Source organism: Ambystoma mexicanum, chromosome 3p, assembly GCF_040938575.1.
Source record: "Ambystoma mexicanum isolate Mex_15411 chromosome 3p, UKY_AmexF1_1, whole genome shotgun sequence".
NCBI lineage: Eukaryota > Metazoa > Chordata > Amphibia > Caudata > Ambystomatidae > Ambystoma > Ambystoma mexicanum.
Genome location: NC_090925.1, coordinates 175,903,745 through 175,975,833, shown reverse-complemented (window position 1 = coordinate 175,975,833; position 72,089 = coordinate 175,903,745).

Genomic DNA, 72,089 nt, shown 5'->3' with positions numbered 1-72,089 from the left:
CTGAAGTCACTTCTGACGTATTTGTGGTATAAAAACTATGTCCCATGTAAAGATCACTGAGAGACTGAGCGTATGTGCGTTGATGTTCGTTGTAAGCTCCCTGTTTTAAATAATTGTTAAATAAATCAGTGCTTTGCCATCTTCCTGAGCTGGTTCTGTTATTTGGGCTCAGAATGACCCTGTATGATCCCATCCATTACATAGGCACGTTCCTAAATGGCCCTATGCTCATGTGGTAGCAGAGGATGTTTTAAAGATCCAAAATAGTTCTGCTCCAGAGTTTTGGACAATCGGGCATCCTCTGCCATTAGCTGGAAGATCGCAGTTTCCTGTGGAGAGCAGCCGAATAGAAATAAACTTGCAAGAAGAACCGAGACGGTGGGCAGGTCCCACTTTGATGAAATCCCTGCTCGGGCACTCTGTGGACGTAAGGCAAAGTGATCAGATTGAAGGAGGAGTCGATACCAAAGGCCTCAAGTCGATTAACGAATGGTAAGTAGGCTAAGGAGAATGGCAAAATAAAGGGGCAGGATTGTGATAATCTTGAGTAACTGGAAATAGTGTGAAGATAAGAGAGAGCGCCTATGAGTCCTAATTCAAGCGAATCAGACAGAGACATTTCAAACTCCAACGGGAGTAGGAATAGAAAAAACACACAGGTCAGGACTGTGTAAGTGATGTCTCAAACCCTGTATAGGTTAAAAAAAACACGAGAGAAGAGTATCCCTTATTATAAATGAGAAATAATGGAGGGAAGGTGTTAGGAAAGATTTGCATTTATGTGTAACTTTCCCTCCAGTTGTGAACCCCCCAATATTTTGCTGTTGTCTGACCATCCTATTCTGACTTTTGCCAGTGGAGCCCAGCCTTATGCAGCACTCTGCTGGGTTTTTGGTCACTTTGTTATGGGGAAGCTGACAAGCCCTTAAAGACAGTCAGTAGCTAATTTTTAGCAACATGTTACCAGTGCACAAAGTACGTTACAGTACAGTGCGCTGGGGTATTCCTTTCATTTTTAAGGCCCTAGGCACCCTCAAAGGATTTTTCGGCAGAAGTACAAATGTGCCTTGGACAGAGCGGGTGGCAGCTGTTATTTTTCTTATATTTTTAACCCTTTTGTGTGGTCCATATCGTGTTTACCGTGTTTGGTCAGGGACAGTGGCTTGGCACCAAAATGGCCATTCCGCAAGATTGTTTGTTTTGTCCTTTGGCCATCTTGTCCCTTTGCCTTCCCCGGGTCGAGCCAGCCCTGAAAAACCCTTATTTGGTCATGCAGATCCCTGTGCAAACCAAAGCTTTTGCAGGCTTCTGTACGCCTTGTGTGCGTGCCTCCAGGATCTGAGCTGGACGGTCTAGTTCCAATACACATCCTGGGTGCCAGAGTGTCTGGTGTGCTGGGAATGACTGGGACCACCATGGTCAGTGACTGGTACATGTCTGGGATGACTGTATGTGAGCAGATCTCTCATTGGGTCCTCTTCATTTTGGCGTGAAGGAGATTTTGTATAAGAGAAGGCCCCAAACACCCATACCAGGTTGATCTTTTGAGTTCTCACTGAACTTAGGAAAGGAGCCAAGTATCCTGAAACCAAGAAGCAGTGCAGAGGAACCGCTGGTGACCTGCTGGAAGGTTTGGCACCCTGAGCCTGCTGTTGTCCCGTTGGACCCCCTGTTTCTGATCAAACTTAGAAGGTCTGCAAAGGCGCTTTGACCCATTGGAATAGTGGGACTACCCATTCACTGTACCTCCACTTTAACCTGTAAGTGACCCTTTTTGGAAGTGTTCCTGGACCGCCCAACGAACTGACCAGCTTGCACAAGACCTTTGCTCTGGAACCGCCACTGTCTCGAATTGACACTTGAGAATTTTTCCGGATCGTAAGCACTGAGTATAAGGCACTCTCCTGTCAAAAACCTAGGCACCCTAGGTCTGGAATTAGGAGAGTACGCCTGAACTCGAGAGCATGCGGTCACTGTGTTGCTCAGCCATGGTGATGAATTTTGTGGGTATGCTGCTGCTGAGCCCCCCTGTGCCCTGCGATGAGCTGGAGTGAAATCGAGATGATCCCTTCACCAGGAGAGGAGAAATTGCCACTGTCCTGCCACAGAATCATCCCTGGAACTCAGCCGATGAAACCGCAGAACTGCACAATTGCAGCATTTTAACCCGCAACCGAAGTGGACTCGACTGCTGAAGTTTGGTCCGGAGTGCACCTTGGGTAAGGTGAGTTCTTGCCACCCTTACCGGTGGCCCCTGGCGCATCCATACATTTTTACGCACACATGTCGCCTGAGGGCACTCACCTTTATTAAGATAGCCTGTGCCAACGTTCGATTCCCAACTCTTGGATCCTGTTCTGCCCTCTTGGGGAGACCCTCCTTGAATAGTGGGAACCTATTCTTCACTGCGTCACCCACCTTCCTGAGCTGCAACAGCCCCTGCAAGAGACCCCGTTTTTGCCCAACCGCACGATCGTGTGCATCTGCATCCGAAAGTATTTTTGAGCATAAGGAGGCACTCATCATAGGGACTGGACTGCCTCTTAGTTAGGGTTTGATAAGTGAAGGACTGCCTAAACAATATTTGCACTGTATGCTCCCTTTATTCACAGGTTGTGGACCCTTACTGTGTGCCATTTATTTAGGCCATTGGTAACTGTATATATGTTTAATAGTAGTGTTGTGTTGGTTTATTTATTACTGCTGATATTTGCTTTGTGTTTCATTTAAAAGGCCTTTAGTAAATGCATATGTATTTTTGATTTTGATATACACCTGACTGAGAGTAATTTGTAGTGTTGTTTACTGTGTGTGCTCATTGTGAGCTTTCAATCACTCCCACCCCTCCTGAGACCTAGTCTTGAACGCCGCCAATGCTACCTTGATTGGTCTGGTTTGTCCAGAAGGTTACGCTGTTCCAAGAAACTAGGCTAGCCTTCCGAACCTCTGCCCACCAGGTCAAAATTCAGAAATCCATTTTAACAAATTGGTGTACATTGGTTTTGATAGATTGATATTTTATTTCTATCGCGCTCGTACAAAAGTGTTTCCGAACGCGACATGGCAAGGGAGGGGAACAGGGGAGAACAAAACAGCGATCTTACTAGGCCCAGTGACATTGAGAACGCACAAGTGCACGGGAGAGGGGGGAGGGGAAACGTGCATTGAAGGGGGAAGAGGTGGAAAGTGCAAAGCAGAGGAGAAACAGATAAATAGCAATAAATAAATAATAAAGGCAACAAACAGTGGTAATGCAGCCAGCAATTTGCAAGTGCTAGGTTTAAGGCAGCAGACAGGGTAGGTCTGATAAGTGCAGGAAGAAAAAGGGGGGGCTGTATGGGTACAGATACAGACCCCAGTGCAAGGGGTGGCCCGGATACGTTGCGGAAGGGTGGCAGGATGAGCAGGTACTTGGGCCCAAAAGGCAGAGGGTGGCCAGGTGCACAGTGCCAAGAGAGAATAGATCAGCAGGGGAGAGGGGGAGTGAAGGCAGAAGAAAAGAGGAAGGTCTTGAGGTGCTTCCGGAACCGGAGATAGTTCTCCTCAAGTTTTAGAGTGGCAGGGAGGCTGTTCCAGAGGGAGGCCCCAGTCGAAGACAGAGATCTACCCCCAGCTCGTTTCTTAGAAAAACGACTGACCCTGAGTGAGTTGGAGGTAGAGGAGCGAAGAGCTCGAGAGGGGAGGTATTTGTGGAGGGATAGCTGAAGTTATTTTGGACCCAGGTCCCAGAAAGCCTTGTGGACAATGCAGAGGGTTTTGAATTTAATCCTTGCATCCACTGGGAGCCAGTGGAGAGATTTCAGAGCTGGAGAGATACGATCCCAGGGCTTGAGGCCAAGGACAAGTCTTGCAGTCCTATTCTGGAGTAGTTGCAGAGGGCGGAGAGTAGAGGCAGGTAGATTTAGAAAGAGGCTGTTAAAATAGTCCAAGCTAGAGAGAACCAGAGCTTGAGACACCATGAGCTTTTGGGGGAAGGAGAGGAAAGGCAGAGTACCTCTAAGGAGGTGCAGTTGGAAATTTGACTTTTTAGAGACCTCATGGATGTGGGCGGAGAAGGAAGGGGTGGAGTCAAAGATGACCCCGAGGTTCTTAGCCTCGCAGGTGGGGGTACGAGGAGGGCCAAGGGAGGCCGGCCAGAGAGTGAGGGGAAAGGATGGTGAAGGTGTGCCGATGCGGAGGATCTCCGTCTTGCTGGCATTCAGACAAAGATCATTGGCGGCACACCAATCTTGAATGGCAGTTAGGCAATCAGAGATGAGAGAGGGAGAGGAGGTGGCAGAGGGCAGCATGAAAATGAGTTGAGTGTCGTCAGCGTAGCACTGGAAATTTGAGCAGAAAATGGCAATGCAGTGGGCGAGAGTTTCCAGGTATTGGTTGAAAAGCCAGGGCGAGCGGTTAGACCCCTCGGGAACACCACAGGTAGAGAGGAAGATAGATGAAAGGAAGGACCCAAGTTGGACCTGGGAGGGTCGATCTGAGAGGAAAGAGGTCAGCCAGGCCAGAGCCTGATCAGTGATACCCAGGTTTTCACAGAGTCGGTTGAGCAGGATGGTATGGTTGACTGTGTCAAAGGCAGAAGAGATCGAGGAGGATGAGGACAGATGGAATGTTGGAGTCAAGGTTGGTGAGCAGATCGGTGGGATAGGATAGAAGGTACTCAGTGTTGGGCACTGGTAAAGGTACTCAGATTACACTTACCCAGGACACATAGTGACTTTAGTAGTAAAGTAACAGTAAAGGCTAACGGCCATCTTAAAACATGGAAACAATTACCATCATAACCTTGAATACTTCAAAGTCAGAAACATTGAGAATGATGTGTACTAAGAGAGGCTTGCCTGCTCAAGGTACAACGAGTAAAATGATCTGCAGGATCATGGATTGGTAAGAGGTGCAACTCGATGCCATTACCACAGACGAAAGTGCAGAAGGTGGTGGGACTGCTCTCACTGACAGATCTGACAGATCTGTCGCTGCACTTGTCCATGGCACCCATGATGACAGGGATGATGTGTTATCCCAAGTTTCCTCTACCAGCTCTGATGCTGATGCCATGCTTGAATTCAAGAAGCAAGAACTACTGTTTAAGCAGAAGGAGCTTGAGTTCAACATGGCAAAGCTGAAGATTGAGCAGGCAGAAAAACAGAAGCACAGGGATTAGAACTGGCCAAACTTCAGGATTCAAATGGCTCCTCCAAAGGATCTGTACATGGGGATGAGACCTCCTCTCAACCATGGTTTCCTAAAGATCTGCTCAATGCATATGATGAAAGAATGACATTATGGACTGGTTGACTGCATTTGAGTATGCATGGGAAGTTCAAGAGGTTGTGGATGCTGACAAGATTGCATGGTTTTCAATCAACTACCCCATTCTGGCTGTAGCGCTATTATGGAAATGACTAAGGCTGAAAGAGTAGACTTTGCAAAATTGAAGCAAATTCTCATCTTAAAGTTTGCAAAGACTCCTGCCCAATACTTAAAGAGGTTTAGAGAGTACAAGAAGAAAGACGGTAACACTTGCGTGTCCTATGTTACTGATTCCTTGAAAAACTTGACTGGCTTGGTGGAAGGCTACAAAGTCTCCACCTTTGAGGGTATGGTGTGTTTAGTCATGCTTGATAACATTTTTGAATCTTGTTCCCCTGAGCTTAAGCAGCATTTGGCTGATTCAAAGGAGTTATATTCTAAGACGTTGGCTATGGCAGCAGATTTATGGGTGTCACACAGAGTGTCCCATAAGGACACAACTAGTCCTGGTAAGCAGGAGGAGGGGGAAAAGAACAAAGATAAAGATTGTGGGGCATCTGATAAAACTTCTTCCCAAAAGAGCCACAAAAAGAAATTTAAGAGTAAGTCCCAAGAGAATGTTCAGGGGAGTGGGAGTTATCCCCCCAAACATAACTCTGGTTATAATAAGCTCCCTATGTACCAAAACCCAGTGGATCTTGTGTGGCTTGTGGAGGAAATGACCATGTGAAGGCGGACCCCAGATGTAAGGTCAAAACCTTGCGGATCCACTCTGTGAGTCTGGCCTTCCCCTCCTGTGAGGAGGGAGATATCACAGACTCCTTCCCCAGTGGGATAGAATCTGGAGGTAGTACTAGTTTCTCCATAGACTCCTTCCCCAGTGGGATAGAATCTGGAGGTAGTACTAGTTTCCCTAGATTCCTGGGAGCCTAAAGTCTCAGAGGCTTATGCTAGCATTCCAGATAACACCAAGCACTGCTTTAAAGAGAGTGGGCCTCATTATGAGGCTGTCGGTAGCCGTGCCTGTAATACAGGTTTTAAGTTTGTAAAGTTTGTAATACAGGCACGGCTGCCGCCGGTATTTTATTTATTCTGGTGCCCAGAAATTGGCAATTACTGGGTCATTACGGCCTTGCCGGACCCGGTATTTTCCCATTCCTGGGTGCTGGAAGAAATTCTTCTCCATAGGGCTCAATGGGAATGGGGAAGCTGGATGCACCGGCACCGTTCATAACGGTGCCGGTGCATCTGACATGCTGTGTTCGCGGGTGCCTCTCTGCCCGCCAGGTCTGACCTGGCGGGCAGAAAGGCACCCGCGAGCACAACTCGTAGTTTGCCAGTCCGGGAACTACGGTACCGGCAAGCTTACCGGTACCGTAGTTCCAGGACCGGCAAACATATAATGAGGCCCAGTGTGCTAATCAATGGAGTTGACACTCCTGCCCTTAGGGATAGTGGGACCAGCAGAACAGTGATGGATTCTACCTTAGTAGATCCAGAGGAACTTGCCAGATCTCCTTTGATGCCCCCCAAGTTAGCTGATGGCCCCCCTCTCAAGTTCCCAGTAATGCCGGTAAATCTTACTATTAATGCTACTATTGTCAAGATGCCAGTGAGCATACAGAGGCAAGTCCGCTGTAAGGTCCAACTGGGGAAGGATCTCAGAGACTTCAGTCTTGTGGGTGACACAGCAGAGAGACCATGCACAAGGTCACAAACAAGGGCTGCCTTGGCCAAGACCAAAGCCAAGCCCAAGCCAAAGGGGAACCCCAAGGCTGAAGGTGTCAAGAAAGACAAAGAGGGAAAGACAACATTCCCCTTAACTCACCTATAATTAAGGTGGAGGTAGTTGGTCAAACACCTGAACCTGACGAGGAAAAGGTGTTGCCTGAAATTATGAACCCACATGACCATCTTGAACTCCAGAGTGTGTTGGTAGAAGGTGGTCCTAATGGGGTTGAGTTCAGTAAGGGCCAACATGAGTGTCCATCTTTGGAAGGCCTAAGGAGACAGGCCTGCTCCCAGCTTCAGGGTGAACCACCTCAGAAGCAGAGGATGTATTGGGAAGGTGGGATCCTCTACAGTGAGCCCCCATAGCCTACAGAAGGAGACCATAGGAGGTTGGTGGTTGCCCTTCATGTAAGACCCTTCCTCTTGGAGCTGGCGCATGAAGTCCCCCATTGCTGGTCACCTTGGCATCAAGAGAACAAAGCAAAGGTTAGCCATGCACTTCTACTGGCCCAAGATGAGGGTGCAAGTAGAAAGTCACTGCAGGAGTTGTGCCACATGCCAGTTATCTGGGGAAAGTGGCACAACAATCCAAGCTCCTTTGGTACCACTCCCAGTTGTGGGGATACCTTTTGAAAGGGTAGGTATTGACATTGTTGGTCCCCTTGACCCACAAACAGACTCATGGTATTAGTCGACCATGCCACCAGGTATCCTGAGGCCATCCCATTCAAATCTTTGACTGCAAAGTCATTTGCAAAAGTGGAGTCCCGAGGAGAGTCCAGTCTTCTCCAGTCTTCACTGACTTTTTTCTTCTGTGAGGAGCAGCAGCAACGTTGTACTTCACCCTGCTACTCACCTTCAACTGTGGTTTGTTTGAAAACATTACTGTAACGCTGTACCTTTAACAAACAGCCCCTCCTATAAAAACTGACTCTGGACACGGAGCGCCGCACAGAGTCCCAAGGAGAGTCCAGTCTTCTCCAGTCTTCACTGACTTTCTTCTTTTGTGAGGAGCTGCTGCAATGTTTTGCTTCACCCTGCTACTCACCTTCAACTGTGGTTTGTTTGAAAACACTACTGTAAAGTTGTACCTTTAACAAACAGCCCCTCCTATAAAAACTGATTCCGGATGCGGAGAGCCACACAGAGCCCCGAGGAGAGTCCAGTCTTCTCCAGTCTTCACTGACTTTTTGCTTTTGTGAGGAACTGCAGCGATGTTGTGCTTCACCCTGCTACTCATCTTCAACTGTGGTTTGTTTGAAAACACTACTGGAACAGTATACCTTTAACAAACAGCCCCTCCTATAAAAACTGACTCTGGGCATGGAGCACCGCGCAGAATACTGAGGAGAGTCCAGTCTTCTCCAGTCCGCTTCAGGGACGTGAGCGGTAAGGTGAGAAATGTACGCTCTTAACTGATTCGGACTCCGAGCTGAGCCACTGTGCCTGTGATCATCATCCCCGCAGAGCATCCACAGAGTTAAGAGTCGTCCCTGTGGTGCTCCAGGCTCGACCAGTGAAGCGTGTGAGGCAACGCTTCTTTAAACCTCTCTCACTTTCATTTAACACCGGGTGAGTACTTAACGCATTTAGGGCCTCATTACACGGACGGCGGTAAGGGTTAACGGTCACCGTTAATGGTACCGGTGACTGTTAACCCTTACCGCCTTACTACGAGGTCCCTTTGCGGGTTGGAGACTTTAATGCCTGCTTTTTGCAGGCGTTAAAAACCAACCCGCAAAGGGACCAAGGAGCTCATTACGGTACCGCAATTTGCGGTGCCGTTATTAGCACCTTCCCCATTCCCATTATGCCCTATGGGGCAAAAATGAGAATGCGGAAGGGCAATGGGGGAAGGGGGAATTACCGCCCCACCAACCTTGGAATATGGCGGTAATTCCCCTTTCCTCCAAGGCGGTGCCAGTATTTTACCGGCATGGACCAAGGTGCTAATAGCACCTTGGTCCACCGCCGTCCGTGTAATGAGGCCCTTAACCTTGAGATTTCATAAACCTTGTGAGAAACATTGTGCATATTACAATGACTTTCATAAATGGTCCACTCACTCGACAAAAACTTCTCTCAGCCATTGACGAATCGCTATTCCTTTCTGGTAATCCTGACAATGAGGCAGACCCGAATGCCGTTTTAATCAACATCCGAGAGGCACTTCCAAAACCCACTACACCTGGATCGAGCAGTGTAGTGTCATTTACTGAGCGTGACAAATCGGTACTGGCAGCTTCAACCGACCTGGCAAGAGAGGGAAACACGATGGAGTGCTCCCCCCCTAAGAGAACGGCTAATTGTCATGACCCTTGCCCCTGGCCCTCACTGGCAAGTCAGCCTTCCAGTTAGGGCCAGGTCAAAGGCCTTAAAACCTCATACAAGACTCTCTTGGAGTCAGTCCTGGCGCCTTTGGTGCCAGGCTCATAACCATCATGAAGACCAACATTAGAATGGGACTATTTACTTGGGACTATTTAACATGGGGGGTTCAGCCAACATAGAGGCACACACATAGCTCAGTTACAAGGAACTGAGCTATGCGGTCTAGTCTTTTGGGTGTGGCAGGCCTGGGACTACTTTACCTGGACTACTTTGGGTGTGGCAGGCCTGAGACTATTTTACCTGGACTACTTTACCTGAGAATATTTAAACCACACCCAAACAGCAGAACATGCTTTGCGTTATTCTGCTGTGGGCAGCGTAATCTCACCGTGTCCAGTTCTTTGATGCCAGCTTACCTGAAACCAAGGACCTGCAGAGAGAGAAAGAAAACTACAAAACTTACCTGGAACAGTATCCTGTCTTCAATCCATCGCCGACTTCAGTTCCACTCACCTGAAGGTACGAACTCCATCATCCGGCACTGCATGCATTTGGGAATACCATAACCTGGAAAGAGGAGAAAGAAAGACAGCATTAGTAAGCGTTTACTCACGTTTCCTTCCGAATGAAGAAAGCCACACAATTCTTACCTGGGTAGTCATCTCCTGGTCGGTATCATTGCTGGAACATTACGGCGCTCGGCGAGGAACATCACAACCTGCAAGGAGAGAAAAAACACAGGTTAGCAATATAAAAGGTGAAACAGCGCTGCGCATCGCGCATTACTCACTGAACAGCATCGTGCACCCTGCGCTTTCACCTACAGGCCCATGCTCATCTTCAAACTGCATGATAACTCCAAAATACCTTTCCATACCTAAAAGGAAAGAAGCAAGACATTATTATTTGAACTAAGAGGAACATAAGAACTGCATATAAAGACTGTAAAGCAGCAAACCTACGGAGTTGCAGCAGGCCTGGATTCCCACAGGGGGTGCTTGCACCAGTGAAGTAACTTGGTTGCTGCTCGCCCCCCACATCTACGCACCCCTGCCATGAGGAGCAGGACGGAGAATACACCTTCTACAATATTAAGGTGAGGAGAGGGCCCAAGGGGGAGGAATTAGTTGAGGCCAAGGGAGGTGGAAAAACAAAGACAATCTTGTATTGAATCCAGCTCTCCTATATTGCAGACCCATCTTTAACCAGAGGCCTTACCAAGGGACCGGGAGAGGGTTTGAGAGTGCAAATCATATAACCAGGGCTGGGTGGCGTCCCCGTGGATACCAGGTGAGCGTAACACTAATACCGAAACGTGAATCACGACGGTCCCATATTAAGCGAACGTCGGCTCGCGTTCCTTGAACACCTCGAATATAAACAAGCCTGACACTAAAATAACAGAAGGCGTTCTCGTACAATGGGATGAGGAACTGGAAACGACAAATAATACAGCTGTAGGTCTGCGTGGGAGACCCTACGCAAAAGAAGGGGAACAAAATAACAGGAGTACAAATGGGGAAACAACCGAAAACAAGATGGTCTTCACTATGCACACTCCACGGCCCCAGACAAAGCTACCATATGTTCTACAGAATGACAATAATGATTTTCAATGTCCAAAATACTTAATGACCATGCAAAGTAAATCAACCGCCAATGGTAGCGATGTAGGGTTCAACCTTGCTGTTGGGACCTATACTCACGATCCTGACCTGAGTTATTCTCTCCCTCCAGTTAAATGGGAAATGTCTCAAAAAGAAAAAGCTAATTTGGCAAAACAACAATGGAAAATAAAGCAGGAGCAAAAACTCAAATCTGAGGATGTAAGGCTCTATGCGTTCCATATGCCAAGTGCCCGTGCTGTGAGACTATCGCTCGGGCTACTCATGTCGAATCACGAAAAGAAGTTTTCTCCGAAATTGGAAAAAAAGACTTAAAAAGTCAACAGCCAACGTCAACGTCATTGACTGCCAATCCTGTGCGCCAACCTTCGGTCCAACAGCTGACTCCAATACACAATGAGAGTCGAATAGTGCCAATAAAGAATGAACCTTTAAAGGACTCTGATTTGGATATTACTCCGAATATGGATAAATCAACTGAAAACTGCCATTGTACTCCGATAAGAGATTGTCCACAGAACCCAATTCCGACAATGATGGACCTCCAAAATATATTGGTTGCATCTACAACACAAGCGCTAATTCCACTCTGGAAGCTCTACGAAACAAATGTAGAAACTATGAAGGACCAAGCTACTTTATTGGCACTAATCCACTCGAAACAGATCTATTTGGAAGCATCTATAAATAAAACGCAAGAACGAATAAACATCGAAGCAGAAGCAAGCATTCATTGGCAGAATAGATTGTTTGACCTTGTGAGAAATGATCGAACAGATAAAATGCAACTGAACAAGATACTTCTAAATATGATGAATCCTAATGCCATAACGGAAGAACTGGAGTTGATAAAAAGAAACATTGGTCAACTTAATGAATATTTTATCACTCAGCCAACTGAGGACCCGATACCACAAACACAGGAAGCTTTATTCCAGTAACAAAGGTCTCAGTAGAAATGGAAATGTGGGGCAAACAGTAACAGCCCACTGCACTACCACACAAGTGCCTGAAGAAGCGGAAAGTCAGATCATCTTGGATAAAGTAGACAAAGCACTGCAACCAAACCTGGATGTATCGCTAACAGTGGCCCAGAGAGCAAATTTGAAAGAAAACGATGACATCTTTGTTCCCAAAACTGCCCAAAAAAGGACAAAGCAGAAAAAAGAGGTAATAATTAAGTAAACAAAAAATCAGAAAGGTTCAAGGGCCTTCCTACGACATTTGTCACTACCATAGAAGGAGCCAAAAAAACAACAAAATAAGACAAGTAACGTACTGGAAACGACGCATAGTATGCCACAGAGTTCGATGAAGACCACATAACAGGACCGTATGATACCAAAAACAGTCTCACCCATGCAGAAGCCCTCAGTCAAACAGGTCTCCTGATTCACCGACAAGCAGAAATGATGCAAATATGAGCTCTCTAATAATTATCGACCAGTATGATGAGGACGACCCAGAATAGGCGGAGAAGAATCAGCTATCTTGTGAAGACATAACTGATGACGGCTTTAGAGACTGTACCTTAGATTACTTATGCGAAGATGTGTCAAATGGCAACCTAGGAAGCACCTATGGAACCCAATCAGAAATTGTTGATTTAATTTCCAACGACGAAAACTCAACAACCGAGACTACCTTCTATAAAAGCGTATACCAAGTAAAGCAGAGAACGAAATTAAAGGGAAAACAACTGACATTGCCCAAATTTATTGATCCTAGGAAATTTAGGTGGAGAACAGACTACAGATACTAAATAGAGCCAATATAATACATTTTCTGCATGCCATACCTCAGTTGAACTTCATATGTTCAAATGACATAAAATTAGTACAGTTCCTTGATGAACACTCTTTAGATGTATGGGTCGATCTCCACGATGAAACAGTAATGGGAAAAATCTTGGGACATGCAAAGACAGTCAGTACTGGGAGACTTTGTTTACCTTAGTCTTTCACTTTGTTGGTAGTTTTTAGCAACATGTTACCGGTGCACAAAGTACCTTACAGTACAGTGCGCTGGGATCTTCCTTCCATTTGTAAGGCCCTAGACACCCCCAAAGGATTTTTCAGTAGGAGTACAAATGTGCCTTAGACAGAGCTGTTGTCAGCTGTTATTTATTTTATATTTCCAACCCTTTCATGTGGTCCATATCGCGTTTACCGTGTTTGGCCCAGGACAGTGGCTTGGCCCCAACATGGCCATTCCACAAGGTCCTTTGTTATTTCCTTTGGCCATCATGTCCCTTTGCCTTCCCCAGGTGTATTCAACCTGGGAAACCCCTTATTTGTCCATGCAGATCCCTGCGCAAACCGAAGCTTTCGCAGGTTTCTGTATGCCTTGTGTGTGTGCCTCCAGGATGTGGGATGGACTGTTTAGTTCCAATACACATCCTGGGTGCCAGAGAGTCTGGTGTGCTGGGTATGACTAGGAGCACTGTGGTCCATGATTGGTCCACATTTGGGATGGCTGTATGAGAGCAGGTCTCTCATTTGGCCCTGTTCGTTTTGGCGCAAAGGAGATTCTGGATACGAGAAGACCCCAAACACACATACCAGGTCCATCTCTTGAGTACTCACAGAATTTAGGAAAGGAGCCAAGTATCCTGAAACCAAGAAGCAGAGCTAAGGTACCTCTGGTGACCCGCTGGAAGGTTTGGCACCTTGAGACCGATGTCGTCCCGCTGGACCCCCTGTTTCTGATCGAACTTAGAAGGTCTGCAAAGGCGTTTTGACCCATTGGAATAGAGGGACTAACTATTCTCGGCACCTCCACCTTAACCTGTAAGCGAGCCTGTTCAGAAGTGTTCCAGTGAACTGACCAGCTTGCATGGGACCTTTGCTCTGGAACTGCCACTGTCTTGAGTTGACACTTGAGACTTTGGAGATCAAAAGCACTGTATATAAGGCACTCTCCTGCTGAGTTTTGCACACCTCGGTGCCCTAGGTCTGCAATTAGGAGATGATTCCTGAACCCGTGTGCACGCGGTCGCATTGTCTCGCAGCCGTAGTGATGAACTTTGTGGGTGCCTTACTGCTGTGCCCCCCAGTGCCCTCAGAACTGCTGCAGTGGAATTGGCCTGATCCCTTCATCAGGAGCAGAGAATTTGCCACTGTCTCACCACGGAATCATCCCTGAAACGCAGCCCCTGAAAGCTGCAGAGCTACACAATTGCAGCATTCAAACTTACAACCAAAGTGGACTTGACTTCCGAAGTTTGGTACAGAGTGCGCAGAGGGTTGGTGAGTACTTGCAACCCTTACTTGTGGCCCCTGACGCATTCATCCATTTTTACGCACAAGTGTCCCCTTAGGGCCACTCTTGTTTACCGAGGTAGCCTGTGCAATTGAGCTATTCTCAACTCTTGGATCCTGTTGTGCCCTCTTGCCGAGACCCTCTCGAATAGTGGGAACTTATTGTTCACTGCCTCACCCGCCTTCATGAGCTGCTACAGCCCCTGCAAGAGACCCCGTTTTTGCCCAACCGTACGATCGTGTGCGTCTGCATCCGAAAGTATTTTTGAGCATAAGGCGCCACTCATCGTAGGGACTGAACTGCCTCTTAGTGAGGGTTTGATAAGTGAAGGACTGCCTAAACGATATTTGCACTGTATGCTCCTTGTCTTCACAGTTTGTGGACCCTTACTCTGTGCTATTCCTTTAGGCCATTGGTAACTGTATATATGTTTAATAGGCATGTTGTGTTGGTTTAGTTATTACTGCTGATATTTGCTTTGTATTTGATTTAAAAGGCCTTTAATAAATGTATGTGTATTTATGATATACATCTGACAGAGTAATTTGTAGTGTCATTTACTGTGTGTGCTCATTGTGGGCTTTCGAACACTCACTTCTCCCGAGACCCAGTATTGACCGCCACCAATGCTACCTTGATTGGTCTGGCTTGTTGTTGTGATCTGTCATTTAGTCTCCCCTGGATCCTGCCTTGAATGCACAGAATGTTTAGTGATTGATGTAGAATGCAGAGTGATAGAATGTTATGGTATGAGTGTGTTCTATGGATGTCAGGTGAGAGGATGTGACTACTGACAGAGGATGCCGGTGGATGATGTCCCTGTCTTATACTTACCTGACTTAATGTACTTGATCTAATGTACATGGAACTAAGTAAAGTAGTTATATGTTGCCATCAAGATGTCAGAGTATTCATTGGCAAGGGACTCGCTACAACATTGGCGACGAGGATGCTGGCTGTGCTGGGGGACACCACCATGAAAGGGACATCCAACGCCACCAAACCAACAAGTAGGTCCTCTCTCAGGAAGGAGCGCTGCGAGGGCACCATATGGCCAGAGAGGCCCAGCGTTGGATGTAGAGGGGCAGCACCAGGGCCAAGGGCCAGTGAGACCTCCAGTAAGAAGACAAAGAACAGTGCGTCCAAGGGGCTGCGAGGGACATTTTGAACATTGGTGGGGTTAAAGGGCCCATGGCAGAGTATTGGAGGGGCTTGGAGCCCATTGCAGCGCATTGGAGAGTCCTCGGGGCTCAATTTTACTTTGCTAAGGAATTAACACACTGGTGAAGGCATATGCAGTCCTTGCCTGATGGTGGTGAGGCAGATGTCTTGGACTTGGTCTGGGAAGCTGTTTTGTTTTGATTTATTTGTACTTGGTTCACATAAAACATTTACAAAAGGAAATTTAAATATATAAAAGAATAAAAAGGAAATCAATTACATTCCCATTAAGTTCCAATCTTTTTCTGTATATACATTGTCCATCGTTAGATTACATTAAGGGGCCGATTCTTGGAACAAACGTGCACCAAAAATCTTGGTGCAAGCTGGCGCAAGTGTAAAAAAACAGGTGCACACGCACGCGTGTGATTCATGGAAGTACCTGCGCGTGTTTCCCTCGGGATGTGCGCCAAACCCGTGCGTGGCGCACATGGGCACACACATCATTGCAACATCCTGAACGCCGTGCGTGACGCACACAGGGAAAGTGGTAAACGTCGGCGCACACACCAAAAAGGGGGCGGGACACGGGGCGCAACACGCGGAATGGGGAACAACGTGTGAAAAAGAAGGCGTAACTGGGGAAGTACTGCAGGGACATACACAGAACGCCCACACGTACGCGAACAACACGTATTCATGGAAACGAATACGGGAAACCCGTACATGCTAAAAGACGCGCATAGGCATCAACACGTCCGTCACACGAAGGCAGGCGGAAGCATCCCCACGCACAGTATAAAAGTGCGTGCAAACTACAAACACGTATATCCAGCTATGATGAATGCCCCATTTGTTGCAGCATTGATCGTGGGACACCGCAGGAGGAGGAGAATAGCCAGGTCCCGCATTTTATTCCCCAGGAGGCCTCATTTAATACCCGCCTAGGGCCCATCTGGGGAAGGTGGTGCCGATGATTACCGGTAAATCCTACGCTGCACCAACCCTGAGTTCTGAAAGCGTTAATAGCTTTCAAACACAAATTGTCTGGAGAAGGTGGCGCAATGTATCAGAATCCTTACTGTTCTGGAACTTGGGAGTCTTCATCAAGGAGAAGGAATTTTATGTGACAAGTGGTGCACCACACCTCTTTTATAAATCTTATACATCATCATTACGTTTGTATAACCAACAGGAGTTATGGCATTGTCTGGAGTTTCTGGCCCACAAATGTTTATGCCCACACCGGGCCCACCCAGAATTAAGTGAGCACCCTGGAAAAGGGGTTTCTTGCATTATGTGAAAGCCACATGTGGGAATGGGATGTCTGTTGAGTGTAAGGTGGCTATGTTAATGCACTTACTTGGCTATGATACTCTCCCTGACATACCCGAAATGGATCTGGAACAGGGTGCAAATGATTTTGATGTAGCATTAGCCAAACTAGACAAGCACTTTGAATCTAAAACAAGTACTGTTCTAGAACGATATCATTTTGGCATGAGGTTCCAGCGTGAAGGTGAATCGGTTGAGGATTATGTTATGGTTTTGAGGCATTTATCTTTAAACTGTAAATTTGGCATGGGCCTGGACGAACACATAAGGGATCAATTTATCAGGCAAAGGGAGCCAAATTGGTCAGGCAAAGTTCTTCGCAAAGTTGGAGATGGCAAGTGTCTATCATCAGATCAATTTGGATGCTGAGTCTCGGAAATTATTGGCATTTATTATGTATGAGGGTATTTACCAATTTCGGCGCATGCCTTTTGGTTTGATATCGGCATCCTCGGTGTTTCAAAAAGTTATGGACAAATTGTTAAGAGATGTGACTGGAGTATGGTGCTTTCAAGATGATATTCTCATATGTGGAAAAAGTGAGGAAGAGTTGAGGGAAAGGGCTGAAAAGGTTTTGGAATTTTTCAAAAGAAAAGGCATAACATTGTGAGGAGAGAAGTCTGTTTTTACAACTCGTGCTGTAGAATATTTGGGTCATGAAGAGAGATTTGGTGGACGCTATTGTAAATATGCAACCACCGAAGGATAAAGCAGAGTTAAGATAATTTCTGGGAACTATTGAATTTTACCACTGGTTTGTTGAGAACTATGCTGATAGTGTGACTAGTTTAAGGGCATTGTTGAGAAAGGGTGTCAAATTTGAATGGAACAAGGAGTGTGAAACAGAATTCAAAGTTATGAGAGAAATAACATGTCGACGCATCGTAGAATGTTTGGAAGATATATTTGAGAGGGAAGGTCTACCCAGAAATGTTCTTACAGATAATGGTCCGCAGTTTACAGGGAGTCTGTTTCAAGAATATCTAGACAAGTGTGGAATTAGGCACAAAAGAACTCCATTATATTATCCACAAAGTAATGGTATGATTGAAAGAGTCAATCGATGTATCATGGAGGCAATCAGAGGAGCCAATGCATGTGGTCTGGACAAAAAGGTGGCTGTGAGAGAACGGTTACATGCGTTGCGCATGGCACCTGGATGTGAAACGGGTGTAAGCCCTTTTGAACTTATGAGAGGTCGAAGGCCGAACACCCTAGTATCGCCAGCATGGTTGGGTAAGGCGAGAGAGACTGATGTAGTTGTGGTTAATGTGAGGAAAAGAATGGATGATCGCAAAGACAAATGGGAGAAGAAAATTAACGAGAGATGTTGAAGAAAGAGAACCGTGGTTGAAGCAGGAGACCTTGTTAGGATAAGGAGAGCGGTTATTTTAAGGAAAGGAGAGCCTCTCTTCTCCGATCCTGTCAGGGTTGTCCAAGTTTTCAAAAATGCTGTGAGGTTGGAAAGTGGGCAAGTTTGGAATATGTCTAGAGTTGCAAAAGTAAACAAAAGTTGATCTACATGGCAATGGTGTATAAAGTTATACTGTCTCAAATAAAGATTTTTTTTTTATATAAGGGAGGGGGTGTGTTGTATATAAGACAAGTTATGCTTTTCATATGACAGGAAAAGATGTTACTGTGGCTGGATGAGCATACGTAGTATGCTCATTCTGGAATGTGGAAGGTAGAACTCTTCCCCTGTAATGTTATTGCTTGAGCTTTGGCAGTTAAGCCTGAGTTGTGGTATGTGTTGGGGGTCTTCATCTGCTGTCCTGATCTAAGCCAATAAAATACATTTGAACCATACCTGGAGTGGTTACTGGCTCCACACCCAGCATGTCAAACCACACCAATCCCCCGACACCTGAAAAGTAAAGACAACACAGGAACAGGCATTGACCCGCAGAACACATGTACATAGTACCCCACAATTACAATGTCAGAGTGCCCAAAACACTGTAGCCCAAGCCAATTGTCCAACAACAAAAGGCCTTCCCTCATTTACACATCACCGTGACCTTCTGAACAACTGTGTCTGGGGTATGTAGCCTTCTTCCTTCAAGTCTACCTGGCTACAGCATCACCCTACCACTTAGTCTCTATGTTCCAGCTTGCGTGTAAATAGGGTCCAGCCCCTTCAAAGGCCACCTTGACTGGTAAAAATACCAAATCGCAGAGAACTCCAAGGAGCCAAACCCCCAAACCAGGGAAAAAGCCTGTAGGGACCAAAAAACCCTGGAAGAGTTTCCAGTAGATGACTTGAAGTAGCAGGAAATGTCAAAGCACATGTACAAGCACAATGATAGAACAACCAAGGTAGCACAGTTGAACAATGGTCCAACAGGATGGGTACCATTTACGGTACATAACATACAATGAGGATGCAACAACTGATGGGTAGTGTCACAGCTCCGGTGTCCAGGCACAGGAGTGGCATGAACCAACCACCCCCTCCGTGGTCTGGGCACCTGCAAGGTCAAACTTACACAGGCCTCTGAGACCCCGGCGGGGAAGGAGGGTCAGGGATATGTTGTTTGGACAGGCATTGGTATGCAGGATAACTGGAAAGAGGGGCAGGAGAGAGGAGTTGGATTGGCAAGGGAAAGTAGTTAAAATACAAAAAACGACTATTCACAATAACACATACTCAATCAGAGAAAACATGTTCATCAAGCACATTGTACCAAATGAGTCAAATGCAAGCCAAAGAGAGACTTTATCTGTGGGGTGAGTGCTGGCCTCCTGCCTGCACACTCTCAGGTCTGGTAACAGGAGCAGTGCAATGCTGCAAAGAGAGCGTGAGTTACTAATCTGAATGTGTGTTAACAACACACACACACAACACATCCATGCCCCAAAGTAAGTGACTTCTCCCCAAACAAACACTCCTGTCTGCTGCTTTGTAACCATACGTTAGCTTGGCCCCCTCATGGTTCATACACTGTCAATGCAGTAAGGCAGGCACATGTGGGCGCGCGGGAAATGGAAGACCAATGCGTCAAGAATCACACATGATACAATGGTCCCTGGGTGAGCTGCTACACGCGTATAGCGAGGTGCAACTTCAGTACAAGTTGTGTTCTGGCAGCCGCGGATTTCAATAGGTAGTGCACGTGGCAATTTGCACATGCAAATGATATGCACTGCACACAAGTCTGTGCCTCGCTGGGTGTCCCTGTGCACTGGATCAGTTTCTGGCTAGGAATGCTACTGCCCTAATAACTCTTCTTCAATCGAGCAGGGGGTGCTTGAGGATATGTTCGATGGCCCCTGCGTGTGCCCCTGAAAACTTGTAAAGCCACTTGGCATTTGGCCCTCAACGCATGTCAGCTGTACTGTGCGCTTCTCCAACAATGCCTGGCAAAGCTCTCCAGCACTGGTGTCACTTAGCATGCATGTGCAAGTGGCCTGGTGGAAGGTTGGCTGCGGTGTGGGCCCTTGTGCTGCTCACCTTTCCTGGAGCTCCTGGAAACATGTCTGCCTCTGTCGGACGTTTGAGCACAAGCCCTGTGCTCCTGCTTGCACACACAAGGACACGTCTGCACCACCGCACGTGGCCAGTTATCAGTCAGGATTACTCGTCCCTGTGTCTGCTGCCAAAGGTAGTATGGAGGCTCATTTTCCTGCAGAAAGGGCATAAAAGATATTAACAAGGCTGGAAAGTTCCCTGTGTGTGTGTCTTCATGCTGGTTGTCAATGGGCCAGGTTACAGACCTACAGCCAAACTCCTCCCACCATCAGTGAGACTTTGACAGGCCAAGGGTGCAGGCTACTGTCTACTGAAGTGCATCAAGCATCAAGCACATATACAGGCAAGAAAATAACATATGTGTGAAGCAGGAGACCAAGTCAAATACTGGGTCACACAGCCACTCTCTATAGAACCCAGTCTGGGTATATGGTTGGTCAAGATTACTGAAAGTTCAATTTTAAGGTAAAAAGAGATGCCTTTAGTTGAAAAATGACAAAAACATTGAGCTTCAGTTGTTTTTTCAAAACAATTTTATCAAAAATAATAATCTCATGAATGAAAAGTCACTAATATTCTCTTAGTGAGGAAGAAAATGCCACAATTGCTTTATCAAATCAGACCAAAATTGCCAATGCATTTCGGAAATAGATTTCCTTCGTCAGGGCCAGTCTAAAGATAATGCATACAAGTTCACAAAATAGAGAAAACAGTTCAAATTTGTATAAAGCAACGTATAAGTGTCATACATTATTGTAATAAAATCAAGAGCATACCAGTCAGTTGTAGTTTTCAGAAATGGATGAGTAAGGTGAGAACATGGGAAAAAAGACCGAAAAAATTATAATAATAAGACCCTGTTTGTTGTAGGTATCCAATTATAAAACCAAATGAGGAAAACAGTTTACCTGTGATTGGTAAGTTGCATGCAGAGTGTGTGGCACGAAATACTCATGGAGTCCATGTAGTAGTCAAAAGCTGCCTGACAAGAATCAGCGCAGACAAACAGCCTGCAATGAATTGGCAGAAACCAGAAGTTGTAAAGGGTTTGAAATCCGTGTTTGAAGTTAAAAACAGAGATGGTAAGGAAGCTCACCATACATAACACGGGAGTAGAGAAGTTCTCCTGTAACATACATCACAATCCACATCAATTAATGGAGACATCCATCACGTACTCACCCAAATTGATTACAGACATGGGGTGGATAAAACACTACCAATCCCCACTAGGAGTGTTAAATCAAGTAGTACAGCAGCAGACAGGCCACAGTTATGACGAAAGTCCAAAGCCCTTGTGTAAATGTTTGTTACACCGAACCATCCTAGCAAGCCCATGGATAAGGGAATCAAGAGTGGCCTATGTGAGTCAGGACCCCAAACTGCAAACACATACCCAAGACAAGCTTGAAGGGCCCAGCTGGAACAGACAGTCGATGCTTTCAAAAGCCACAAAGCACCACACCGTCACATGAATGCACAATAGACAAACAATATTAAACTATATTTACTAATTAAACTAACAATGAAAAACCTACATAACCTAATTAAAATAACTATCAAATAGTTAATATTAACTAACTAAACTAAAATCAAAAATCAAAAATGGCCACATACGACCCCGGGGGGGAGGCACCCAGGAGAGGGGAGGTACAGGGTGCACCTCAACACCTACATGCAATGATGTTGAGACAAAAAAAACCCTCCATGGGCTCAACGCCTGCAAGCCACGACCTGTGTGGGAGATATCGCGTCGTCTGAGTCTGGCTAGTCCTGAAAAGGAGGACGTGGCACAGGAGCCTGACCATGCCTAGGTGCAGCTTGCCCCTTGTTGGCAGCAAGTCTGCCGGACGGGTGAGCCTGGTTCTGTGCGGCGATGACACGTAGGTCAGCATGCAGAACCTCCCTTGATACACGTGCTTCCCCTTGCAAGGTAACACGTGTAACACGGAGTTCTTCCTGCGTGGCCTGGCTGGACAACTGATGCACATCCCGGCAAGCACGTAGCTCAGACGAGATGGTACGCTCAAGCTGTGCAAATCTCTCCTCTGACCGCTCCCTCTGGGTCATCAAGAGGACAGCCAGAGTGGATCTGGGGGAATCATACTTAACCCTCAGGGCCTCCATGTGTGCCTCTGCATGAGCAGCAATTGCTTGATTCAGAGACAACATTTCAGCCTGGTGTGCCCTGTCTGAGGCCGCCATGCCCAGCCTGAGCGAGCGGGCCGTGGACCGTGCCGCCCGCCGCTGGAGAAGCACCTGCCTAGCAGTGGGGAGCACGGATTGGGCAACACGCTCAATGCTCACAGTGATGTTTTCAATTCCTGCCCCCTGGCATTCTGAATTGGCAGTCATGTCTTGCTCCCACTCAGTATACCTCGGTGGCGCGCGGCCACCGCGTTGCTGTGCTTTCCACCTGCAGGTCCCAAGGACCGGCCGTCCTTGTCAGGTTGGCACCGCCCGCAGCTGCAGGACTACATTCCCCCGTCAACGTGGTGTCCCAGGCACATCAGCGACTGGTGTGGTGGGTGACCCTGCGTCCCGATCCACCACATGCGGAGGTCCCACCACCGTCTGGCCCCTCAGTGCAGGTGTAGCGGACAGAGGAGTGTCCACATCAGAATCACTCACCCCTGACAAATGGACCTGATGCACATCCATCTCGACATGGACGTCAGAGTGGTCATCTGGTCTGGACTCATTGCCAGCCAAAGACAAGATGGTCTGTAGCACATGTGGGTTCTCATGGTCTACCACACCACGACCCTCACCTGTGCTGGGTTGTTGTTGTGATAATAACCATGTGCCTGGCATGACAACTCCATCCTCTGGCTCCATTGCGTCATCATCTGAAAAGTGGAGAAAAAAAACATTAGTACACGTCAGAAGCACATAACACACACACACATAGACATCACACAGATAGCCAACACATGAAGCAGACATGCCACACACAAATGGGAACCTGCCATGCATGCCAGGTCACTTTGACATTGCATCAGTGAGTAGGCATGTAGAACGGTGTTACACGGCTCATAAGTGGGTTGATGCAGTGCAGAACATGTGTACGTTACCCACTATCTACATGAACTAGTACATCATGATGTGTATAAAAAACGTGAAGGCAGTGCAAGGGCAAGTTCAGGCATCACGTGCAATGCGCATGCAATGGGTTGCATGGCTACAAGCAAACCTCCCACCCCCTCCTAAGTGAAAATGCAGGGATGCCTTGCATGGTAGCAAAAGGGAGACCAGAGACCTGTGTATTGGCAGACAGTGTTGACTAGCATCAATTGTATCATATGAGTCAACTGACAACACAGCAGATGATGATGGGATAGTAAGCAGGACATATGATGAACCCTCAGTAGTACATCCATGTGTGCAGAAACCACTACACCAGTTGGACAGAGTCAGTGGGCCTGAAACAGGGGGAGGCCTGTGCCCCACACAGACTGTGACACCCTAAATATGTGTGTGATGCAGGACTGAGCCAGAGTGGGCATGGGATGGCTGATGAAATGCCATGAAATGTAGGTCATCCTGGGCATGTACTACAATGATCAACCAGTCAAGGACACATAGGGGCATGCATGGAATGCACATGGAGCATGAATGGGCACTTATGTCCCTGCAGAGCATCTGCCATCTGCCCAGTCCAAGTGAGACACCCTGCATGAAGGACAGAGGATGTACCCCACTGCATGTGTCTGGCAGGTTGGCTGGTGGAAGTTAGCATGTACACAGGAGGCTTGAACAGGCCATTGCAGTACCGCAAAATGATGCACACCAGTGCAATGGTGAAATTGGGGTGTAGGGGGGGTGGAGGGGCAAGGGGTCATGCCTACGTGGAGAACATGCATCCAGGCAGAGGACACATGCACTTCAGTCATGCAATGACATAGTCCCAGTGCTGAGAGGAAAGACAACCCTGGTTACATGCAGAAGGGCCAGTGAGCTGGAACATGGACCGTAGGGGCATCCGGGTGACTAGCATGTAAGTAGGGTGCAAGTGTGTTGATGAGGACAATCCCTGTCTGCTCTACATGTCCACCATCCTGCACAGCATGCACGCATCAGTGAAGCATTGCATGACTTGTACATGACAACGATGTACACATGACATGTAGTGGCAGTCATGCACAACACATCACACAAGTAAAACTCACATGGCCTCGGACACAGGCAACAACACTCACTGGACGGGGCATCAAAGTCCTGCATCTCTCCCACTCCTTCGACCAATTCTGCGGGTATGAACTCCGCAACGAGTGACTTGTGCGGAGTGAGGTCATCCTCATCAGGTGGTGGCCCACTGCCAGTCACCAGAGTCATGCTGTAATTAGACGCACACTTCGCCTTAGTGCTGAGTTTGAGGTCATCCCAACACTTCTTGCACTCGGCAGTTGTGCGCACCTCATTGCGGAATGCACTCACATTATCCGCGACATGCTTCCAGTGGGTATTCTGATGGGCAGCCATAGTTTGCCAATTCGGCCCCACTTGCATCTCACGGCTGTGGTCCCGCATGAAGTCCACAAGGGAGTCCCGTTCCTGCGCACAGAAAGGCTTCTTCCTTGACGTGCAGGAGGCCGTGGCTGTGTCTGGGGTCCCAGCCTGTGCTGCAGGTGCAACCTTCCACCTCTTGGGTGGTGGTGCGGACCCTGGCTGGCGAATGCCGCCCTGATCAGTATGGCCAGTGGCACCGGTAGATTGAACCAAGGGAGTGGCAGGTGGAAGGACGACCGAAGGTCTGACTTGTGTCAGTGGCTGCTGGGTGCCCTGGAATGGACCCTGCGCAGCAACATCTGCTGTGCCAGGGTCATTGTCTGTGACTGTCCTGGTTGGTAGACTCACAACCAGGGTGTTGTTGGCTGCATCTGCCCCTGCACTTGCCAACACCCAGCTGGTTGGCGCAGCAGATGACATTACTGCCCCAGGGACAAGTGCCTCGGTCAGGGCAGCCCTGCGTGCACCTAAGGTGTGCCTCCTGACCTGCTGTAAATCTTCCATGGACTCTTCAAGTGTCAACGCAGCCTGCACTGGCAGAGCCTGAGCCTGGGTGGTGGTGACCACAGCTGCACCTGCAGCTACCACTACCCTTGGGCCCGTGGCAGTCGATGAAACAGACTGCCGGGTCACATGGGCGCCAGCGCCAGATGCAAGAACTGCATCTCCTGGAGCCACAGGGGGTGGTGGCACGACTGCACCAACACATGGCAGAACATCCTGCTGAAGTGGCGCACCCCTGCCTTTTCTCCCTCTGCAGCCACCCTGGACACCCTGGAGTCCCCCTACTCCCTAGTCACCATGGCCACCTCCCTGACCATGCCCGCCATGAGGAGTACGCCCAGCTGAGGCGCCCCTCACCTTTCGTTGCCTCGCAGCCATGGCACAGATGGATTAGTGCCGGCACAGATGTACTAGTGCCAATGGGAGGTGTACATGACAATTGTCCTGGGCAATGGGGGTGAAGGGGGTGGGATACAAGATGTTAAAAGCACCCCTGCACCTGTAAGGCTGTATGTGACCCCGGTGATGAAGTCACAGGTCACGCAACGCTCAGGCACCCCAAAGCTGCAGTAAAACCATGCACGCAACCCCCGCTAGCCCACGTGTGTGGAATTAACCTCCCGCAGTATGCGGAGGCACCCAGGGACATGAAAAACACATACGCGCGGGACACGCAGGCTACTATGACCTTGAAAACAGGTACGCGATACACAGGGGCACCCGCAGTGGGAAAAATAGCGTGCACGACTCATCGTCAGACTAGCGTGATAATGAAAAACACGCGAAGCCAATACCCCGCCAAAAGAAGAGATACGTCCTTGATCCGCTGTGAAGTTGAGTTGGTGCACGAAACAACACGAAGTAGCAACACACACGTCAGTCTCCACGAAAGGCACGTACAGTGAACTGCTGGCCCCACTCACCTTTAACCTGTGCTGAGGGAAACACCCACACACCTCATGTCACTTAAGCACTTAGGCCCTTTCTGCGGATTACACGCATTAACACGCGGACGTGCTGTTTTTTCATGTGCTGAATCACTATGCACCTGTCACGAGGGAAATGCCCGTGCATGTAACGTCATAGACGCGCTTACGCGCTAAGGGCCTTTTCTCGACTGACGTGCAGTTTTTTCACGTACCAAATCACTTCATATCAAGCTGGCCATGCGACAACACACAGAAGACCATGCTCCTGCCCAGAAGGCCATTTTCCTGACCCCCAGAACCCCAAGCACGCTCCCACCTGCCATCTGCTGCTGCCTGCCTGCTGCCCACATGCCCTGCTATTTGGTGCCTGCACGTCAGCCATCTGCAGGGGTCCAGTTGCTGTGTCCACCCCTGCTGGAACAGAAGACTCCCGACTGGTATACCATCGCTCCATAGCCCAGCCCCAGGACCCAGTTGCCCACCCACACCTGCCTCGGGGATCGCCATGTCGGGGCGAACACCATCAGAGACCACTGGCGACCCCAAGCCAGAGAGGCAGAGGGCTACCAGCTTCAGCGATAAGGAAGTTGGTATCCTGGTGGCGCAAGTTTTGGGGCATTATGATGCCCTCTTCACACCATCATGTGCTGACAAGGAAGGACGGGAGAGGATCTAGTGGACGTAGTGGTTGCCATCAACACGGAGGGGGTGGCAACCCGCAACATCAAACACGTCTGGAAGTGCTGGAAGGACTTCAGGTCCAGGACCCTCAGCAAGGCACGGCGCTTCTTGAAGGCAGAGGATGCAGAGGGGTGCCTGGTCAGCCTGACCAACATCCAGACGTGGGTCCTGCGCTCCACATCCATATCCTTCAGAGGCAGACCCGTCTGGAGTTGAGCAGTAAGTGGCCATGCATTGCTGTGTGAAAAAGGGCATGTAGCAGTGTGCTGGTAGTCATCTACTTGCCTCTATGTGTGACATAGGCCATGTATGGATGTGGGTGTGCAGGGACATCATGGTACTGCATGTGAGACCAGTCATGCGTGAACCACATGGATGGTGCATGTGTTACAATGCAACATGGGGAGCAGCATGCGGAATGCACACATGAATGCATGCCTGTCTCTGTTCTTGGACATGGATGGGGTGTGAGAGATGGGTGCTGCTGTCATGGACCTGTATGGTGTACATGTCTCTGTGTCTGAGTAGCGTGTGTGTGACTTTGAAACGCCATGGATGCATGACACATGTCCATGACAATGTGTTGATTCACTGATGCAGTCTAGTCATCCTTGCATCCACTGTGCCTGTGGTGTACGAGGCCAGATGCATGAGCCTCTGTTGATGTGTGTGCATGGGATCAGTATGACCCATGATGCATGTGAGTTTAAAGACAACATTGTATGTTAATAGAGGCCCTTGGACATGGATGCAAATGTTGATTGCATGTGCCGTGCCTATTTCCGCATGTTTGTTGCCTGCATTGACCCATGTGTTGTGGGGGGACATGATGGAGTGACATTTGACAGTGCCACTCATGTGCTATTGTCTCCCTCTACACAGTGTCGAGTGAAGAAGAGGGTGGAGACACCGCTGTGGAGCAAAGCGGCGGGGAAGCCTCCACCGGCCGGCGACGCAAGCCCAGCCACCCTCCCAGGAATTACCATCATCCGGGAGCGAGGGGACTGGTGCCACATCTGCCACTACGGCTGCAGTGGAAGGGGCGGGTGAGCCCCCACAGGGGCTTGCGATGGTGGAAGACGGTGCGGAGCCATCCAGGTTGGTGGTGTACACAGAGGAGGAGGAGGCTGCTACTGATCCGCACATGGGGCCTGGTGGGGGTGGTACCACTGGTGCAAGTGGTGCAGTCCAGGGCCAGGGGCAGGAGGCAGCACAGGTCGCCATGGAGGGGCCTGTGCATGTCACTGTCCCTGACCCTGTGACTGCACCACCATGCACCAGCTGGGATGCCCGGCCTAGGCCCGTCCGCAGGTAGGGGGAGGCCCACGTCATCTGGCACTCCACTACCTGCGGACGAGGAGACCCGTGACCATGTGGAGTCCGTCCTGATTGGTGTCGCGTTGCGCACGCATGACATTTGTGATGACGTGCATGCTTCCTGGGGGAGCACGCACGCCATCATGAAGAGCTGCGTGGCAACGTGACCCAGTTGGGAGGGGCCCTGGTCAGAGGGTTCTTACATGTGTCGACCACTCTGGTGGCCCTCTCCTCCTCTGTGCAGACTATGCACCAGTCATTCTCCCTGCCGTCTTCTGGCCCAGATTCCACCAGGGCCCCCTGAGGACCTGGTCCGACCAATGCAGTCAGCTTGGTGGAGATCACAACCCTGCCACAGTCCGGAGTCGGAGGTCCAGCAGGGGTGGACACCCCACCAACTGGAGACCAGCAGATGGAGGATGTGCCGGCATCATCGGGCAGGGCACATGGACCAGGCTCAAGGTGGGAGCCATGATGGCTCGGGCCATCAACATCAGAGGGGCAGGCATCGGCCGGAGGGCAGGAGGACCCTGGAATGGGAGTACGGAGCGGCGGCGGGTAGAAGAGGAACAGTTCACTATGGTCAAGGTGGAGTTCTCCATGCGCAGGGCGTTGAGGCGGGCTGAGTGCCTGGAGGCAACTCGCAGGAAGTTGGAACAGACCATGACTGCATCCCTGCGAGACCTCAGGGACAGGGGAGAGGCCCGCCTCTGGGACATCGACATGGAGTACGATGATGCCCTGGCCCGGGACATCACAGAGTGAGCCATAGGACTTGCTCGCCGCCATTGTATATAGTTAATTAGTGTTAGGTTTCCTTTCTGTTTTTATTTCTTTTGGGGCGCTTGGACAATGCCCCACCTTTTTGTATATAGTTGTTCATTAGGTAGGGTTTTTTGTAGGTTTTCTTTCAATGGTTGGGCTCATGGACCCTGGATTTGTACTTTGTATATATTTCAACACTGGATTTCACTTCTTTTTATTTTTTTGTTCCATGGATCAATGGTTTTGTCTAATTTTTTCACTTTGGGTTTGTTTTGACGGACAGACACTTTGGACCCATGTGCTTTTGGATTGATTTGGATTCTGCTTTCACACATTTTTATTTTATATTTTGGACATGCAGCTTTTTCTTTATTATTTCCATTATTGTGTGTTCATTTCATTCCCTTGCTTTTGCGTTTAATACATTTATATTTCATACTTCAATGTGTGGCATTCTCTCTTTGGTTTCATGCATGTCACGATGTGTGTTTTCTCAATCACTTGCACCCATTGTGTGTGTGTGACGGAAATGTATTGATGTGCATACTTGCCATTTGGGATGTATCATGTGATGGGGATTTCAATGTGGGGTGGATGTAATACTTGGTTGTGTGTTTGGACTGGGGTGGGGTGTGATTTGGGTGGCCATAAGGCCCATGATTGTGGATCGTGATGACGTGTTGGGGGGGTCATGAGTCGGGGCCTGCTGGCAGGTGCCTGTCACTGCTGGGTGAGTGGGGGTGCAGGGGGACATGAGTTGGGGCCTGCTGGCAGATGCCTGTCACTGCTGGGTGGGTGAGTGGGTGGGGGGACATGAGTCGGGGCCTGCTGGCAGGTGCCTGTCACTGCTGGGTGGGTGGGGTGCAGTGACATGAGTCGGGGCCTGCTGGCAGGTGCCTGCCACTGCTGGGGGGTGGGGGTGAAATTACAGCACTGGACAGCTCCATCTAACATTTCAACGTTACAAAAAAAAAGCATTGAAATGCTACTTTTAACATGTAAAAGTGCATTTCAATTGAAACCAGTCCATGAATATTGTCGACGGATTGGTTTCGAAAGAAATGCACTTTGCATGTTAAATATAGCATGTTGCAGGTTTTGTTTTCTAAACTTTGGTTTAAAAACTTTTGTTTTTAGAAACTTTTGTTTTGAAACTATCACTATAAACCAATATAAAGGATTTCGGTAGATGGTGATATATACACGTCATTGAGTTTCCAGTTATATTTTTTCAGTTTTTTTCCCGCTTGGAAGATCATCATTGTTGTTTTATTTGTGTTAGGTTTCAGATTATGTATGTAGGAAAACTTTTCAAATAACTGCAGTTTCACTTGAAGCCCAGATGGAGTATGGTCAAATAGTATAATGTCGTTGGCGAAAGCAAGCCAGTGTAATTTAAATGTCCCAAGTCTTACAGCAAATACTCTCATCTCAATCCATATTTTCTCAAGGTCACATAGATAGAGATTAAATAATAGGGCAGCCAGATTGCACTCTTGTTTTAATCCAAGCTGTGTATTAATTGCTTTTGACATTGCCCCTGCCAATGTGAGTCTTATCTTGTATGATGTGTTCGTATGGAGTTTAATGAGCCAATAAATCAATGTATATGGTATGCCAAGGGTAGCAAGCTTTGACCATAATAGTTCACGCACTACTGTGTCAAAGGCATTAGATAGATCTATACATGCCATATATACTGGACTGGCACCTTTTGTTTTTGATCCAGATAGAATATGAGCTATAGTAATGCCGTTGAGGGTAGTGCTCATCCCCTTTCTGAAACCTATTTGACACTTTGAGTAGATTTGTATGAATCAATATACTTTTCAATTTCATGTAACATTAATAAGGCAAACATCTTGGCAGATGTATCCATCAGAGATATTGGTCTGTATTTTTTGGGACTTTTTGGATCGCTTTTTTTCAGTATGGGAATAACTATTGAAGTGACCCACGAGCACGGAATCTTCATGGGCTTACATGTTACATCAAATTTCATTTTCAATAAATCTGCCCATAGCAATGGATCAACCTTGTACACACAGGGAGGGATACCATCGGGCCCTGCTGCCCTTGAAGATGATAGTTTTCCAATAGCCCATACTGAGGGCCTCATTACACGGTAGGCGGTAAGGGTTTACCGGTACCGGTATTTTACTGGTACCGGTAAACCCTTACCGCCTTACTTTGAGGTCCCTTTGCGGGTTGGTACATTAACGCCTGCTTTTAGCAGGCGTTAAAAAACAAACCCACGAAGGGACCGGGGTGCTAATTACGGTACTGCAATTTGCGGTACCGTAATTAGCGCCTTCCCCATTCCCATTATGCCCTATGGGGCAAAAATGGGAATGGGGAAGGGCAATGGAGGAAGGAGGAATTACCGCCTTACCAACCTTGGAATAGGGCGGTAATTCCCCTTTCCTCCAAGGCAGTACCGGTAAATTACCGGCATGAACCATGGCGCTAATAGCGCCATGGTTTACCGCCTACCGTGTAATGAGGCCCTATGTCATCTATCGACCAATTCAAGGGAATCCACTCCTGGGTTGTTAGAGGCTGTTCGTTGCATTTCACAAAGTTTTCAGGAATAAGAAATTTGCGCTCAATGTACTCTTCCTATACTTCTGCTGGAATTAAATTTACTGACTGATCTACTTTACATGAGTAGGGTTGTCTTAGCATAGCCCAAATGCATTGTTTATTGTGTCTACAGAATGCTCTTATTAGTTCTTGATTCTCTGTATTATGTAGCTTAATCTTAATGTGTCTCATTTTGTTCTTGTATTGCTGTAAAATTTGCTTCTTTATAGACTGATATTGCGTACTACCCAGACCATTATGTTTTAGTTTTCTCCGATTTTTATTCTTCTCACGTTTCAATCTCACAGTCTCATAACTAAATTTATGATTACAACGCTCCTGTATTGGTCTTTGATTTGCTATGAGATCTGCTAGGGCTTCCTTTATGATCTTGGATAACCACACTCCTTTTTCATAAACCGAAGAACTCGGTTCCGCCAGTATGTGCTCAATCTCTATTATTTTCTCCTGTATACTGATTACTAGTTTTGCACAAGTAGCAGGATTCCATATAAGAGATAGATTTGAGCGGTCCTTTTCAGACAGCTGCATTAACTTCTCCACCGGGTGATTAGCTAAAGTAATACCCACCTTCATTTCTATCGGAGCATGATCACTATACAGAATACTGTGAACAATAACTGGCTTTGTTATATTCAACATAGTTTTTGAGATACAAAAGAAATCAATTGTAGAGAACAAAGACCCACGTGACCATGTAGGTTTACCAAGTATGTCAATACTGTCAACAAAACACAACCCCCAATTTTCTACAAACTCCACCCATTTCCTTCCTCTTTTTCTAGCCAATATAAGGGATTTGCACTTATTTGCCTCCCCTACTATGAGATTACCAAGACAGTAAGAATTGAAATCACCCCCCAACATAATTCAGAGAGATCAACCAGCACTGCTTTTTCAAAGCAGCAATCAACCTCATCAAAGATATCCTCAATGTCAGTATTTAAGGGCTTCCAGTACAAGGTAACAAGTAGGACTGCTCGATTACTGCATGGATTCACCTTAATTGCTACAGCAATCACATGATCTGATAGTGTGAATACATTTTGAGTCATATTTAAGAGAATTATTGATCGCAATTGCTAGCCCACCCATAAGGCGCCTCTTCTTCCCCTTGGATGCAAATGCAGAATATGTGCAGTATACTTGTAATATCAAGTCCTCCATTTTCATAGTTTCTTGAAGGAGAATTATGTTGGGAATCTGATCGGGTAGCAAGGAAGCCAACCATTCAAAGATATTGCAAGAGCCACATGAATTCCATGAATAAATCACTAAGTTATCGTTCACATCCTGCTATTGTTCATCATTAGTTGTTTTATTGTTAAAGATTGTTTGCAACATTGGCTCATTCCAGGCAAGCTCTTTATTCGCTGCCAAGGTGAGCAATTGTGAGATACATCATTTTTCATTGGCCTTATCACCATCTCTTTGGTTGGTGGACTCCGTTTTCTCTGTTAGGAACCCACTGACCCGTGGGTTTTCTAGCCTAAGGCAGTTGACTTTGTCGTGTAGGTGTAGAATTCTTCCCCACAATACAACTTCCAAAAGTACTAATGGACTGTTTGGAAGGTGGATTGCCTGAAAGATGGATAACTCCCTGGGACACTGCTGGCTGCAAAGAAAAGACACGTTATCGGAATACACTGTGACAGCAATGAGAAAAACCACATCAGGAATGTCCAGTAACTCACGTGTGGGTGTGTGTCTTTAAATGTCGAATGGCAAAATGCAACAAGGGGCGTGATCCTTTAGACAGACCACAATAATGATTAAGCAAGGTAAGTGGGAAGAAACACTAGGACTGTACAAAAAAAAACAAGAACAGGAAAGTAAGGAATATTTTTACCCTGTAACAGTAGACTGGGACAACAAAGAAATCCAAGGTGAGAGAATCTCCCAGAAGAGGGTCAGAATGTCAGGAAGGAGTAATCCAATAACCAAACAAAATAAAATAAAAAACAAAACGAACCCCGCCGGCACGCGGATGCCTAAAAGAGTGCTAATGGAAGTCTCTAGTCCGAGCACACTAAGCAGTTCCTATATGTCCACAATCTGTGTAAGTCAGAGCAAACACATTGCAGCAAGGAGATTCCAGTAAACGTTCCAAGTCAAATACGTTCTGAGCAATTCAACAACCAGGCGTGAGGCAAAAAATCCGGGTAGCATTCCGAGTCGCAGGATAATACGCAATTACAAAAATAGAACGTGAGGCAAGGCAAACACGGGCAGAGTTCCGGAGTCAGAAAACACCAGGGTATCAATGCAGAAATACAAAAAACAAGAGCAAAGTGTTACGCAATCGGGAGTCCAGAGGCAAAGGAGTGTCAAGGTCCAAGAAACAAGATCCGTAGTACGTTAGGGCTAATAAATGAAATTCAGAAGCAGCGTTAGTTGCTTCTGCGGTGCTTAAATCACCTCAGCTTAGAAGCTCCTTGTGGCAGGACGTCGTACCTGGCGTAGCTTGCAGCGTTGGTGTACAGGCACCCAACGTTTCCATGACAACCCCCAGCATTGTCGAAATGAATGAGAAGGAGTTTGGAATGAAAGCAGCTTTCTCATATTATTGTGTACTGAACTGCGAGCGGGTGCTTTACTCGTTCTCCTATTATTGTTTTCTGTACTGTGAGCGGGTGCTGAAGCGTCGTGAGTCTGGAAGATCGGGTACGATAGTAGGAGGTACTGGGAACCAGTGGAGCAAAGAGAGAAGTAGAGGAAGAGTCACGAGATGGAATCCTGACAATCTCCTTATTCATAGGGAGCACAAACCCTAAGAATTCCCGTGCTGCTGTTTTGTCGTTAAATGTGTGGAGCTTAAATCCGAGCTCAAGCAGTTCAGATCTAAATGACCAAATGAATTTCAGCACCGAGACTGAGGATACATCTTAATCATTCTATAATTATTTACCCTGTCTAAGGAGATTTTAACAAAGTCCTCTGTTGTCAACATCCTAAATTGAGGAATTCGAGCCATAAGATCCAGCAAAAATGTCCCATTGATCCTTGCCGCCCCTAGTATTTGTGCATTACATTCCAGACCACTTATATTAAGATCATCTCCCCAGTTTTCAGTATTCTTCACCTGATCTATGTCCAGTCCCTGCTCATTCCTAATGGAATTTTGTGAGTTATGATATGATATGATATGGCATTTATAACGCGCTTATACACAAGTGTTTTGAGGCGTGACGAGGCAGGGCAGGGGAACAAAGGGAGGACGGACAACGATCCTACTAGGCCAGGTGTCATCCAGATTGTGCAACTGCGTGGGAAGAGGTCAGAGACAGTACTGTACATGGGAAAGATAATAACAATAAGTAAGTAAATGGCCACAAGTGGCAAGTGGAAGGGTAAGTGCGGGCGTAATGTGTCAAGGGCTCGTAGGGGACTGTAGGGATACAGAAACAGCCCCTAAGTGCGGGGGTTGCCAGGTGGGCAGTGAGGTGTGTGGTGCTGCTGGGAGAAGGAGAAGGACCGGGCCTGAGATCAGAGGGTGTCCAGGTAGCCATTGCAGTTCAGGTTAGCAGGCAGGAGGTCAGCAGAAGAGAGGGGGAGAAAAAGCAGAAGCAAAGAGAAAGGTTTTGAGGTGCTTTCGGAACCGGAGATGGTTCTCCTCAAGATTGAGGGAGGCAGGGAGGCTGTTCCAGGGGGAGGCACCAGCTGAAAAAGAGATCTATCACCAACTCGTTGCTTGGCGAAGCGACTGACCCTGAGGGAGTTGGAGGCGGATGAGCAAAGAGCTCGAGAAGGAAGATATTTAGGAAAAGAGAGAGTTGAAGGTATTGAGCCACCAGGTCCCAGAAGGTCTTGTGAACGATGCAGAGGGTTTTGAATTTAATCCTCGCAGCCACTGGGAGCCAGTGCAGAGATTTCAGTCCTGGAGAGATACGATCCCTGGGCTTGAGGCCAAGGACAAGTCTTGCAGTCCTGTTCTGGATGAGTTGCAAATGGCAGAGAGTAGAAGCAGGTAGATTTAGAAAGAGGCTGTTACAATAGTCAAGCCTAGAAAGGACCAGAGCTCTGGAGACAGTGAGCTTCTGGGGGAAGGTGAGGAAAGGAAGAATACCTCTGAGGAGGTGCAGCTGGTAGTGTTACTTCTTAGAGACGTGAGAGATGTGAGGAGAGAAGGAGAGTGTGGAGTCGAAGATGACCCGAGGTTTTTTGCCTTGCAGGTGGGAGCAGGAAGAGGGCCAAGAGAGGCTGGCCAGAGAGCTACAGGGAAGGAGGGAGTGGGTGTGCCAATGAGGAGAATCTCAGTCTTACTGTCATTAAGGCAGAGGTCATTGGCGGCACACCACTCCTGGATAGCAGACAGACAGTCAGAGATGAGGGAAGGGCGAGATGAGGCCAAGGGTAGCCTGAAAATGAGCTGGGCGTCTTCCGCATAGCACTAAAAGTTGGGGCAGAGAGCGGCAATGCGGTGGGCAAGGAGTGCCAGGTATAGGTTGAAAAGCCAGGGAGAGAGGTTAGACCCCTGGAGGACACCACAGGTAGAGAAAAAGAAAGTGAAGAGGAAGGACCCAAGTTGGACCTGGGAGGGTCGGTCAGAGAGGAAGGAAGTCAGCCATGCCAGAGCCTGACCAGTGATACCCAGGTTATCATGGAGACAGTTGAGCAGGATGGCATGGTTGACAGTGTCAAAGGCAGAAGAGAGATCAAGCAAGATGAGGACGCAAGGGGTGTTAGAGTCAAGGTTGGAGAGCAGGTCTTCACGGATGTTCAGGAGAGCAGTTTCCATGCTTCTGGCATCTCTAAAGCCAGACTGATGGTCATGAGGTCAACCAACAGATTCAGTGTGGAGATTAAGCTGGGAGATGGCCAGTTTCTCCAGGAGCTTGCCCAGGAAGTTAGTGATGGAGATGGGGCGATAGTTAGCTGGACAGGCGGGGTCGGCAGAGTGTTTCTTAAGTAGAGGATGCACAAGGGAGTGCTTCAGGGGGGATGGGAAGACTCCAGTGGCAAAGGAGTGGTTGCAGAAATCAGCCAGGACAGGAGCCAGTGAGTCAATGTGGTCCCTGATGGTTTTGGAGGAACAGGGGTGAACCTTTTTCGAAGAGAGTTTCATAGATCAGACTTGTCTAGAAACCTCATCAGTGGAGAACAGGGGAAAGGCAGAGATGGAGGGAGGCGGGGTGGCTGCAGAAGGGCCAGAGGAAGAGCAGGGAGTAGAGGGGGAGGGGATAGGAGGAGAGTGAGGACAAGATGTCCTGAGTTTTAGAGATGAAGTGAGAAGGAGAAGCCATTGCCTTGCATAGGGCCTGGGAAGGAACAGGAGAGGTAGAGACTGTGGCAGGATTGGCCAGTTCCTTGTTGATTTTAAAGAGCTCAGCCGAGTTGTTAGATGCCGCAGAGACATGGGCTCGGATATGCGCTCTCTTCTTGGTGAGGACAGACAGCCTTGCCTTTGGAGCAGGCGGCAGGGCAGTTTGTCAGAGGATGTACATGAAGCACGCCATTTCCTCTCGGCCACCCTGCACTTGCATTTTAGGGTGACAAGGTTGGAGTCATACCAGGAGTTGCACTTGGCTTTGGCCTTCAGGTGGATTCTCATGACAGGGGCAAGGATATCAAGAGTATCAGATATAGCAGAGTGGAGCATGGAAAGGGCTGTCTCAGGGTGTGAGTCAGCCAAAGGTGGAGGGACGGGTGACAAGGTGGCGTCGAAAGCCTCAGCTGACACGCGCTTCATGGGTCGGATGACCAAGAAGGTGGGTGGCAGTGATGGAGGTGGCTTGGCCGGAGGGATAGGGAGGGTGAGGTGGGAGGAGAGGAGACAGTGATCACTCCAGGAGAGAGGGGTGGAGAGAGGAAGAGAGAGGGGAAGGTCTGAGGAGATTAGAACATCCAGAGTGTGCCCTGCAGAGTGAGCCAGGCCAGAGGGGAGAATAGTGAGTGAGAGAGAGTCACAGAGGTTGCAAAAGAGTAGAGAGGAAGGCAGGTGGATGTTGAAGTCCCCAAGAAGGAGGAGTTAAGTGGTTGAGACCAAGAGTGAGGAAGAGAGGTCCGTCCACTCAGAGAGGAAGGAGGACATCTGACCAGGTGGCCGATAGATAGGAGCCACAGTAAGGGAATGGCTAGGGGAGAGAGAGAGCCTGCAGACAAGGCATTCAAAAGAGGAGTGGACCCGCGTAGGGGTGAAAGAGGCAGGTATCCACTCGGGAAAGATCAGGGCTACACCCCCACCAGAGCGGTCGACCTGGGCGTTGAGAGGATCTTGTAGCCATCTGGTAGGAGTGTGTCAAAGTTAGTGATAGAGCTGGCCGTGAACCATGTCTCAGTGAGACCAAGGACATCGAGGTCAAATTCTTCAAGAAGGTGGCAGATATCAGAGAAGTGTTTGACAGCAGAGCGAGAGTTTAGAGTGGCAATATGGAGAAGGTTGTCATCCTTGAAAGACTTCCGGGGAGGGGTACAAATCAGAGGTAAGCCCTTCTGTGGTGTAGAAGGAGCCCGAGCGGGGGCAGAAAGGGAAGGAGAAGGCAAGGTAGCCAAGGAGGCAGAAGGGGGAGGCGAGGTAGTTACGGAAAGGGGATATGGCGGACAGCAGGAGAAGAAAGGAAGTTGATGATGCGCTGGAAGCATCAATCAAAGAGGTTTAGGTTTGCCTGAGGGCCTTGGACCAAGACAGTCCCATTAGTGTAGACATTAATGTTGACCTTAGAGGAATGGAAGGAGGCCAGGAGGGTGTCCCACCGGGTGTTATCATTAATGGGAGAGGAAGAGAAAGGAGAGAGCACAGAGACCATATGAAGGGTCCATAGGTCTGGCGAAGGAACAACAAAGAGGATGTCAGTGAGAGCTTCCTTGGAGGAGGCACTGGTGTAGGTGTCAGCGATAGGGAGGACTGGGTTGGAGACCAGGATGTCCTTTTGAAACATCTTCCTACCTGATTTGGTGAGGAAAGCAGGATACTCAATAGAGAAGGAGTTAGAAAAGATAGGAGAGACAGAGAGCACCATAGAGTAGGTGGGAGGGGGGGGGAGATGGAAGGAGAGGGGGAGACATTAGAAGTGACAACTACAACAGGCAGACAGGGCAGCAAGAGGCAGGAAACTTGAGGTACGGGACAAGACAACACTCAGGATTAAGAGATCACCAAATGCACAATTCAAGACAGGAGGGGATGCATCTAAGTTTGAGAATCCTAAATAGTGGGGAAAAGGCCTAGGTTTCACAATGCAGTTTTAGGAACTTAGACAGTCACATTAGAATACACAGTGGGAAAGTCACCAAGGTTTGAGAATCCTAAGTAGTAGGAAAAAAGGCCTAGGTTTCACAATGCAGTTTTAGGAACTTAGACAGTCACATTAGAACACACGGTGGGAAAACCACCAAGGTTTGAGAATCCTAAGTAGTGGGAAAAAGGCCTAGGTTTCACAGTGCAGTTTTAGGAACTTAGACAGTCACATATGAACATACAGTTGGAAAACCACCTGCAGGTTGAAGGGGGTGGGCAGGGCAATCAGAAGGAAGGTGACTGGCAGTTGGCGTCCCCTGCGGACACCTGCAGACACTAACAGGGAGCCACTAATAAAGAGCTGCCCTTTGCCTAGGGGCCCTTAGTCTTGGGGTTGCCGGACAGGGGGGCTGCCCTGGGAGGGCCTGTATGTAGGAAAGGAGAGCCAATCAGGGAGGGGGGAGGGTAGGCAGGCAAGCAGGGAGGTGGGAGGAACAAACAACAGGGAATGAAAATGAAGGAGCAATGAGCATGGGGCCAGGGGGCACCAGATAATATTATGCTGCAAAATAATGCAGGCCCTGGAGGGTCTTGCCAGCGGAGTCCAGGCACCAACATCACCAGCTCATGCCACGAAGGAAATGGCGAGCGAGCGGTGATCGTAGGGGGTGAGACACACAAACACAGGGAAGTTCAAACAGCCAATCAGGGAGGGGATGGGCAGGCAGGCAAGCAGGGAGGCGGGAGGAACAAACAACAGAGAAAGAAAATGAAGGAGCAATGAGCAGGGGGCCAGGGGGCAACAGATAACGTTATGCTGCAAAATAATGTAGGCCCTGGAGGGTCTTGCCAGCGGAGTCCAGGCACCAACATCAACAGCTCACGCCACAAAGGAAATGGCGAGCGCGGTCACGGGGGGTGAGACACACAAACACAGGGAAGTTCAAACAGCCAATCAGGGAGGGGGTGGGCAGGCAGGCAAGCAGGGAGGTGGGAGGAACAAACAACGTGGAATGAAAATGAAGGAGCATTGAGCAGGGGGCACAAGATAACGTTATGCTCCAAAATAATGTAGGCCCAGGAGGGTCTTACCAGCGGATTCCAGGCACCAGCATCACCCGCTCACGCCACAAAGGAAATGGCAAGCGTGGTCGCATGGTGTGAGACACACAAACACAGGGAAGTTCAAACAGCCAATCAGGGAGAGGGTGGGCGGGCAGGCAAGCAGGGAGGCAGGAGGAACAAACAACGTGGAATGAAAACGAAGGAGCAATGAGCAGGAGGCCAGGGGGCACCAGATAACGTTATGCTGCAAAATAATATTGGCCCAGGAGGTTCTTACCAGCGGAGTTCAAGCACCAGCATCACCTGCTCACGCCATGTTCTATTCTCGTCAATCATAATATTCTTGAATGGTAAGGTCTTTGAGCACCCAATGTCATTCACTGATTGCAATAATACCGTCCGAGCGTCTGATTACCCCACATCAAGTCCGATATATTGGTTTTCAACTAATTACTCAGTATTTCTCCGGTAATAAGTCCTGTGTGCAGTGCTTGCTTGAGCGATTCCACCAGACCTATTTGCAGCCTATTTCCATTGCTGCTTGTTCCTACTGGAGACCAATTCTCATGCAATTGTGCGGCAACTTGTTTTCAGGTATGATGGTACATTTGAGTTGTCACATCAGTACATTTCACCCCTATAGATAGAATTGGGGGCTGTTCTGCAATCCCCCCATTCAAGTCCTGGATTTGCCCAGTCAAAGTCCTGCTAGTATCCAGACCAGGGCCACTCCTCGGCGGAGGACAGACAGACGATAGAGGTAAGGCCTTTGTAATCCCTTTCATGCCGTGAGTCCACTCCTATTGTTTCCATTTTAGTACTAGAGCACACTTTCGCATATGAGCTGCATTTATTGCTTTCCACACTATTTTCCTGTAGTTCTACCACATTCAGGGCCAAGGTACTCATGGGCAGGATACCTACTGTGCACATGCAGATTTCTTTACCTGGGCGCTGCTTTGCCTCTTGTCTAAAGTAGGTGTCAATGCTCATCTGTTTCCTTTCAACTTCCAATATCGGGGGAGCTTGTGAGATTTTTTCCCAATTTTTTCATTGCACCCATCACTTTCTTTTTATCTTTACATGTGTTGGTGCCTACCAACACCGCCTCACCACTTGTGTGGGCAGTTCGTTTTGGTTGCAGCAAAGCCTGGCTTTCTTCGCTCAGTTGTTCAACATCAATGTTATCCTCTTCCTTGTTTGGGGGATTCATGGTATTTTCACTGGGTATCTTGGATTCCCGCTTATCGCTCGGTACCTTTACTCGCTTGCTTAAGGGCTCTTTTGGATTGCCGTTGGCCAAGGTGTTTGTTTTAGTACCTAATTCTTTTTCATTTTTATGTTTTCACTTTGCTCTTTTGACTGCACGCAGCTGTAATTTTCTTGTGCGTCGCAATAAAAAGGAGCCCTTATTTTCTGAGTTGATACTGTAGGACTCCTCGTCATTCATTTGTTTCATAGCTTTTATTAATACAAACAATCTTTAGGACCATCTATGGGATATGATACATTTTGAGTGCCCAAGATATGTTGCCTTACTTCATCAAGCACAAGTTTCATCGCACCAATCTCAGCAAGTAAATTACCTACGTCAAGGTCTATTCATCCTGAACATTGAGTGCTAGAGTCTACTACTGTTGCCCCCTGATTGGGAATGCCGCCTGCAGGCAGATTATATTGCTCACTGGATTGATTTGCATATTTGGCTGAGCAAGTCTCCCTTGCGGTGAAAAAGCCCTCTAATCGATTAGTACTGGCCAGTATGTGCGTCATTGCCTTCTGGGGCCTGGGGCCTAAATACCTTCAACTCTCTCTTCCTAAATATCTTCCTTCACGAGCCCTTCGCTCATCCGTCTCCAAATCCCTCATGGTCAGCCGCTTCTCGAAGCAACGAGCTGGGGGTAGATCTCTCTCCGCAGCAGGGGCCTCCCTCTGGAACAGCCTTCCTGCCTCCCTGAAACTTGAGGAGAACCATCTCCGGTTCCGGAAGCACCAAAAAACCTTCCTCTTCGCTTCTGCCTTCTCTCTCCCTCTCCCCTGCTAAACCTGCTTAACTCCCCACTGAATTCTGCACTAAACCTGCATCTGGGCCACTCTCAGCGACCTCGGTCCAGGGCCCAGCCACTCTCCACCTGCACTGCCTCCCTGGCTCCCCCTGCACTGTGGGACTGTCACTGTATCCCTACAGCCCCCTTCCCAGCACTTGCTCTGCACTTACCTCGCACTTGCCACCAGCTGGCCCTTTTTATTTATTATTATTATTATTATTTTTTTTTTTACGCTACTTACCTTGTACTGCACTTTCCCCCCCACCTCCTCCTCCCCCTGCACTTTCTCCTTTTCCCCTTACCTCTGCACTTGCGCGATCTGAATGACACCTGGCCTAGTAGGATCGTTTGTCTGTCTTCCCCTTGTTTCCCTCCCTCCCTGCCTCGTCGCGCCTTGAAACACTTGTGTATAGGCGCGTTACAAATACCATATCATATCATATCATATCATTGCTGCCGTTATGACCCTTACCTCATGATGGGTGTAATCGTGTCCTTTGTCCAGTAAATCAAGTATACGAATGATTACGTGAAAGGTTTCGGGGGTTTCAGGTGAGGAAGGAGAGGATGTGTTCACATTTATGTGACAATTATGTAATACACTCTCATTACTTAGATCATCACCAATATTCAAATTGCACACTTTAACTTTTGGGATCCCCTTACTTAATGGTTCCTCTCCCTCTTTCACATGACACATGTTATGGACTTGCTTCCGGGGAGTCACTATGGGTGGTAATAGTTGTTAATTGCTATTCTTAATAGCCCATGGGACCTCCGTGTTTGTTAGGAATGTTTTTTCATTCATGGCATGTGGGCGCAAGACAAGTGGTGTCAACATACCTATTGATAACCTGACTTGCTTGTCCAATTCCGCCACCATGTCAGGGCCTATTCTGGATATATTGTTAAATGATCCATTAGTGCATTGAGTTAAGTTCATCAAATTTATGTCATGTAAGTGCATATACTCATCTATAGTCACTGCACTTTCCACATTGCTAATCTGGGTAAAAATGTGTGGTAACTCCTTGTCACCGCCACTCACATGTGAGCGTTGCACCGTGTCATATACCAGTGCCCTAGGAGCCACCCCATACTCACTGTTACCTTCAATTTGCAATATTTCAGTAATCCCATTTACATCGGGCACCCCAATGTCTTGTACTGCCTACTTTCCTTTTTTAAGATGCAAGAGCATGGAATCATTCATGGCGGGGGCTCGCTAAAGCGGCCACTTCTTAGTCCGCTCGCTTTTTATTTATTTTTATTTTATATTATTGGGGGCTTTACAGGGGCGAGATTTTTACTTCAGGCTCACCTTATTAAGAATTCAACTTTCTCCTTGGAGCAGCTGCAACCAGGACCGCTCACCCCCTCCTACCCTAACAGCCCAACAGCCGACACACTTCATCCACACTTCAAATGTGCTCGCCAAATGAGCGTAACACCTACACTATGTAGGGAATGCTGGGAACAGAAGGGGCGTGGCTAATGCACGCTAAGGATTTTGGGAGATGCAGTTCGATATAGTCCAGGTGGAGTTTTGCCTGAGTACAGTAAGCAGCTCTTCCTCTCCTCCTTACAGCGTCTCAGTACAGGAGAGTAGGAAACTTCAGGAGCAACAAACAGGGTCCACAGCCCAAAAGCCGACACACTTCCTCCACACTTCAAAGCTGCTTTCATTGCACTGTGTAAGGCACATGTAAAACTGGGTATCAGTCAGAATTATGGAGCAGTGCGGACAGTGACCGATACTTGTAGAGGAGGCTCTAGTCTGGTGGTACTGTTGTGTGCCAGTGGGCAAGCTTGGAGCTGAGTGGGACAAGAATCTTGGTCATACGGAGCAGTTGCATCTGCATAAGGATGTCTGCTGCGGTCATACAGGGTCTGCTAGAGCCGGGAGCTCTGTTCGGCGTTGTGGCTCACTCATACTGGTGACGTCACACAGGCACACTGAGGTGATGGTGATTCTGCTGCTTTAGAATGAAGAGGCTGTGTGTTGAGGAAAGTACCCTAGAACGTCACAACGTGATCTACGCTGTGATGACAGGAGGAAGGTGCAGCATCTGGCATTCGATTTGGCACTGCGTGAGGGCGTCTGTTTAAAAGAAGGGAGCGGGTGGCAAGTTGAAGATAGATCTGCAGCGTGCATCAGCATGCAATATCTGGGTCCGCAGAGCTCTGCTGTGCGTTTGCTGGCAAGTAAGAGAAATGCCGGTGAGGAAAGGCGGCTGCCGCGGAAAGGTGAGAAAAGGCGGCTACCGCGGAAACTGTGAAAGAAGGCGGCTGCGCGGCAACTATCATCTAGCAGAGATCACCTGCCCCAAGTGGGTTCGAGAGGGAACAGAGGAGAAGAGGGGGAAATTCCCCAGAGGTACTGTCTGGCTGGTTGTGGGAAGTGCGGCCAGGGAGTTCTGTTAATTGTCAGTCGGCCAGTATAGTAGCATCATGACTGTTAGTTATTTGCTGTGAGTTGTGTTATTATTAAAGTGAAGGCAATAGTTGTAATATGAGGCCTGTGAAATAGCTTACCAGTTGGTTGTAATGAGATACTGTGTTGTGTCTGGTGTGCACTGAATTGTTAATGGATTATTGTTGTGGCCTCTGTTTAGGAGATTTAGAGCTGCAAGTGTAGTGAGTATATACAATGGTTAGATTTGCTGTTATCTGGTTCCTTCCACAGCTGGACTAATAATTTTTCACAGGTTGGACTTTATTAGAAAAATTTGTAGAGTTTTAAAATATAAAATGCACAGTTTAATGCATAGTGTAATGCAATGCAGATAATGTTTAGTGACTTCTAGTGAGGGTAAAATGTGCTTTTGTCTGAAAAGTTATAATGTGTATATTTGTGGTTGATTTGTTTTGGCTTCCCTATTTGGAGATGAGTAGCTGGAGGTGGTTTGTTGAACACAGGCGTTTTTTGGGGTGGTGACGCTGCTTCACTGGGACACGTTGAGTGTTTTCTGTTGGGTGTTGGCTGCCCGGGTATTTGGAATACCCAGCCATGTTGAATGGGGCACATGTTGGTGGCACAGCCAATGAGGTGTGAGTGAATGGTTTGTGGGCTGTGTGGGAGCCTAGCGTATGCTGATTGTGTAGTGCACTGCGTGATGGGCAGATGTGGTGTGGGGCTGGTGGTCTGATGTTTTTGAAGAGTTTTGAAGTGGTATCCTTTCTTACATTGTTGGTGTCACTCCCTTACTGAGTAGAAAAAGGGAGAGGCATTGTATGGTGGAGAAGTTGTCCCACTGGGTGAGGATGGTTGTGGGGTTTGTGCGGGTGTGTTGTTGTGAGGTTCAGTCCTTAGTTGAGGGATGTGCATGTGTTGCGATGGTGTGTGTATGTATGTCTCTTGATTTGTGGGTGTTGTCTTGTTGTTGTTGAGGGGGAAGATATGTTGTGATCTGTGATTTAGTCTTTCCTGGATCCTGCCTGAATGCAACGAATGTCTTATACTTACCTGACTTAATGTACTTGATCTAATGCACATGGAACTAAGTAAAGAAGTTATATGTTCCCATCAAGATGTCAGAGTATTCATTGGCAAGGGACTCGCTACAACACTTGTCCAGAAGGTTACCCTGTTACAAGAAACTAGGCTGGCCTTCCAAACCTTTGCCCACCAGGCCAGAGTTCAGAAATCCATCTTAACAGAAGGTGATCACAGTATTTTAAAACATGCAATGAGTGATAAGTCTAAATGTTGTTTGTTGAATAAAGTATTGAGTAGCGATAGAATTGTGAAGAGTTGAAAAGTAACAGTGATTAAAGATAAAGTGTAGCAAAACGATTGGCGCCAATCAAAGGAATAGATAGATCATTTAAATAAAAGGATTGAGCAGCGATTGATGGTGCTTGCTCATATTTGTTGTTTTAAAATGTTAGAAGCAGTGATTTAAGTTAAAATAAAAGGTCTATTTAACGATCTGGTAAGTTTTCATTTGAGACTTGTCATTATGGAGGACACTCTCATGCACCTATGCAAGACACTGCCAACACATGTGCCCAAGCTCAAACAGTACAGTGCAGAATGGGTAAAGGGGACAGATAAAATGTCCATGCTATGGCCACAAGGGGGATCATTGTCAAAAGCGGTATTGCACCACATTTAGAACTTTGGAAGATGTACCAAGAGGAAAAAAGAAATCCACCACCTGAGGAGTGCGTGCTTAATCAGCATAAGGGGAAAGGCATTGAACCATCAGTTCCCCATACCTTGTCTGAAATAAAGAGTGTTATTACAGAAGAGATAAGAGTGTATCCTTTAAAGCAATTGAAAGCCGCAATGGGATACAGTAATCCGATATATGAACCCCCCCTCCGCGTATAGCAATGATGATAATCTAGAAGAGAATAAAAGAAAGGAAGATATTTGTAAATTTATACAGGGAATAAAGAAGTGAACGGTCAAATTTGTCGACAGATCTAGACAGAGAAATCAAGGGATGGAAAGAGGAAAAGACACGTCTGCCAAGGTAGCACTGTTACAAAACAAATGGATGGGAGGACAGATGTTACTCAAGATAGCTGTTAAAAGTATCGAGGAAGTTAGGCAAAGAGAAGATAAGGACGAACAAGAGAGGAAGGATAAGGAACGAGAGAGGAGATTAAAGGAGGATGAGTAAAGAAGGAAATGTAGGGATCAACGAGAACAGATATATAGGGAGGAGCAAGAGAAAGGCAAACAACAGGCAGAGGAACAAAGAAAGTATGACAATAGACAAAGAGTGATAGAATAGAAGGACAGAAAGGAAAGAAAGAGAGAAGAGGAAGAAGCACAAAGGGTGAAGGATATAAGATTACAGAGACAAAGGGAAGAAGAGGAAAGAAGGGAAGGAGTAAGGAGGGAAGAACGAAGGCAGGAGGAAGAAAGAGTTAGAAGAGATGCGAGAAAGCAAAGGGAAGTAGATGAAGAAATAGAATAAAACAGAAGGTAGCTGGATTTCGATACCAGTCTTATTCGTTAAGAAAAAATGAGGCCAACCCCAGAAATACAATGGGAGAGAGAGAGAGACATTCTCTCAATAAAGTAGAAGACGCTAGAAACACCAAGAGCAACGCTAGACGAAGAAAGGTATGATATGGAATGCATTGGAGAAAGGATCGATAAGGCCTAACAGCAATTAAGACGAGTTAGCCAGTATGGAACTTGATGGAATGATGATCGATCCACAGTACCTCAATCATGAAGTGAGGAGGGAAACCTGCTTAGTGATGAACAATGAGCATTGTATTTGAGCAGGTTGAACCTAGATAAAGGTGAGGGGGATGTCAGTCATACTAGTTGGGGCCTAGACATGTCGGATGAGGAAAGAGAGTTCAGTCTTGGAGCATAAAAAGGGAACGTGTGCGCCCATGCAAGAAGCCCGCAAATGGATAAGGAAGTGAGATGGTCAGATCTGGGACATTCTAAGGATAGAACGGCAGATTCTGTAGCATGTCCTGAGCTTTCCCAAAGACGATCATGCAGTGAGAAGGGAGAGTCTCCACCATATGTAAGCAGGTTAAGGTCATTGCTGGCAATGAGACAGACAGGGATGATTATCCCTGTCATGAATAGACTAATTGTGGGATACGACTATGGGATGGGGATCACACAGTTCCCGTTGTTAGAGAAGGGGGGGGACCAAGACTGCAATATATTCTGTTTCCACAGATGGACAAAGATAACTTAAAATGTAAGCTCCCTAATTTGACTTCGGGGGCTGGGAAATGGATATACGAATTAGAGAAAATGACAGGAGGAAATACTCTGGCCATAAAGGACATAAAAGGTCTCCTAGCTGCCATTCTTGGAGAGAGGGCTGATGACATATGGGGGAGAGCGGGATGTTCAAGAGCTTCTGCACAAAACACAGCGCATGATGGAGCGCCATTCCATAATTGTAGGACAGATGTTTGGAGGGCTATAAGCATACAATATCCTGACACATCGGATATGGGTGCAATTATGTCACGTCAAATGAAAGAAGATGAAGACCCTTTTGCTTATATTCAAGATATTCTGGAGAAATGGCAGCATGAAACTCGCGAGCCGTGGGAAAAGACAGTGACATTATTTTACCATATTTTATGACAGGTGTTGCCAGAACAAGCACAGAGACAGATAAAAAAACAATTGGAGATGGAAGCGAAGCCATAGGCTGAGATACAGTTGACAATAGCACACCATTGTCGGTTATTACAAGAGAAGAACAAAAAGAAAGATGAAAATATAAAAATTGAGGAAGGCAAGTTATTGCAGAAAAAGTTGTCAAAATTTGCCACAGAAGGAGCGGTATTGACAAGCGGAGAAGGAAGTGGAATGAAGGAAGCAATGGGTACATCACAGGCAGATAATCTGCGCCCGATGGACCAAGGTGGGTATGGGTTTACGTCATGAGGCAGAGGTATGGCTTATAGGGGAAGAGGAGGCGGATTTCAAAATAACCAAGGTGGGTTTCACAACACACAGAAAGAGGCCCTGAGTGCTCAGGGAGGATATAACTAAGGATGGTTGACCAAAAGGGCTCTCCCAGTATGTTGGAATTGTAGAATGACAGAACCTATTGTGCGTGTATGCGAGAGCTGAGAGAGTGTACAAAATAACCAGTTTTCCAGAGGGGGACAGTTTATCCTCCGCCATACAGCACACAGACCAGAGAGGGCTTTGCCCAAGATCACACATCCTATCAGGCACACGTACCACAAGTACAGAAGGTGCCACAGCAGGGACAAGCACAAGTGCATCTGTAGAGGAGGTCCCAAATAAAGCCTGCACTCCAGTCGCCCATTTTGAAGTACCAGGAACGTTCACACCAAAAAATGTGATGCATGATGAACAAATAAACCAGCAGAGAGCCGCAGTAGGGCTCTGCCCAGTGCCTATCAGAAGAACGATGCCTGTTGAAGTACCGATACCCAGAAAACCATGGACAGTAAGGTATCCTTTGAGAAAACCCTACCAGCAAATGAGACGAAATGAATATTGCCTAAGTACCGTCCCAGAAGAAACCAAAAAGGTACTGATGGAAGACGAATGGTGATGTCACGAGGACTCGGACGGACTGACAGATAGAAGATATGATGACCCAAAGATGAAAAAAATAGATGAAATGCCATGAATAATGATATTGTGTCAAGGAGTTCCCCCCTTCGCACCTGGGTCCGGTGTTTGCCGGTGTCTTCGATCGCTGCTCGAGTCTCGTCTGGTTCCAGGTTGCGTTCAGTTCCGGGATCACGGAGTCCAGGAATCCGGGAGACTGAAAAGGCTAGAAATGCCCAGGACCAGGAAGGGGGAAAGGGACAGGAGAGGGTAATAGCACTGGGATAAAGGAAACAATACCGTGAGCTACGAACACACGTCTGGGCTACTCTGCAATAGCATTGAGACGCTCTGAGCCGCAGAAGACGTGGCCTATAAATAGATCACGCCACGCTCAGCGCATGGAGAGAGCAAGGGCTACGGCTATGAACGGCCATGTTGGAAGTAGTACTGAATGTAAGCCCCGTTGAGACAAGGACCAGGAGGTCCAAAAGGGGCGTGATCTGAAGTTCATGACAGCATGCCTCCTCCGAAGGCCTTTCCCTCCAGGTTTGCCCGGGTGTATTAGATGAAATCTTCTGAGCAACCGAGGAGCCTTGATATTTGAAATAGGTTCCCAGTTCCTTTCGCTAGGAGGATATCCTTTCCACTCCACTGTGTATTGAAGATGGCCCCGCTTATACCTGGAGTCACAAATCCGGGACACCTCATATTCCAGTTGGTTGTCAACCAGTAGAGGAGGTGGTCTACTGGATTTTCGAGAGGATTGCATGTAGGGTTTCAATAGGGATGTGTGAAAAACTGGATGAATTCTTTTCCAGGAGTCAGGTAGCTTGATTCGATATGAGACTGGATTGATAATCTCCATGATGGGAAATGGACCATAGTAGCGGGGAGCCAGCTTGTTCGGTCATAAGTGTCGGGGAAGTAGTTTTGATGACAACCACACTCGGTCACCGACCGTATAGGAAGGACCTGGTCTTCTCTTGGAATCCGCATACCTCTTGGTTTGTGATCTGGCTTTCTCTAAGTGTTCATTAGCCTCCCGGTGAATGTTGATAAGAGTTTCGATCCAGGAGTCAACAGTAGGTACTGGTGTAGGGTAAGGAAGAACCGAGGGTAAGACCGATGGATGGAACCCCTGGCTACAATAAAAGGGGCTGGTCTGTAGCGCTGAGTGTTCGGAGTTGTTGTAAGCGAATTCCGCAACGAGTATCAGGAGAGACCAGTCATCCTGGACCTTGGTGGCGAAACATCGGAGATATTGTTCCAGGGTCTGATTTGCACGTTCTGTGGCTCCATTGGTTTGGGGATGATATACTGAAGAGAGGGCACATTGGATTCCCAGTACCCGACAGAGGTGTTTCCAGAATTGTGAAATGGATTGGGGACCCAGTCAGATATGATCTTGGAAGGAAGCCCATGTAGTCGGAATATGTTTTCCAGAAATATTCCAGCTAGATCTGAAGAGGAGGGTAGTTTCATCAGTGGCGTAAAATGGGCCATATGGGTAAACAAATCTATGGTGACCATGATGGTAGTATTTCCTCGGGAAGGTGGTAACTCCCCTATGAAGTCTGTAGCAATGATTTCCCATGGTTTAGAGGGTAGAGTGGGCTGCAGAAGAAGACCCGCCGGTCTTTTGTTATCATGTTTATTTTGGGCACAGGTTATACAAGCCTGGATGTATTGCTGTACGTCAACTTCATTTTAGGTCACCAGAACTGTCTCTGTATAAGACGGAGGGTGTTAGTGATACCTCGGTGCCCGGAATGGAGTGTGTCATGACAAAAGTTTATTATTTTGTGCTGTAACTTCCGTGTAGGAATGAGTAGTGCATTGTCCTTGAATAAGTAGCCTTCCTTGGCTCTTAATTTCCAGAGATTTCGTGTTGAAATGTCCTTCCATAATTCTGAGGATTGAGTTTGCGATCGGACTTCTTCCAGGAGATCAACTGCTTGGGCTAAGAAGATCGTGGGAGAGAACATTTTAGGAAATGCCTTATCTTCAGTGGTCACGTAGTCAGGACGGCGGGACAAGGCGTCAGCGATCAGGTTCTGTGATCCTGAGACAGTTCTGTGGAACTGATACTGGGCAAAAAAGTAGGCCCAACGTGCCTGACGACTGTTCCTGCACTCCAGTGACTGTAGAATCTGAAGGTTTCCATGATCAGTACGGACTTGGACAGGATGTCTGGCTCCCAGAAGTAGGTGTCGCCATTCAGTGAAGGCTTGGCGAATGGCTAAGAGTTCCTTTTCTAGGACGGAGTAGTGCGTTTCACTAGGAGTTAAGGTTCTTGCCAGATAAGCAATGGGGTGTTCCAAATCGTCCTCCATCTTCTGCTTCAACACTGCTCCTATAGCGTAATTAGAGGAATCCGTTGCCACTAAAAAGGGTCGACTTGTATCAGGTTGAGCCAAAATGGGAGCTTGTGTGAACTCAGTCTTTAAACGCTAAAATGCAGTTTCTTGTAATGTTGACCAGACAAATGGGGTGTCCTTCTTTAGCAGAGCCACTATGGGTTGTACAATCTCGGAAAAGCTGGCTATGAACTTCCGGTATAAATTGGCTAGTCCTAGGAAGGATTGGGTTTGTTTCACAGACGTAGGAGTAGGCCAGGCGAGAATGGCCTTTAATTTTGAAGGGTCCATGCCAATCCCCTCTGGACTAAGGATAAATCCCAGATAGTGCACAGAGGTAACGTGAAACAAACATTTTTCAGGCTTGGCTAAGAGGTGATGATCCCGGAGTCTTTGTAGAACTGCCTTGACATGTCCTTCATGCTTCAGAGGGTCTTTGGAAAAAATCAATATGTCGTCCAGATAGACAATGACGAAGATAAACAACATATCATAGAACACCCTATCCATAAAACGTTGGAATACTGCTGGGGCATTGGCGAGTCCAAAGGGCATGACCAGGTACTCGTAGTGACCAAAGGGTGTTCTAAAGGCGGTCTGCCACTCGCCTCCTTCCCGGATACGGATCAAATGGTAGGCACCCCTGAAATCCAATTTGGTGAATATTACGGCTCCTCTCACAGCTTCCAGGATATCCGAGATCAGGGGCAGTGGGTACCGATCCTTGAGGGTGCATTGATTTAAGCCTCTATAGTCGAGGCAAGGTCTGAGTTCCTTGGTATCCTTCTTGGGAACGAAGAACAATGAAGCACCCGCTGGAGATTTCGAGGGTCTTATGGTGCCGTTTTTTTTTTTTTTTTTTAAACTCTTTTTTATTAGTGGTCACGTATAGGCTGTTACACCACAGCACATCTGTTTAACTGTTACATCAGGAGTAAAATATCCGTTACATTTCACATAGCAATATTATGACGACAAGTCAGCATCAGTAATCATACTACATAGGTAGAATCTGAACGGGCCCCAAATGTCCTTAGGTCTGCATGCCGAGGGTCGGGTTAAAACAAACTGTTCCTCTGACTCGTTGACATGTGTCAATTCTTGTAGGAATTGGTTCATGGTGGGCGGAAGAGAACTTTTCCATTTCTGTAAAATACATTTTTTGGCAATAGCGCATGAAATGTTAAATAATCTTCTAATTTTCTCTGATTGCTTGCCAATGTCCCCAAACAAGTACTACTGAGGAGTCAAATCGGGGGGCACCTCCGTGATTTCTTCCAGCAGCTCAGCCACCGCCCTCCAGAATCCCCTCAGTCCCGCGCAGTCCCAGTACATGTGAAAGGATCCAGCCTGAGGAGCATAACATTTAGGACAAGCGTCAGAGGTGTCTGGTGCAAACCTTGCAATTTTGGCCAGTGTATAATGTAGCCTGTTCAGGATTTTAAATTGGATCACCCTTAGGCCAGCATTAAGCGAGACCTTCTTGGAAAACGCACAATAACTGGCCCATTTCTTTTCTTCAATGGTCCCCTGTAAATCCGCTTCCCACTGCTCCTTTATCTGATTCAATGTGGGGGTATGAGCTTGAACAGCTGTGTATAACCTAGAAATCCCCAGGACATTTTTAGATGTTACTAACTGCACACATGGATGAGGTGGGGGTTCATCCGGCAAGAGAGGCCACCTCCTCTGGAATGCAGACCTCATACGGTAATATTGCAACGTTTTCAGGGGTCCATCCCCCAGTGCCCTCAGAAAGAGACCCCGGTTCACAAAAACACCATTAACAAACATGTCACCCAGCTTCATTTCCCCGTTAGGGTCCCAGGACTCCTGTATGTTAGCGTCATGCGTGGGGGGTATACCCGGGAAGTCGCAAATCGGTACCTCTGGATTGTAGGGGACCTCCACTCCCAGCCTCTTGAATATAGCCATGCCCTGACTGTACAGCTAACCGGATTATATGCACATGTGTCTTTATACTTTGGATTGAAAATAACTGATTGTATATTTGTGGGATGTGTGGTATGTGCCTCTATGCATGCATGGGGTGTACTGTTCTTGTCATTATACCAATATTTCGCAAATTGGGCTTGGGAGACGTAATAATAAAGATCAATATCGGGAGCCGCTATCCCTCCAGAGGAATAAGGTTCTGTCATTTTCTCCCAGCTAATCCTAGCTGTCTTACCATTCCAGAGAAATGTTACCACCAAGGATCTGAGCTTGGAGAAGAAAGCCCTGCCCGGCCATATAGGAATATTGACAAATAAGTATAAAAGTTTAGGGAGGACCACCATTTTAAGAATGGCAACACGGCCGGCTAAGGAAATTGGGAGCCGTCCCCAAATCTGAAGCTTGGAGCCTAAGGCCTGCAGGGAGCCCTCATGGTTATCTGCATAGAGTGTGAGCTTGTTCCTGGAGAACAGTATTCCCAGGTATCTAATGTGGTCTTCGGACCACTTGAGTCCCCCTGTGTCTGGTGGGCATCGGGTGACAGGTGTTAGAGGGAATATTTCCGATTTGGACATATTTATAATATACCCAGAATAGTCTGCGAACCCCTGGATCTCTGTCATGATGGGTGTTATATTTACCTAAGGCTCCCTGATATATAGCAATGTATCATCCGCGTAAAGCGAGAGTAGTTGGGTGGAACCCTCCATTGTGATCCCTTTGTCTGAGTGTCTAAGACGGACAGCGGCCACCATAGGTTCAATGGTCAGTGCGAATAGTAGGGGCGAAAAAGGGCACCCCTGTCTGGTCCCCCTCTCCAGGGGAAACATCTCGGAAATGGCTTTATTGGTCAGGACACGAGCCCCAGGTTCCGTATATAGGAGTTTTACGTATCGTATAAAGGTGGGACCCACCCCAAATACCTCAAGCACCGACAGGAGATAGACCCACGATACCGAATCAAACACTTTTTCAGTGTGAAGGGATATGGCCACTGCGCTCCTCGCGGGGTCGATCTGTGCCATAATACCAAAGAGTCGTCTGAGGTTTAGGGCTGTAGATCGAGTAGGGACAAACCCATTCTGGTTATGATGGACTAGGGTTGGGATTGCTGGCAGAAGGCGATTCGCCAGGACCTTTGCAAAGATTTTAGCATCCGTGTTGATGAGTGACAAGGGCCTGTAGGGTGAAACATCCGGTGGTGGTCACCTGGGCTTGTGGAGTACCACTATTATGGCCTCCCTCATAGTTGAGGGCAATCTGCCGGATTCGAGCGTCTCCTCCCACACTTGTAATAGTATCGGCAGAAGTTCCTCACGGAACTCCTTATAAAATTCAGCGCCCAACCCGTCCGACCCGGTGCCCTGCCTGTTGACATATCCTTGATTGCTTCCCCAATCTCTTCCGTCGTTACCGGCTGATCCATCGCCAAGTGCACTTCGTCAGGGAGCCTAGGGAGGGAGAGGACTTCAAGATAGGTCTTGATTTCTGCTGATGTTTTCTTATCTTGCTTTGAATATAGCCTCTTATAGAATTCCATAAATTCCCCGTTAATGTCCTTATCCCCAAGGAGAAGCCTCCCCTGTTGCGTGCGTATACTTGTGATCTGTGTGGGTTGTTTATCGTGTTTAATTAGGTTGGAGAGCGCCCTGCCAGCCTTGTTGCCCTCCCCGAATCTGCGCGCCCAAATCATGGCCGCCACATATCGGACCTCCCTCAGTGCTAGCTTGTCTAATTCCTGGAGATGTGTGTGTATATTAGCTAGTACTGTCTTGTCTCGCGTATTTGAATATGTTTTCTCAAGTGCATCTAACTTTCCTTCAACAGACGACAGTTCGGACCTCACAGCCTTCAACATACCCGTAGTTCTAGACATCAACAAACCCCTCATCCAGACCTTGAATGATTCCCACACTGTCGAGAGTCTGTCGACCGATCCGATATTATTGGACAGAAACTCCGAAATTTCAACATGGAGTGACTCCACTACCCCGGGGTCACATATCATTCCAACAGACATCCTCCACCTCCTGAAGGGACATGGGGTGTTCTGGAATAGTAGTTCCAACAATACTGGGGAGTGATCTGAGAGGGTGCGGGGCAGGATTTTACATCGCTCAACCGAGGACGTCATGGGCATGGAGACCAACCAGTAATCAATCTTGGACTCAGAATCATGTACCGAGGAATAAAATGTGTATCTTCTACTGCCCGGGTGGACCTCCCTCCACGCATCAACCAGTGAGAGCTGTGCAATGACATGTCTAAGATTCAGTGCTGTCCTGCTTGGGGTCTCATCACCGTAGAGGATCTATAAAGAACCGGATCAATGGCCAAGTTGAAGTCCCCCCCCCACAAGACACCCGAAACATCCAGTGATATAACCATCTGATATATATCCAAGTAGAAGGCAGGGTCATCGATGTTGGGGCCGTATGTATTGACCAGGAAAAGCTGTTGGTTAGCCACCTCCCCCCAAACCATGACAAATCTCCCCTGGGGATCGACCTTGTGACCTCCAACCCGGAACCCAAGGCCTGGGTGAATAAGGGTGAGAACCCCTCTGGACTGAGTCGAGTAGTCCGTGTGGGACCTCAGGGGACCCCACCCGGGTAGGATGTGAGAATTACCCGTCCCCACTGCATGGGTCTCCTGCAACATCAGTATTTGGGGATTATGCCTGGAGACGTAATTGGAGATCTTCCTAACTTTAACTGGATTGTTCAACCCCCTCACATTCCACGTCAGTAGTTTAACCTGTAGCCCACCACCGGGGACCCGCGATGGAGCATTAGCCATTGTCGAATCTGACGAGTTCACAGTATTCGTGCCATACAATCAGTGCCAGCCCACACGTGACCAAAACTTTACTTTTCAACCAAAAGGTCGCCCCATACCACCCTCCATTTAGGAGGTAGCTCCGGAAGGTAGCCAAAATCCTCAACAAAATGCCACCATAGGTCCATCCAACAACTGAATGCAACAGCCCCTTCACCCTGTCCCACCCGACCCCCCTCATCATCACCCCCAACTTGATGATGTACCCCATCAAACTTATGGAACATTCCACGGGTAGCCATGTTGCTTCACATGGCCGCCGATCAGGTCCAACAACTCGACCAACCAAAGTGCCTGGTGTACCTTAATCATTCATTCATCTGGGCCCCGGGCCCAACCAGGGTCAACACACAAGTGTTTCTCATTCCACGGGTCTGGGCCTGTTGTTTTGTGCTGGTCTGCCCCCTCTGGGAGGAAGGGATATGGAAGTTTCAATATAATGCATGGCCTCCACTGGGGACTCGAAGAAATGGGCCCTGCCCACATGTTGAAGCCTCATTTTTGCCAGGAACATTAAAGCGTATGGAATCTGGCGCTCTCTTACGAGCTTCTTAACTGGCTCATAGGACCTTCTGCTCGCTTGAACTCCAGAGGAGAAATCAGGATAGAAATGTATGTGACTTTCCTCATAGTGAAGGGTGCCCGCCTCTCTCGCTTTTCGTAGGATTGTGTCTCTGTCTCTATAGTTGAGGAGCCGAGCAATTTTAGTGCGTGGTGGCGCGCCTGGTTTAGGTGCAGGGGCCAGCGTACTATGTGCTCGTACCACCAGAAATTGTTCAGAGAAAGCCTCTGGTCCGAATAGGGTTTTAAGCAGTGTCTCAAGATGTTTCTCCATTTGGCCCTTTCCAAATGATTCCGCTACGCCCACGACACGAATGTTATTGCGCCTGGAGCGCGATTCTAGGTCCTCGCACTTGTTCTGTAGCTTCGTCATGCTTTCCTTAATTTGGATGATATCACGGATGTGGTACGAGATAGTATCTTCATTAGTGCTGATGCGGGTTTCAGTTTCCTTATGCGTAGGCTTTCCTTCTCCACTCTAGCCTTTAAGGAGCCGATGGTAGAGACTATGTCATCCAAATTTGTGTTTATTGAGCGAAACCCATTTTGGACTATAGCTGTTAGGTTGTCCAAATTCTCACTGGATTCAGCAGCAGGGTTCTCGGTGTCGGCTGTGTGGGCGTCAGCCAATGCGGCCTGACCCCGACCACCCGTGTAGGCGTCCATGGGGCCCTTCTTCAGCTTTCCCGGAGTCTTGGAGCCTTTTGCCGGCCTCTGTGGTTCCCCCATGATGAATGGTGTTCCAGGTGGTGCAGTATACTGTATCCCAAATGTTCTACAGTTTTCCAGTAGGGGTCCCACGCCACTGCCAGCACCGGGGCCTACGCCCAGTCCGGTCACCCGCCCAGGGTGTGCTCCACCGGCCGCCCATCGGGCACTGGAGCCTACCACCTCAACAAGGGTGATTGCGGGTCCGATTTAGCCGCTACCCCGGCCGACCATGTGGCACCCCGCGGGGGCTCCCTCTCCGCCCAGCCTCGCCTCCTTATCGGTTGACATTGCGGGTATTACTACCACAGAGTTCCTCAGGCCGCATACTGCGATTTCCACCGGATGCCTCGCCCCGCACCGCACTGTAGGGTTCGTAAGGAGTTCTCTGGGGCTCAGCAACTGCGGCAACCACTACCGGGGCTGGGTCGGGCCGCGGGCAGGTACAGACCGGAGAGTCGTCCACGCCGCGGTAGCCCAGATGCCGTAACGTGTTGCCCGAAGAGTGTCAGGGCCGAGCCGGCACCAAGCTCCTCCCACTTTGGGCCCAGCCATTTCAGCCGTGCCGCGGCTCTGTAGTAGACTGCTCTGGAGCTCGCCTCCGGATTTCTGTCCCTCTGTGCACCGGTCAATCTGAATCGCGCCGTATCTCTGGCTTCCCTGGACCTCGAGCCTCAGGATTTCGTCTGATCACCCACAGGCGGCCGGGCCAGCCCCCCAGGTCGTCCGAGCCGAAACAGGCAGCGCTGGACGGATAAACTAGCTCAGGATTTCTCGGTGGAGTTGGAGCTCTCAGATCAGATGGCCATTTCCAACGTGCGCAACAGCGCCCCCCGATTTCAAGATTAGTGTCTAGGTATTCCCGAAGGGCCTTTTTCTCGGGTTCGGAAAGAATGAACATTCTGCCGAAAGGAATTACAGCTGAGGGATCCGTATCAATGGCACAGTCTTTGGGCCTGTGAGGGGGTAAGGCCTGGACAATGGCAGTAGAAAATACATCAGCATATCCTTGATAGGCCTCTGGAACTTGTATGACATTGGAAACCATGAGTGGTGTTTCTTGGTCTCTTGGTAGTTCTTTAGGAGTTACCGAGGAGGGATCCAGGGATAGACAGTAGGACATACAGAACTCTGAGCCCAGGAATAATGATCCTGCTGACCAATTCATATACGGATTGTGCTTTTGTAACCAGGGCATACCCAAAACCATGGGGTAATGGGCTGACTTAATGATGTCGAATGTAATCCGCTCTTGATGATGGTTTATGGAAAGTTGGATCTCTTTAGTCTGCAGGTTTATGGGTCCTGAAGAGAGGGGTCTTCCGTCAATTGCTTCCACCGGCTGCATGGTGTTTCGTGTCTCGTGTCTCGTGCGGAATATGATGACTAACAACCCAGTCTTGATCAATGAAAATTCCAATTGCTCCGCAGTCCACCAAGGCCAGAATGGGATAGATCTTGTCTTTGGAGGGCGACAGGAAGGCCTGTAGTATCACCAAATTGTTTTGTCCAGGAGAGTTCAAGGATGGAATTGATGTGGAGCAAACATCTCTCTCCCGAATCTCTGCTCCATTTAAGATCGGGAGCTGGCATTTCCTGAATGCCGAGGAGGTGCCAGAGGACATTCCCTGACCAAATGTTTGTCTGAAGCACAATACATACACAAACCCGTATGGATCCTTGTCAATCTTTCTTGAGGTGATATGGGTCCACGAAAGGCTCCAATTTGCATGGGTTCAGGTTCTGGGGCTGGACTTGGGTTTGCGTCTGTTCTGGCTGTGCTCTCAAAGGACATCTTGGGTCTGTTTCCCTTGGATTTCTTCCTTTCAGCCTTCCTTTCCTGGATGCAAAAGTCTATTTGCAAGGCCAGGTCCGTTAGTGCTTGGAATGAATTTGGTCTGGTCACCCTGGCCAGTTCATCCTTGATCTCATCGTTTAGGCCTCTCCTGAACAGGGTAAAACTAGCCTCAGAGGACCAGTCTGCTTCCTTAGCCAATTGTTTAAATCTGGTCACATAAGTGAGCATATCTTGGGAGCCCTGTTGAAAATCCAGCAAGCGTTCTTGGGCAGTATAGACCTGCTCTGGACGGTCAAACATGCCTTTAAGAGCCTGTATGAACCCATCGTAGTCGTCTAGGAGGGCATCGCTGGAGTTAACAAGGGGTGTTGCCCAAGTTAAGGCGTTGCCGGAAAGGTGGGATATGATGAAACCCACCTTAGCCCTAGGAGTCGAGAAATAATAGGGCTTAAAGGTAAAGTGGACCAGGCATAAATCCAGGAATCCACAAAGTGTTTTTGCCGAACCATCATACTTGTCAACAATACCGCCCAACAGGGCACCCTCCTTTGTAGCAGAATCCCGGGACAAGACCAATTGTTTGAGCGCGACATTTTCCACCTTAAGGTTTTGAACCTCGGTTGATAATTCTTGCATGCGTCGCATTAAGTCATGCACGGCGGCTTCCATCTCGTTTTTAGGTTCGATCGGGTGGCGTCTCAAACTGTCAAGGAGTTCCCCCCTACTCACCTGGGTCCGGTGTTTGCCGGTGTCTTCGATCGCTGCCTTCTTGCAAACGCTCCTGGCCTTGAACAGCGCTGCTCGAGCCTCGTCTGGTTCCAGGTTGCGTTTAGTTCCGGGATCGCGGAGTCCAGGAATCCGGGAGACTGAAAAGGCTACAAATGCCCGGGACCAGGAAGGGGGAAAGGGACAGGAGTGGGTAATAGTACTGGGATAAAGGAAACAATACCGCGAGCTACAAACACACGTCTGGGCTACTCTGCAATAGCATTGGGACGCGCGGAGCCGCGGAAGGCCTGGTCTATAAATAGATCACGCCGCGCTCAGCGCATGGGGCGAGCAAGGGCTACGGCTCTGAATGGCCATGTTGGAAGTATTACTGAATGTAAGCCCCGTTGAGACAAGGACCAAGAGGTCCAAAAGGGGCGTGATCTGAAGTTCATGACATATTGTGAACCTTAAAGTGATAGGAAAGAGAGTTAAGCTGTAAACAAAATGAATACAGTCGACCAGTTTACACCTGTATATATGCTTGAAACCGCAAGAAGGCAAAGAAAACAGTACAGCTTGCTATGCATGCGCCATTGTATCTACCTCAAAACGAAGCACAGTATTATAAGTGCGAGTCCACTTTGCACAATGAAGCAGAATCAACCTAGGTTACTAGAGGCCAAACCAGACAAGATTCATATTCTAGCAAACCAATAAGAGACGGTTGAATCGAAACTCAGCAAGAGCAACTCGTGCCAGAAGAGCCAAGGTCAAGCTAATAATAAGAGGAACAGTAGCTACGTATAATTGAAACTTAAGCACAGAATATCCTGTCTCTGAAAGGTTGAGATAAGGAGGCGTAGGCAGGTGGCTGAGCTAAATAATAATCAAATACACAAATTGAGAGAAACTAGACAAATTCACAGTGTGTAAGTCACATGACCAGCCAAGCGAGAAGAGCACGGTTCACACCAACGCTTGGCATCCGCCCCAGCAGAAGATATCAGAACGTTTCCAGACAGAAGATGCAGTTTCGAGGCCAACCACATTGAGATAATTGACACATAGTTGCTGAAGCGATGATTTATTGTAACTGTAATTGGAGAAATGCTAGATAACTGAGGGTGCACCTCGCACCTAGTTGACCGTTCTGCGTGCTGCTAAGCGAAGTGGAAGTTTATGCATGGGGTTGGTGCCAACCCAATCACAATGGACCAAATAATCTAGGGTCCTATAGTTAGTAGAACCAATGAGACATTGTACTTTTAGTGATGTCTACAGTAGTCATGTTTGAAGGGAGGGCTTAGACGCCCACCTGACAGTGTTTATCCAATCCCCTCACTCCGTTACCATATACAGATATAGCACCTATACTAAAGTTACCTTTTCCTAACCAATAGAAATGTTTAATAACTTTTGACTGTTACACGTCAATGATGATGAGTTTTGAGTATAAATGTCACTGTTTGTATGAAGTTTGTTGGAGTTGAAGCGAGACAGACTATGGTATCACTGCTGATTTCCATGACTTGCCATTTTTTGTACTTTCATTAAACAGACTCCCTTTGCCAAACCATTGAGTTGTCCTTATTGAGTGGTGTTGGAGTAATAAATCTGCACCCCCATCCATCTCAAAGGTGCAGCTATCTCGTCTTAAAGTACTCTAGAGCAAACCTCGGCTCTATGGGCTGTCCGGGGGTCTCCCCAGTACACTTGGTAGCAGAGATTTCATGGTTATCGACTATTGATTATTGATTAAAATAAGACACCTATTGACCGTCACTATAAAGTAACTCTAGGTCTTCGGCAATATCACAAGTCCTTTGCCATTTGGCTGAGTATAACGTGAAGCTTCCCGTAGACAGTGGTAGTTTAGAAGAACCTACAGAAAGGGCCTGAAGGGACCTGTGTTCCCCACACTTCCCTTCCCACTCCTACGGGCAGCTGAGCGGGTGAAAAGCTGAAGAAGGCGGTAACAAAGGCGGTGATCTTGAGGGTCCAGACAGGAACCATGCGAACGGTGAGTGAAACAAAAAATGGAATGTTTTGGCAAATAGGGCATGCCGTAGAACAAGTAAAGGGAAAAGGTAATGGAGGGAGGAGGGAAAACAAAATATAGTTAGAAGTAGAGAAGACTGTATATATATATAAGGGGATAATGACTCGAGAATAATAAAAGTAAATAAAAGGTTACCGGGGTAGACACCCGAGAAGAGAGAGGTTACCGGGGCAGACCCCCAAGAAGTGAGAGGATTCGCCTTATTCCTACGATTTAATATAGCGGCTAGAAGAAACGTGTACCCAGAGTCCTACATAATGGAGAACAAATAGACTACCACAACGTTTAAAGACATTGTGAAAGGGGTACGTTTACACTCCATGAAGGGGTAATGATTAGAGGCAGAGATATCTGTGTCCAGCTGGTGTCCGTCAGTCTGTCAAGCGTCTGTCTTATATGTTTTGTTGTGACATCATATGTAAAATAAATTCTTACAGAAACTGATTTACATTTTATGCAATTTAATAGTTGAGATAAAATCGCACATAAATTGATGTTTTTGAGTAAATCAGAAGATATGAAATTTTGTGGAAATTTGGATTGGAGCTTGCGATATTTGGTGCTGGCTCATATTGCCAGAAGTGTTTAAGTCACACGAAAGCGTTGACAAGTGTCATATAAGAGGAAAGGGAATAGATTTAAGCATGGAAGACATGACTCCATTGGCACACTTATGCAAGCAGTTGCCAAAACATGCACCTAAACTAAAGAAACATAGTACCAAGTGGGTTAAAGGTACCGCCCACAAGATGTTTATGCCATGGCCACAAAATGGGTCTTTATCTAAAGCCGTTTTACAACATATGACAGCATATTTGCATGCCACATATACAGGCAAGAAGTTAGAAAAACGCCTTGCTGTTCTCGAGTTATGGAAAATGTATGAACAGGGAAAGGAGGAAGAGCCGCCAACGGATTGGATACTTAATGTATGCACAGAGGGGGTGAGATGCCTACCGCGCCACCTGCCCCACCTGAAACGAAAGTCGAAGAAAGTAAAGACAAGGGATTATACCCGTTGAGGGAACTTAAAGCAGCCACGGGGTACAGCAACCCTGCATATGAGACACCTACACATAGTAGTGACGAAAATCAAGGGAGAGACAAGGACAAGAATATTACCTCTGCAGTCCCAAGGGACAAGGGGAGACGCGATAACGAAAGAAGAGATCAGGCACAGACAAGTGAATCTCTCGACAAGGAGAGAGAAGGGAAGAGATGGAAGGGAAGCGAAGACCGAACTGATGAGATAGCATTCGCGAAGGACGAATGGATGGAAGGACACATTTTATTGAAACTCAATGGCAAAGGCATTGATGATGCAAAACAAAAGGAGAGGTTAGATGAGACACGGAGAAAGGAGAGACGAAGTTAAGAGACAAAAAGATAAGGAAGAAAAATAGGCAAAGACGAGAACAGCTATATCTCGAAGAGCAAGAAAAACAGCTCGATCGCAACCCAAGAGCAGCCAACGATCAAGACAGACCGATACAGCAAAGGCTAGAAGAAGAGTAAATGATACGTGAGAAAAGAATAAGAAGATGAAGAGATGAGGAAATTCAAAGGGCAGAGTAACGTAGAAATGAAAAAAGAATGGCAAGAGATAGCACATTTTTTTGAGGGTCGACTATTAGCCTATTCAGAGAGAGTAACCTCCAGTCGACTAGAGACTATAGGGATTTGAGTCCTAGTTCGAACCGGAGGGATGACATGAGAAGGTATATTGGTATGCCCAAGGACCTCTTCCAAATCTGGTCTTTCACGTTTTGCCAGTCCAGCTGCCAAATTATTGGTTTTGTCTCCAGTCCATACAAGATATTGGAACTATTTTTGTCATGTAAAATTGCAGTAGAGGTATAATAGAGAATTTTCAGAGTTTGTAGAGAATCATCTTCATCTGCGGCACTGACTTCTCTATTTTCGATCTTATTTCTTGTTCTAGTTTGCCTATTGATGTAGAGGCACGAACTGTATTGCCGAGATATACTGCTTCCTCTACTCTTGGTATAGCTTCGCCTTCGAGAAACCAACCTGTGAAGTTTATGTGTTTATTCGGGAGTTTAAACACTATGATTTTTGATTTCTTGGGGTTGATTAGGAGACTGTTCAATTTGGCTTATTCATTCCGCCCATTCAGGAGGTGTTGTAGCCCCACTGCAGTCCTGTCAATCAGCACGATGTCATCGGCGTAGGCAAGCCAGTATAACTTAGTTGTATTAATCGCTGGACTCGCCATTCATTACCCAGGACTGCAGAAAGGGTCCCAGGTGTGCTAAGTAGAGATTGAAGAAAAAGAGAGCTCCCAAGCAGCCTTGTCTGACCCCTTTCTCAGCCATAATCGGAACAGTGAGATGACCAGCTTCGTCTAGCCGAACCATTAATGAGTTGTCTTTATGTAGTTCTATAAGCATAGACAGCAGGCCACTTGGTGCACCTCAGTCCCTCATCTTGGCCCATAGGCATTCTCTTATCACAAGGTCAAAGGCTTTGGAGAAGTATATCCATGCTCCATAGATAGGCCCCTCTCCTGCCTCTTTGGTGCATTCCGTCAATAGATTCAGTGCCAATCCATTAAGAGCTGTTGACATCCCTCTTCTAAAGCCTGTTTAGAATGTTGAGAGTAGATTTGCTTTCTTGGACCATCCTTCCAGTTCCTTCAATAGGATCCTCATGAAAATTTTGCTTTCAATATCAAGGAGGGCTATTGTTCTTTAGTTCTCCGGTAGTGACTGATTGCCCCCCTTGTAGAGTGGAATTATGCTTGTTTCCATGTGGAAGGGAAGGTACGCCTAATCAGAATCTCTTTAAATAGATGGCAAAGTAGATCCGCCCAGGTTTTCGGATTGTGTTTTAGCACCTGGTAGGTTAAGCCGTTTGGGCCAGCGGCCTTAGAAGTTGAGGCTTTTATTATTTGGTCCTCTATTAACTGCATATCGAAACCAAGTTCCCATGTAGTACTCTCAATCTTGTTGCATTGACCACCCTGAGTATTTTAGAAATTTTTGGTGAGATACTCTATCCAGTTTTATCTGATACCAGATTACACTGGCTGTTGGCACTTTTTTTGCCCAAGCTGTTAACAATGGACCAGACATTTCTGCTATTGTCCTTGCATATAGCCTCCAGCATCTGTTTGTTGTCTTTTTGATGGCGTATGATTCTTCTCGAAAGAGACCACTGCTTATACGCCCTTGTTCATTTTTGTAGTTCTACTCGCAGACTGGTCTCATCAATTTTGAGTTTTCTCAAAAGCCTTCTTTCTCTCCTATATATTTTTTTCATGGCCCACGTTTCTTCATTGAACGAGTGATGATGATGAGTAATTTTCCATAGGCCACCTGCACTTGGAGGATGGACTGACCAGATAAATTTAGTGAAGTTTTCCGGGTAGCAGTTGTCTTTTTGTTCTCTCAGCGTAATAGTAGAAAGATTGTCATTAAGTTTCTGCCCCTCTCTTGTGTACCCGAGTTACTTTACCTTTCATTAGCGCCAGATCATGGATGTAGTTTTTAGCTTGCGTGATGTTAAAGTCTGATATGGATATTTTCAGACGAGCATGATCGCCCCCTTCCCCCCTGATAGTTTCCATATGTATATTTTTTGACAAAATGCCAGAGGAAACAAAAATATAGCCCAGAATGGAGACGAAGTTACCACGAGACCACGTTGGGCCTTGCGGGCCGTCGATGAAAGCCTGGGGTGTAGTCTGGGCATTGTTCCAGTAGATATTCACCACTATAAGCTGCATCCGTCCTACTGGAAGTTGAATATCTACTTTACAGGACAAAATACCATTCGTATTCCCATGTATAAGTGTTACATCCTTACTTAAAGAATAGCTGATTCCCATCAGGAGCCCCCCCGATGGACGATCCTTAGCTTTCTGGATTGCTGGAACTGTGAAGATTGTGTAGCCCTCCAGTTGTATAGGGTGGCTTGACCAAGTGTCTTGGAGGAGGACAATGGGCCTCATTACACGGATGGCGGTAAGGAAATAAGGATACCAGTAAGGGATTACCAGTATTGCTAAATTCCCTTGCCAATCACGACCCGGATAACTGCTATTAGCAGTACCGCTAAGAACGGTGCCACTAATAGCGGCTAGTCCACAGGCGTGCAACCCCTCATGTCGGAAATAGCGGCATGGCGCTAATAGCATACCATCACAAGCCATGCGGACATGCTAATAGCGGCATGGACTTGACCCCAAAAACCCATACCGGCATAGCGGAAATACCGGCATCGCGAACCACCCGTTAAGAGACATGAGCAGTGTTCCCACCTGCCATGGTGACCACAATCAGCACAGATGGAGGCAATGGAGACTGGGGTAGCACACAAGGAGCACACCACACCCCTTCCCACACCCCTTCCCACACCAAGATGGTTCCAATACTAGCAGCATTACATGGGCTGGAGGACATGATTGAATTGCAGCACCAACAACAACAGGCAGCACAGAGGAGACGCAGGAGGAGGATGAGGAGGAGGGCGAGACAGGACCAGCAAGCCCCACCAGTGCACCTAGGAATACCACAGAGGCAGCCACCAATCCCCAGGATTTAAGCCAGTCAATTCAACCAAACCTCTGAGCAGATACACACCCTGTACCGTCTGGACCGGGATACCATCACCAGCATTGTGGACATGATACACAATGACATTGTGAGCCTCATATACATCCATACTGCCACCCCCCCTCTACTGAAGGTGGTAACTGTGCTCCTCTTCCTGGCCACAGGCACCTACCAGCATACGGCAGGGCAGATGCATGGCATATCACAACCAGTATTCTCACGCACGCTGACCCAGGTGCTGGATGCCCTCCTGAAGCACACAAGTGAACACATATCCCTGCCACGGACTGCCCAGGAGATCTCCAAAACCAAAGTTGGCTTCTATTCACTGGCAGGCATCCCAAGTTGGATCGGGGCCATCAACTGTACCCATGTGGAATTGGTGGTCCCACATCACAATGAAGCAGTCTACCGAAACAGAAAGCAATACCACTCCATCAATGTCCAAATAGTATGTGACTCAAACAAGATAATCACACATTGTTGTGCCGATATCCCGTATCAACCCATGATTCAATGGTCCTGCGGAACTCAACGATACCACTCTACATGGAGCGACATGCTGGACAACGTTCGTGGCTACTTGGTGAGTAGCAGGGCAAGCACATGGCAGTGTGATGTGGGGTGTGATTGGGGGGAAGAGATGCATACTACAACTGGGTGTGATTGGGGGGGAGAGATGCATACTCCAACTGGGTGTGATTGGGGGGAAGAGATGCATACTCCAACTGGGTGTGATTGGGGGGGGAAGAGATGCATACTCCAACTGGGTGTGATTGGGGGGGGGGAAGAGATGCATACTCCAACTGGGTGTGGACTGTCGTCCGTAGAATAAATGGACATACAAATGTACGCCAATGTCCACCAAGGCAGGCCACAATGGACCTGAAACAAAACCACATGCAATTTTGAAGCTGCATAACATTGAAATTAATCCAATATGCCAAACATGACACATCTATCCACATGCACATTGCACATCATACCATACCCCATATGACACAAATCAGCAACATGGAGCCAATATGCCATATTGAAATGTGCGCTGAAAAACATCACAACAGATATGCGCTGTTGAGTGCATGCAAAGGGATCACCTGTGGTCATTGTACTGAACCACACCCGTACACCACTACTGACGTGCCGCTTCACAGCATGGCGACATCGATTTCAGAATGGCAGTACACAAGCAGTGTGGTACAAATTTTGCCTGGGACCAGGAACACTTAAGACTTGTCCTCACCCAGGACATGGCAATAAATGCCGGAGGCATGCATGGTGCATGGCCACTTGCAAGGACTAGCTCACCTTCTCACATTGCAGTTAGACAGACCGTCTCCATGCATGCTGGGATTCGTGGATGCCAATCACAATGCAAAGTTGATTTGTGTGATATGTACAGGTTGCACTTGATGTGAACAGTAACACGTCACCATTGTTGCACCCATGCAGGTGATGCTGGCTATCCCCTGAGGAGGTGGCTCCTTACCCCTGTACGGAACCCACAGAACAGGCACAAAGAGGAATACAATTGTGCACATACCCGTGCACGCGTGGTAATTGAGCAGACATTTGGCCTTTTGAAGACACGGTTCCGGTGCCTCAGCAGGTCGGGTGGGGCACTCCTGTACGGCCATGAGAAGGTGGCCAAGATCACCATGGCATGTGTCATGCTGCACAAAATGTGTATCAGATGGAATGTGCCAATGCCCCCTGACATTGAAATGCAACCACCTGATGAGGATGATGATGGGACTGAGGAGGGAGGAGATGGGGCTGCAGGTCATGCAGGAGACGATTGTCAGGCCTTACTCCTTCCTCCCCTGACTCCTCACCTGTGTCTTCGATTTCACTGCTCTGCAGAGTGGCTGTCTGCTTCCTTGTGAGTCTGGATGATACCTTGATTGATTTTTCTTTAGACCTTCTGTCATGTAAGTAGGGTCTGGCTCCCCCGGAGGCCACCCTGACAGGGATGGGGACTTGTCTCGGGGGGCCTCCGAGGAGCCAACCCCCAATCTTCAGGGAAAAAGCTGAAACGGCACAAAAAACCCTGGAGTAGTCCTTGGAGAGTCTTGGGCTTTCAGAGGTAGGAACAGCCTGCAGATGTCTTCGAGACGCTGTGGCTTCAGGCGGGCGTCAATGCTGGGCTGGTAACAGTCCAATTAGTAACCCTTCGGCTGTATACTGAGATCGGTTAAAGTCTCGTAGTATCAGTAGTCTGCCGAGAGCAGGGACAGTAAAGGCAGGTAAGAAAGGAATGCTAAAGAAGAGTATAACAGTTCCGATTTACCAGTAATAGAGTAGAACCCGAAGGATAAGGGTAGAAATCGAAGCGTCGCAAGGGGCGGAGTCAAAACGGAACCACAAGCACGGAACAGCGAGAATGCTACAGGTAAGTAAGTATGAAGGAATACTGAAAGGCAGAGTGCCAAAAGGAAAGCTGAGCGAGAGGGAGGAATAGAGCGGGGGAAACCCTGGAATCACTGGCAACAAGGGAAATTCACAAGAGGGCAAAGAGAACATAGCTACAGAAAGTCAGCTACGGAACTTGATATCCAAGGCAGATACAATGCACCATCTTGTGGGCGGAGACTAGCTTTATAGCCCGGCCGGCCATATTAGTTGAGGACTATACCGCGGACCGTGGAACGACCGTGCACAGTGTGAAACTTCCATGAATGCCAGAGTTGCCACGGTCGAGTCCTGACAGTATGACCCTTCCCCCACTGAAAGCCCCCTGGTTTCCCCGGGTACTTTTGATGGAACCTCCTTAAGAGTCTAGGAGCATGTATGTGATGTTTGGGTTCCCAAGTTCTTTCCTCTGCATGGTAGCCCTTCCAATGAACCAGGTATTGGACACTGCCTCTTCGGTAATGTGAATCGACCAGGTATTCCACCTCATACTCCCAAGGTCCTTTCCAGACGGGTGTCTTGGTCTTCTCAGTCTTTCGTAAAAATGGATCCTCTTACATTCCTTGAGTAAGGATGTGTCGAAAACAGGATGTACCCTTTGAAGGCTCTTGGGTAATCGCAATTTAAAGGCTACTGGATTGATTCTTGCTAGAACAGGGAAGGGTCCCAAATATCGTAGAGCAAATTTGCCTTTGTGAACCCAACGAGGTAGGTATCTTGTGGACAACCAAACCATCTGTCCAGGATTCCATTCAGGATTGTTAAGTCTGCTGCGGTCAGCCCACCTCTTGTGTGTTTGCCGACTGTTCTCCAAGGCTCTTCGTGCTAGGTTGTGGACTTCCTTGAGTTCAGTCAACATGCTATCTATGGCCGGTGTCTTTGTCGTTTGCATTCCCGTCCATGGGATCTTTTGAGGATGATAGCCTTACGTGCACATAAATGGGCTCATGTGGATTGAAGTGTGATACGTGTTATTGCAGGCAAATTCAGCCTGAGAAAGGAATGTGCTCCATCTGTCTTGTTTGTTGCTGCAAAAACACTGTAGATATTGCTCTAAACTCGCATTGAGTCTTTTGGTCTGACCGTTGCTTTGAGGATGGTATCCAGATGAAAGTGCGCGGTATATCCCTAGTTGTTGGCAGAGTGATGCCCAGAACCTTGAGGTGAACTGGGGGCCTCTGTCTGAGACTATAGTATGGGGTAGGCCATGTAGACGAAGGACATCCCTGAGAAAAACAGCTGCAGTTTCCGGAGCAGTGGGTAGCTGACGTAGGCAGAAAAATGAGCCATCTTACTATATGTATCGATAGTTACCATGATGGTCGTCTTGTCATCTGAAGTTGGCAGGTCCACTATAAAATCCATGGAAATGTGTTCCCAAGGACGACCTGGTAGGGGTGATTGTTGAAGTCTTCCTAGGGTCTTGCCTGTAGGATACTTGTTCGCAGCACAGATAGGGCATGTAGACACGTTCTTCACTTTATCTTGACGTAGGTTGGGCCACCAAAATCTACGGTCGATAAGATCATGAGTCTTCCTTATCCCTGGATGCCCAGAAAGAGGCGAATCATGGCGCCATGAAAGGACTTGTTTTTGGAGTTCAGTAGATGGAAGATATAGTCGTGCATCGTGATAGTACAGATCGTCGCTACCCTTGACTACAGATATCGGGAAGTGGGATAGTTGTTTGTACTGAGCAACCAGCTCATGAAGAAAAGGTATAACACTGGCCATCACTCTTAGTCCTGGAAACAACAGATCACAACCCCTTCTGAGGTCTGTATCTCCTTCTTGGCTCTGAGAAAGTGCGTCTGCCATCTTGTTCTCCGTGCCTGGTATGTAGGTTATGTCGAAATCAAAGTGGGAAAAGAAGTATGCCCATCTGGCATGTCTAGCATTGGAGCATTCCATTTGTTGTCATACTAAGAGGTTGTTGTGATCTGTTTGAATTAGAAAGCGGTGCGCCGCCCCCTGCAGGTGATGTCTCCATTCCTGACAAGCTAGCTTAATGGCCAACAATTCTCTTTCCAATGCTGAATAGTTGCGTTCGCTCTTAGTCAAGGTCTTAGAATAGTAGGCCACTGGATGATTAAGTCCATCTTCAGCTTCTTGTAAGAGAACCGCGCCCACTGCTCCTCCTGAGGCATCAGTCTCCAAGATGAAGGGTCTTTCTTGGTTTGGTTGTACCAAGATGGGTGCTGAAGTAAACAGTTGTTTAAGCAGAAAAAAGGCTTCTTTCTGTTCTGGGCCGAATAAAAATTTGACCCCCTTCTTGAGTAACCCTGTAATGGGTAGCATTAGCTTGGAAAAGGTAGGAATGAATTGGCGATAAAAGTTTGCTAGTCCTAGAAAAATCTGGATGTCTTTGACACATTTTGGTTCCTTTAACTCTACGATCGCCCTTATCTTACTGGGATCCATTTCAATACCTTCCTTCGAGAGGATGTAACCCAGATAGGAGACTGAAGTGACTTCGAACTGACATTTCTCCGGTTTAGCAAGGAGTTGATGTGACTTAAGGCGATGTAATACTCTTTTGACTAGGTTCCGATGTTCCTGGAGTTCCTGGGAATATATGAGTATGTCGTCCAAATAGATGACAACCGATACAAATAACATGTCGGAAAAGATCTTGTCGATGAACCTTTGGAATATCGATGGGGCATTCACTAAGCCAAACAGCATTACTTTGTATTCATATAACCCAAATGAGGTTCGAAAGGCAGTCTTCCATTCGCCCCCACTGCTTATTCTAAGGAGATGATAGGCTCCTCTAAGGTCCAACTTAGTGAAATAAGAGGCTCCTCTTACCGCCTCCAGGATATCACGTATAAGTGGCATTGGGTACCTATCCCGGATGGTGATTTGGTTTAGTCCCCGATAATCAATACAAGGACGCAATTCCGATGAGTCTTTCTTAGGAATGAAAAACAAAGACGCACCCCCTCAAGATCTGAATTCTTGTATGAGTCCATTCTGTATATTGTCATCCAAGTACTGTCGTAATGCCTGTTTCTCAGAAAGTGACAAAGGGTACATCCGGCCGAAGGGAACTACGGTTCCTGGTTGAAGGTCTATAGCACAGTCCTCATTTCGATGTGGGGGTAAGAGCTTGGGTATAGTATCCTCAAACACTTCCGCGTATTCCTGGTATATCTGAGGAATCAAGGAAATTATTCTATATTCGGATGGTTTACTCTCCGTAATCACTTCTCCACTGTGTGGGATGGACATGCAGTGGTCTTTGCAAAAAGGTGAGTCAAATCTAACTCTGTTTGATGCCCAGTTGATTTGAGGATTGTGTTTCCTCAGCC